General features: G+C 36.3%; 1 protein-coding gene and 1 pseudogene across 1 annotated transcript; both read left to right on the top strand.

Annotated features, from left to right (window-relative positions):
• The first annotated feature begins 21198 nt into the window (after positions 1 to 21198).
• On the top strand, positions 21199 to 22575 carry LOC108339326 (uncharacterized). Its single transcript, XM_017576462.1, has 4 exons — positions 21199 to 21277; positions 21412 to 21521; positions 21886 to 22281; positions 22381 to 22575. Exons 1-4 carry the CDS (start codon positions 21199 to 21201, stop codon positions 22573 to 22575), a joined length of 780 nt encoding a protein of 259 aa, XP_017431951.1.
• A 38629-nt stretch (positions 22576 to 61204) lies between these two features.
• Positions 61205 to 62532, top strand: LOC108339797 (probable O-methyltransferase 3; annotated as a pseudogene).
• Positions 62533 to 72089: the final 9557 nt, after the last annotated feature.

The following is a 72089-nucleotide window of genomic DNA, read 5'->3' as shown; positions in this document are numbered from 1 at the left end:
ACTAAACTTTCTCCTTTTGAGGTTGTTTATGGTTTTAACCCTATCACACCTCTTGATTTACTTCCTCTTCCAGATTCATCTTCTTTTCTTCATAAAGAAGGTATTTCTAAAGCGGAATTTATCAAAAAGTTACATGAAAAGGTTAAAACCCATATTGAAAAACAAACTCAAAAATATTCTGACTTCAACAACAAAGGGAGAAAACAAGTAATCCTTACAGAGGGAGACTTAGTTTGGCTTCACTTGAGAAAGCAAAGATTTCCTTCTCAACGTAAATCCAAATTAAGCCTAAGAGGTGATGGTCCTTTCAAAGTGGTCAAGAAAATAAATGATAATGCATATCAATTAGACCTTCCTGAAAGTTATGGCGTGAGTCCTACTTTTAACATTTGTGATTTAATTCCTTTCATAGGAGATGCCCAACACGATTCCCAAGATCTGAGGACAAATCTTTTTCAAGAGGGAGGGACTGATGGAGGACCATCTAAGCTTAACATAGGACCTTTAACAAGAGCCATGTCCAAGAGAATCCAAGAGGAAGAGGGAGCACTCACTACCTTACTCTTATGGAGTATTACTTACTAAGTTCTCTTTCTCTTTGCTAAATACTTTTACATTGCTTTTGTAGAATATTAATAAAAGGGAGGAACCATGTTTATGCAACTTAAAAAGGCTGCCACGTAAGAAAACCAAAGAAGCACAAATGGATCGTTGGTGCCCATGGCCTTTGTACTACGTTCAACGCCAAAGACAACAACTCCATCTTCTTCAATTGCTTTGCTGAGTTGGCAATTATAGCTTGCTTCCCAAGCTTCCTCCATCTGTTTTACAGCATGTGCACATTTAAAATAACTTGCACAATACGTTTAGAAGCTCTCCTTCTTCTATAAATAGAGAGCTTCATCACTTGTAAATGTAACTTAAATTGAAGTAAAGAAATGCTGCCAATTTCCAGCTATTACTCTCAAGTTCACCTCTATGCTTTGTTATCTAGCACCTCCTCTAGCTTCTTTCCCCTTTGGAAAGCCTACTGAGCTAGAACTCTACCAAACAGCCACTCTAAAACACTTCCAGCATATTCACAAACACCTTACGTGCATCCAGAACTCCACTGAATTCATTCAATCCGCTGCCACTTCTCTGAGTTTTGGAGCTTCTTCTGCATGTCCTGGAGTAGCTTCCATCAATTTAGTTCACCATATTCATGGTGAAACTAGATGAACAATAATGAAATAATGAAAGATAGAACCCTAGAAAGATGAGTAGGTAGCCTTAGCATCCAAGATCTTCCTCCAAGGGGTGGAAAGGTGTGTGTTTGCTTCGTCTCCAGCCAAAGATACCAACCCTAGGAAGTCTTAAAGCTTTATATATTATTCGCAATATTACAGAAAAGTGGGCCTAAGCCCAAAATACCACCGCTCAGCGGTAAACTGCCGCTCAACGATACCAGCGCAAAGTCAAATCTCCCCTCAGCTGCACTTTCACCCCTCAACGGAGCCAACGTGTGTTCTTGAGTGCCGCTCAGCGGTAAACTGGCGCTGAGCGGTACTTACGGCTTCTCTTCTTTTGCACTTTTTGAGTTCTTTTCTGATCGCATCTCTATCCTTCTTCACTTCTTTCATCAAATTCACCTTAAAACCTGCATAAAACACTGAAATCATGCATAAACCTGTCCAACTCTTTTATTTCTAAAAATATGAACAAAAGCATGATTCTAAGCTAGTTTCTAAGTGTTAAATATTGCTTTTAGTATCAATTTTAAGCATGAAAATAACAGTTTTTCAACTGTTATCACAACCCCAAACTTATAATTTTGCTTGTGCTCAAGCAAACAAGATGTAACTCAATCTTCTACCAATCAATACAATGGTTCACTCCATTCAAAAATCCTTTTTTCAAGATAAGTAAGTTGATGGAATCCTCCTTGACGTAGTCCTCCTTTTGTATTTTTACTTTTCCTAGCTTAGCTCTTAAGGAGCATGGGTTACTATAAATACCCAACTCCTCTCTTGTATTAGCACTTTTGAGATTAATGAGAATTGAATTTTCTGAAATCAGAAATTATTCTCTCTTGAAAGTCATATGCTAGAGAGTCCAAAGACTCCCTCTAGCCACCTTCCAAGCACACTCTCATTCTTCCATTTCTCCAAAATTCCACGGTGCTTTCTCTCTCATCCTCCACGCTGACTTCTCACCGCCACATCTCGTGCACGCGTCAGCTCCTCGTTACATCAGCTTCTCGCGCCAGCCACGTCTCCATAGCGCATTCTTCATTCCATCACGCCTCCACACAGCGTCATTTGCATTTCACTCTCTCAATAGCTCCTCGGCCATCAACCACATCCCTTTTCACCGTTTTGCTTTGGTTTCATCCCAGATTCCACGTTCAACCTCTGTTATACCTTTCTTCCATCATTGCAACCCTAGATTCAGGTTTTTCCACCGAATCTCATCTTCTCCGCTAGGTTTTCGTCTCACTTTCTCCTTCATTTTCATTATTCCTTCATTTTTCACCGAACAAACCTTATTTCCTCCGTTCATCCTTCTTTTCCATCGTTCACTCTGTCATTTGAACCGATTAATCGGTTCATTTGATGTTCTGCGCCTCTCTAGGGTTCCTTAGTTCCAGCTTAGGGTTCTTCGTGTTCATTCTCATATTTGCTCCGTTCCAATCAATTCCGCTGCATCATATCTCTAGAGGAAGCTTCGAGGAGTCCGCGTCGCGTCTTCGGTCTCTCCTCGGGCGTTCGTCCATCAAGTGGTATTCAGAGCAAGGTCGAACACGCTTCGAAGGTAAGTATCTCGGTTTGTCTCTGTTCTGAGTTTCTTCAGTTTGTGAGTTGTTTCGAGTCTTCTGTTGAATCTGTGTCTGTGATATCTTGATTCTGAGTTTCTGTTTCGCGTTTCTGTTTCGCATCTTTGTTGCGTTTTCTTCATTTACGTGGTGTTCATTCATCTTATTCTGTCTCGGTTTGCTTTTAATTCTGAGTATTTTGTGTTGTTTCTTTTCATTTCTGAGGTGTTCATCATTTTCCTTCATTGTCTTGAGTGTTCTGACTTGTTCTGTGCCTTGAGTCAATATTTTTATCATTTTATTCGGTGAATCCAATTTGTTTGAGTCTTTTAATTTCTAAATCGAATTCTGTTTTGTCATAGTCATGTTAGTTGAATTTTCTTGTTATAACTTCAAGTTGTATTTCTTACTTGAGTTGTGTTTGTGGTGATCTGATTATATGTTCAATGTGCATACCGTATGAGCTATGACATTCAATACTGAGAGCTCGGGTGCATGAAATGAGGAGCAGATCTGATTTGAATTTGCTGTTGTGAATTTTTTTGTTTTAATAAGCTGTTGAATCTGAACATTGATGCTATTCTGCACTTTTAAAATTGAGCTGGAATGCTGAGATGACTAGTAACGAAGTGCCAACCAGAAAAGCCGTGATATGCTCAGCATTAGCTTGGTTGTTAGTGTGAACTGCATATTTCATTGCTGAGATGACTTGCAAGCAGTAGGCTGAACTGCATATTTCATTGCTTGAGTCTTTTGCTTTGTTTTTGTTCATTTCAGTAGTAGATCATTGCTGGAATTCTGTATATTTAATCCTAGAGTCTTTGCAAACCGTTTTTAAACTTTCTAAACTGCAGAACTAAGTTGTTTCAATGCTTGTTAATCACTGCTTTGGTCCAAAATGAAATAAAGGCATGAGTTGAGTAAATCAGTTCAAAAGAGGCAAATTCTGAAAAGAAAAACAAGGAACTGAACATGTGAATTTGAGTAAAAGCCTATGAAATTGTGTAAACTGGCCTTGAATGATCAAAACAAGCATCATTAAACTTGTTCGAATGGATTTCAGTGTGCAATTGTGTCCAGAATTGAAATTGCTAAAAATAGCTATGGGACAAGTTCAATTTTGCATCTGAAACCTGTGTTCACCAACAAGTTCTGCAATTCATTACTGCATTTTTTTTATTTGCTTTCTTAATCTGTTATAGATCCCTTGTTAGGTTCAGTTTGAGTGCTCACTTTGATCAAAAAGCTTTGTTTCTTGCTTGTCTTGGTTGATAACTCTGGTTTTGTCTATCACATGTAAAATCTGATCTGCTGTTCTTAATTTGAGCTTTGATTGCTTTATTCATCTGATCTAGAGTTGTCTTAAGCAATAGATCTGTTGTGCTGTCATTGTTTTGTGGTTGTCCTGTTCTGTTCTGCATATTACTTTGCCTTGCCTAGCCTTTGCCTGTTTGAGAAGTTGTTACTCTTTGGTTATTGGAAGTTGAAAGAGGGTTTGTGTGCTTGGTAGCATCTTAGGTGGTGGTGGTCTGAAAGACTCTCCAGCTGTGTACTGTCAAGGGAGAATCTCCCTTCCAAACCTTTCCATTTTGAGTGCTTTAAGTTTTCAAAGTGAAGCCTGAGTGTAGTGAGTTTCGTGAGGCTAATTTAGCCTAATTCCTTGGCACTTTGAAATAGAGAATTCATTGTTAATCTAACTGTTTTGTGATTGTTCATTGTGCAGGAAAAGAAATTGGATCAATTAGATGGGAGCAGTTGTGATTTGCTTAAACTGACATTGCATTCATTTTGGCTTATAAACTGTTTGCTGAAATCATTGAGATATTATATGTCTGAATGTGATTACTGATTTCATGGTTTGCTTACAATTGTTGAAATCTGTTGAGTCCTTATTAGCACCATCACTCTTTCTTTGTTGAGATCATTTTTCCAAATGCATATAGAAAATATTTTCCTGGTATTAATCACATGCAGAATTCAGTTTTGTTCAGATTGATTGATTGCATACCCTTGCATGCCACCTAGTTAGTTGTTCATGGACTGATTTATGCATGAATTGATTTGCTTGGAGTAATTAGGCTTGTGCATGAACTTGTTTTAACTGCCAAAGCATCATTCCATTTGTTTAAGAAGTGACTAAAGCACTTAATTTCCAATTCTGACTTCCTGGTTGAATTAAGCACATCATTATTTTTACCCATTGGATTTATCAGATTTTAAATTAGAATTGAATGGTTGCTTAAATCAGTTTAGTTCAGCTTTGAATTACACACATTGCATCTGGTTAATGTCCATTCCTATTTGTATTTGCTGGATTTGGGTTTGATTTTGTATGCAGAAATGAACCTATGCAGAAATGAACCAGTGCAGGGTGTCCAATAGAAGTTGAGATTAGTTTAGAATGAGCATGAGTATAGCTTGAGCAATTAGTAGTAGCCATCTGAACTAAAGGGAGTTATCTAGTTTAATTGCTTCTGAATGTTTAAACTGTTTTGGATTTAAATTGCTCATTGTTGAATTACATGATTTGCTGAAAATTGGTGTGAAATTTTAGTGTGCAGAGCTGATCTGTTTGGGAGTTTAGTTGGAATTACACAGCTAAAAGCAGTCTTGTAAATAGGGAAGTTGCTTAGCTTACCTAATTCTAGTTTGCTTAGCTATTTCTGAGTTTCATTTGACGTTGCTTTGCATTGTGTACTCTGCTGAACGAGTTGTGAATTTTCTGTGTAGTTTGGGAAAAGCCATACTGATTGTACTATAGCAGATTGTAAATTGTGCGCTGAATCCGTGAGACAAGTAGCATTTACATCTTGCTATGCAGTTTTGAACTAAAGGGGATTATACTGGCCAGGAAATTCCAAAGCGTTGATTCCAGAAGCTGTCAAGAAGCAACAAAATTGAGCAAAAGTGTAGCTGGAGCAGGCTAGCAGCTGTCTTCTGAACTAAAGGGAAGATTTTAAATTGTTGTGTATCTCTTCTTGTAATTCGTTTGCATCAGGTTCCCTAATCCACATGTTGTTATATACTGTTTTGCAGGAGTGGTGAATCAGATCCAAAGAGAGTAGAATCCAGAAGCTAGAAAAGGGGGCCAAAGCTGCCCAAAACAGCAACATCAGTGTACGTGTTTGTAGCACAAGGATTTGGCATCAAAAGTGACTGTAGCTGAACCAGGACCAGACCTTGGCAGCATGCATGTTTTGTAATTTTTTTGGTTCCATTTGATGTGTAATAGGCTATTAGGTTATAGCTTTCTTTTAGTTTCAAACTGTTTGTAATAGGCTTGTGTTAGCCTACTGTTGGTTTTAACTTTTGTTTTGTAAAAGGGCCTTTTATAAAGTCCAAGTTCTTTGGAAGAGTCCTTGGTGCTCTTTCAAACTCTTGGCAACTTTAACTTGCTTTAATTTTAGCATAGCTAGATAGGTGAATGTGTCTTGTTAGCCAAAGCTACAAGCTTCACCATAGGAGTAGAATTTAATATTAACTTGATTTGTGTAGCTCGTAGGGGTCATTAGAGTCCGCTGGTTTCTTTAGTGTTTTTTTGTTTATTTGATTTTTGTGTTCACGTTTAAGGGTGATTAGGCTAAAAAGGGATTAAACTCTAAGCCTTTTCACACATTAGAGTCCGAGAGTCTAGTCTTTTAATTGTTTGTGATTGTTTGAGTTGTGTACTTTGTTTCTAAAGGTGATTTTAGTTTAAGGGGTAATTAGTTAGTAGCCTAAGACATTTCTGGCAAGGCAAGACTTGGTACTTAAGCAGCTCTTTAGCTCACCTCTCTTACCTGGGACTTGTCTAAGTGAAAGTTTTGAACCCTTTAGATTAAGAAAATTTTTAAAAACAAAGATGTCTTCTTATGGTTCATATAGGTCTTCTAGGTTAGATAAAGTTGATGAAATGTTTAAACAAGCTAGGAATCTTCCATCATTTGGTAAAGACATAGGTGCATTAACATACCTAGCTTGGGAAAAAGAAATTGATAAAATAAATCCTTGGTTTTATGAAGAGAGTGAATATTATGTCCTTAGCATATATCTCTCTAAGTTAGAAGAAAATGCAAGTGAGTGGTGGGATGAAAGACAATATCATGTTAGGAAAGGTAGAAAGTCTTCCATACGTGATTGGCATGATTTAAAAGCTTGCATGAGAAGAAAGTTTGTGCCTTCAAGCATTAAAAGAAACCTAGAATTAATTAAGGATTGCATTGATGATGGAAAACTATTTCTTGAGAGTTTAAAGGATCATGGGTTTCTTCGTAGAGAATTAGAATTTGGGGCAAGACTTAAGGAGATCAAGGATAAGAAAAGAGAAAGAGAGATTGAGAGAAAAGAAAAGGAAGAAAGGAAAGAAGAAGAGAAGAGAGAAAGAGAACAAATGGAGAAAAGAGAAGAGAGAAGAAGAGAGGAATTAAGAAGAGAAGAAGAGAGAAAAGAAGAAAAGAGAGAAAGGCAAGGAAGAGAGAAGAAAGAAAAGGAGAAATTGTTACTGATGACAAATTCTATTCTTTCAAAGCTGTGGAACCTAAAAGGGAAGGTTTCCAAATCTTTACTTCTTTTCCAATAATTGATTACTTTTCAATTTTTGACTTCTCTTTCAAACCAATTGTCATGAAAACATTTTCAAAATATGACAATTCAAATCTTGAGTTATTGTTATCTTTAAGAAAACAATTAACTCAAGATAAAATTGAATTTGGACTTCTAAAATTTTTAAAGATTACTAATCAAAGTATTAGAAGTTCTTATTCTCTTGTTTTTAAAGAAAAATTCTTTCTTGGATTGATATTAACCGAAGATATATTTGATGTGTATTGCAGATTCGTGTTTGATCCAGGAGGAAGAAAATTAGATCTAAAAGAATAAGGTCACTCCAAGATGGCCATGCTCCTAAAGATTGTGTGGAGCTTCTTCATAAGGCGATTGCCAGATTTGAGGACAAATCTTTTCTTAAGAGGGAGGGCATGATGGAATCCTCCTTGACGTAGTCCTCCTTTTGTATTTTTACTTTTCCTAGCTTAGCTCTTAAGGAGCATGGGTTACTATAAATACCCAACTCCTCTCTTGTATTAGCACTTTTGAGATTAATGAGAATTGAATTTTCTGAAATCAGAAATTATTCTCTCTTGAAAGTCATATGCTAGAGAGTCCAAAGACTCCCTCTAGCCACCTTCCAAGCACACTCTCATTCTTCCATTTCTCCAAAATTCCACGGTGCTTTCTCTCTCATCCTCCACGCTGACTTCTCACCGCCACATCTCGTGCACGCGTCAGCTCCTCGTTACATCAGCTTCTCGCGCCAGCCACGTCTCCATAGCGCATTCTTCATTCCATCACGCCTCCACACAGCGTCATTTGCATTTCACTCTCTCAATAGCTCCTCGGCCATCAACCACATCCCTTTTCACCGTTTTGCTTTGGTTTCATCCCAGATTCCACGTTCAACCTCTGTAATACCTTTCTTCCATCATTGCAACCCTAGATTCAGGTTTTTCCACTGAATCTCATCTTCTCCGCTAGGTTTTCGTCTCACTTTCTCCTTCATTTTCATTATTCCTTCATTTTTCACCGAACAAACCTTATTTCCTCCGTTCATCCTTCTTTTCCACCGTTCACTCTGTCATTTGAACCGATTAATCGGTTCATTTGATGTTCTGCGCCTCTCTAGGGTTCCTTAGTTCCAGCTTAGGGTTCTTCGTGTTCATTCTCAGATTTGCTCCGTTCCAATCAATTCCGCTGCATCATATCTCTGGAGGAAGCTTCGAGGAGTCCGCGTCGCGTCTTCGGTCTCTCCTTGGGCGTTCGTCCATCATAAGTATTCAATTAAGCTCATGACAAAAACTTCAATCAAGACATGCACATGCTTTAGTGTTCACACAATCGCCCAATATCCAACAAATGCTACTTTTCATGAATGATCAATCAACTAAGCATGGATGTTCATGTGCTCATGGAATCTTTCCTCACTATATAAAGTGTTTCACTCAAACACACAAGTGTATAAGAGGTAATCACTCATTCACTCTACTATCACAATGTCACAAGAATTGACTTTGCCTTTCATTTAACCATAATCAAATACATTCACAAGCATGCATCATCACAAGGACCTTTCAATGGCTTATAATGTGGCTGGGCTAACAAGAAAATTGGTTTTTCTAGATCACAAAACCCTTGAGTTAAGAGAATCATATAAACACAATCATTCTTACTTATTCCCAACTTTCCTTTGGTTTTAGCTTTGCTTTTTCTTCTCTTTTCTTTCTCTTTTTCTTTTTCTTTTCACATACTTAGTTTTTAGCTCTTAGCTCAATGATTTCAATTTCCCTTTCATAACTTCCCAACAACCCCAAACTTGAACATTTATCAATACCACCAGATATTTTCTACTTAACTCAAGGTAAAGCTTTTCACAAAGGGTTTTCAATTTATGTTCAAGGCTAAGGGTTCAAATGATAGAACACATAATGCTCTCTTTTGTGGGCTAAAATCATGCATTTGGCTAATAAAAGGGTTACCAACAAATGGCCTTGATCATATGATGCAAACAATCAATTGATTCAATCATAGAAAACCCGGGCAAAGTCATTCATGCTTTCAAAGTAATAGCATTTAATCACAAGAACTCTGGAGGTCAAAACCTCACATATAAGCTCATTCACATTCCACATACACATCCTGCTTAGTATCATAATCACAATCACAACATCATGCATTTGTTCACAAAGCTTGTGAACCACCTGTATAAGCATATAATGTGCACATCCCAACATCAATCAATATCAAAGTATCATCAAGCATTACTTATCAAACAAAAACTATAAGCAAACCATCATAACAGACAAAGTTTCCAATTGAGTACATCAAACCCTATTCTAAAAGCAGAAGTGAATGATAAAACAAATCCTGCTCTAGTGCTGATAGCATCCATCAGTGAATGCTATCATCAGAGTCTTCTTCCTCTCCTTCTTCTTGGATCTTATAGTCTTGATTCTTTTGCCCGATGAGGAGGCCATCCCTACATCAAACATAATTCACAAAACCACAAGACACATTGTTAAGCATTAGTAAACCACAATGAAGAAATCAGCCCGTAACAACAATGCTCTCACCAAACCCCAAACTTAGATGGAAAACTAGTGAGAAAGTAAGTGGAAGGGAGATTTTCTAAAGAGGAATGAAAGGAAAAATGTAGAGAACCTTTGGAAAATTGTTTAGGAGTGTGTGTGTAGAGAAGAATCTGAAAATAGAGGCTAAAGCGTGACTTAGGGTATAAAAATACCCTAATGGGCTCGGGTTCTGCTAAGGGGCAACCTAAGCCCATTTTACGATACCACCGCTCAGCGGCACTTTCGTGAAGTGCTCTTCTTCTTCCTAGCTTAACCTAGGTGCCTCCTACTCATGCCCCTCACTTGCTCCCTGCAATAAAACTCTCATATCACTCATGCATCCAAAGCCCTATCATGCAACTAAAGCAGAACAAACAAAAAAATATAATCAATCAACTAAGTTTCCTCCCAAGTAGCGCTTGTTTAATGTCACGAGCCTGACCCAAACATCTACCAACACCCATAAGTAGGTGTTAAACTTAGTATCTTTCAGTAGATACTTCCACCTAGCATCCTTCAGTAGATGCTAAATCCAAAAATTTACAGCAGTAATGTCCAAATTTATAAAAATTTACAAAACCAAAATAAAAATAAAAGAAAAAAATGTCCTCAAATCACTGGAATGCCTTCCAGCAAGCGCTCTTTTAACGTCACTAGCTTGACCAAATAAAGCTCATGTTCCATCCTCATGGTTGATGTTCATATCACACCAACTCATCAACTAATTCCGGTCCACTTTTCTGACTCTTCTAGAATGTGGAGATTCTATCTCTATCATCTCATTTTCTTTGTAGTCTTTCACAACCCACAACTTGTTTTTGAATTTCACAGGTTTACCAAGGTGGAGTCGTTCTTGCATCAAGTCATCATGGACCTTTCTTCCTTTCTCAATCTTTTCTTCTTCCTGTACCTGAAACAAAAAACAATGTTTACCTTTGACCTTTGGCTTTTCGTCTTGATGGCTAGTCATGAGTACATCTTGATATGTAGCTTTATGACTAGCTTCTTCCTCCTGTATCTCCTCCTCTTCTTTGAAGACATCTACAACAACTTTTTCTTCTAGGTCTTGGAATACCACTATGCCTTCATCCACATCAATGATGACTTTGGCCGTTTTCATAAACGGTCTTCCGAGAATAAGGGGTATCCTTTCATCCTCCATTTCCATCACCACAAAGTCCACCAAGAACTGTAGTTTGCCTACACAAACTATAACATCCTCTACTATACCATAGGGCTTCTTTGAGGATCCATCTGCCATCAATAAATTTATCTTTATAGGCTTCACATCAAAATCACCAATATGCTCAAGTAAGGAATAAGGCATCAAATTAACGCTTGATCCTAGATCAAGTAAAGCCTTCTTTATCCTTTTCTTCCCTATAACGCATGGAATGAAGAAACCTCCTGGATCTTTTTCTTTTGGAGGGAATGACTTCTTTTTAACAGCTTTATACTTCTTTGTCTCATCATCTCTACGTCTTTTCTTTGTAGAGACTTCTTCCTCAGGCTTTGTATAAACTGCAATGTGCTGTAATACCTCCTTAAAAGGTACATCATCATCCAACATCTTAAAAATTTTTGTAAAATCAAATTGTTTCTCATGATCTGTTGGAAAAGGAAGAATGTCTTCACTCTTTATCTCTCTTATCTCTTCTTTTTGTGTTCTCTCTTCTTTTTCTTTTTCTCTCTTTTTTCTCTTTTCTTTTTCTTTTTCTCTTTCTAACTCAACTGTTTCAACATTTGCACTCACTAACACCTTACATTCTTCCCTGGGGTTAACCTCAGTATTAGCCCCAAAATTTTTTCCAGGCCTTTCTTCCAACTGCTTAGTAATTTGACCCATTTGCATCTCCAAGTTCTTAATAGCAGCATCAATGCTCTTTTGAGTGGATTCAGTTGTCTGTATGAATTGCTGAAGAGTTTCTTCCATCCTTATTGATCTTTCATTAAGTGTAGCAATTTGTTGCCATAAGGTTGGTTGTTGTTGTTGCTTATTGAATTGCCCTGATTGTCCAGCTTTCCCACTTTGTCCTTGACCAATACTTGGGTGTGGTTTCCACCCTTGATTGAAATTCCCCTGACGGTATGGAAATTGATTAGCCATAAAGTTAACATCCTCTAAAGCTTCTACTAGAAAGGCGCATTGACCATTGATATGGTCACCACCACATAATTCACACATATGTGGTTGAATCTGTGCAACAGCCTTTAACTCTTTTGGCAATTGTGCAAATGCCTTTGTGAGATTCTCCAATTGTTGAGTTATTATCTTGTTCTGAGCTAGCATTGGATTGCAACTGTAGAACTCTTTTTTGTTGAATAGGGGCTCCTCTTTCATTGTTCAGCTCATTATCGTTAGTAGCCATGTTTTCAATTATTTTCGTGGCTTCCTCTGGAGTCTTCCATTTGATATTGCCTCTAGCTGAGGCGTCTAGCATCAACTTGGTTTGTGAACCAAGTCCTCCAAGGAAGAATAGGACTACTTCCACTTCGTCAAATCCATGCGTGGGAGTCTTTCTTAATAGGCTTTTGTATCTATCCCATGCATGACCTAGTAATTCCTCCATGCCTTGCTTAAAAGATGATATCTCTTGCTTTCCTTTGTTTACCTTGGACTGTGGAAAGTATTTGTTCAAGAACTTTGTGACTACATCTTCCCACTCTGTAAAGCTCCCTTTTGGAAAAGAGTTCAACCAAAGCTTAGCGTTGCCTCCCAATGAGAATGGAAACAGGCTAAGTTTGATTGCTTCGTCAAGCACCCAATTTATCTTCACTATATTGCAAATTTCATTAAATGTTGTGAGGTGCTCATATGGGCTTTCATGCAACAACCCATTAAATTGGTTACTCTTCACCAGTTGGATTAATGCTGGTTTCACCTCCATATTAGCTGCATTGACCCTCGGTCTTGCTATGCTATTGAAATGCTGAGGTCCAACCACATTAGTGTAATCTGCAAGAGTCCGTCTGACATTATTATTCAACATCTCCTAAGTGCTATGGTAAGAACCTTGTGGTGAAGGTTTTAAAAGGATTTCCGGAGGAGGAAAAAGTTCTCTAGATGTACGGATTCTTCTCCTCCGTCTACTTTCGTCTAAACCTTCAAGAAGAGGTTCCGAAGTTTTCTTGCTTCTAGTTCGAATTGCCTCCTGCATACACAAGAAAACAAATCCCTAAAAAAATTTGGTAGCAAAAAACGATATAGAAGAAATAATATAAGAGATAAGAAGATAAAAACAAAAAACAGAAAAATAAAAACAGAAAACAGAAAAATAAAAACAGAAAATAAAATAAAAACAGAAAATAAAATAAAATAAAATAAAAACAGAAAAATAAAACAGAAAAAATAAAAACAGAAATTCAAATTTCAAAATTAAAAATTCAAGTCAAAGATAATCAATAATCACACAAATGAACTAGTTAAACCACGAGTCCCTGGCAACGGCGCCAAAAACTTGTTTAACCCTCGGCAAGTGTGACCGAATCGTATCAAGTAATAAACTCGGTAAGACCAAGTATCGTTCTCCCAAAGGACTCACGACCTACTTAGTTATATGATTTGTTGATTATTTAAGACCTGTGAACAAACTCTTGTGGTTTCAAATGCAAAAGACAATAATTAAACATGTATGCATGAGTTTGATCAATGGAAAAGAGTAAAACAAACACAGAATGAATTATATGGATGAGTATGTTGTTGAGGAAATCAATTTCATCTTATCCACTCTCATATATTTTAGGAATTCATCATTCTTTTCATCAATGTTAATGCCACTCTCTAAATTACCTTGCGAAGAAAGCCTATCCTTAATTACGAGTTCATACAATTCCTAGCATCCCTAATAATTAATTCTGAAGCACAGAAGCTTAAAGGCAACCAACCTCATATCCCTATGTCTAGGCGATATTACTTTTTGGGAGAAATTCCCCGGATCTAGATTTTACCGTTTGTGTCCATATCACTAAAATCAATAATCATGACATCGAATGAGTTAAACAATGCATGCTTTGAGCAAAGAGGAAAAACCCTAACTAATGATGAAAGAAAGCATGTATCTCAAATAAGATGTTTAAACACAAATTCCATATATGAGAGTTTCACCAGATTACATTGATTCCCCAACAACAAGAAGAGTTTAGTTCACCATATTCATGGTGAAACTAGATGAACAATAATGAAATAATGAAAGATAGAACCCTAGAAAGATGAGTAGGTAGCCTTAGCATCCAAGATCTTCCTCCAAGGGGTGGAAAGGTGTGTGTTTGCTTCGTCTCCAGCCAAAGATACCAACCCTAGGAAGTCCTAAAGGTTTATATATTATTCGCAATATTACAGAAAAGTGGGCCTAAGCCCAAAATACCACCGCTCAGCGGTACCAGCGCAATGTCAAATCTCCCCTCAGTTGCACTTTCACCCCTCAGCGGTGCCAACATGTGTTCTTGAGTGCCGCTCAGCGGTAAACTGGCGCTGAGCGGTACTTACGGCTTCTCTTCTTTTGCACTTTTTGAGAGTTCACAAGGTTGCATCATTCTCCAACAACAAATAGAGTTTAGTTCCCCATAAACATGGAGAAACTATATGAATAATGGAAAAGCATGAGATAGTGAAACCCTAAGAGTAGAAGAGGAAGCTTCCACCTCCAGATCTGCCTTTAGAGAGTAGAAGAGTGTGTTGTTGTGTTGCTCCAGCCAGGGTCCTTTAAAAAGATTTGGAATAGAGTAGAAACAGGGCCCGGTCCAAAAGAGTCGAAATAGAGCAAAAACTAGGTCGGATCAGCAATGCACGCCGCTCTAGCGCCTCATTTAGGGTGCTCGGGCGGTGGACGTCGATTTCCGTAGGGCTTGAGCCTCCAATTTCACCCAGGCTTCGGGGGTTCGACGCTCGGGCGGCCTTGTGCCCAAAGAGCATCATCAAACTTATGAGACCAATCCTTTCTTGATGAGACAACTGATAACGGTTGAAAATGCCATTATTGATGATGTAATTTTGACACTAAATGCACCATTTTCTACTTAGAAACTTGCTTGGAATCATGTTTTTCTGTTAAGTTATGTGAATAAGAGAGTTGACGTTGAATTTGATGAATTTATGACTAATTCCCTTTGTTTTGATAGAAAATGTGTTAATATGGAAAGGAGGGATAAAGTGCTAAGGAGATAGAGCTTAGAAAGGTCCAAAAATAATGTATTTGAATTGATTCTTAATTAAATACACTTTTTCATTAATTGTTATAGTAATTAATTTGTGCTTATTACAAGCTTTGTTTAACTCATTCATCGCATGATTTATGAATTGCATGAGTGTTGGGAGGTTCCTTACGATTCAGGTTCTTGTTGAATTCTCCCAAAAGTAATATTTCTCAAGGATGAGGATATGAGTCTTTGGTCGTCTCCAGCCAAAGATACCAACCCTAGGAAGTCCTAAAGGTTTATATATTATTCGCAATATTACAGAAAAGTGGGCCTAAGCCCAAAATACCACCGCTCAGCGGTACCAGCGCAATGTCAAATCTCCCCTCAGTTGCACTTTCACCCCTCAGCGGTGCCAACATGTGTTCTTGAGTGCCGCTCAGCGGTAAACTGGCGCTGAGCGGTACTTACGGCTTCTCTTCTTTTGCACTTTTTGAGAGTTCACAAGGTTGCATCATTCTCCAACAACAAATAGAGTTTAGTTCCCCATAAACATGGAGAAACTATATGAATAATGGAAAAGCATGAGATAGTGAAACCCTAAGAGTAGAAGAGGAAGCTTCCACCTCCAGATCTGCCTTTAGAGAGTAGAAGAGTGTGTTGTTGTGTTGCTCCAGCCAGGGTCCTTTAAAAAGATTTGGAATAGAGTAGAAACAGGGCCCGGTCCAAAAGAGTCGAAATAGAGCAAAAACTAGGTCGGATCAGCAATGCACGCCGCTCTAGCGCCTCATTTAGGGTGCTCGGGCGGTGGACGTCGATTTCCGTAGGGCTTGAGCCTCCAATTTCACCCAGGCTTCGGGGGTTCGACGCTCGGGCGGCCTTGTGCCCAAAGAGCATCATCAAACTTATGAGACCAATCCTTTCTTGATGAGACAACTGATAACGGTTGAAAATGCCATTATTGATGATGTAATTTTGACACTAAATGCACCATTTTCTACTTAGAAACTTGCTTGGAATCATGTTTTTCTGTTAAGTTATGTGAATAAGAGAGTTGACGTTGAATTTGATGAATTTATGACTAATTCCCTTTGTTTTGATAGAAAATGTGTTAATATGGAAAGGAGGGATAAAGTGCTAAGGAGATAGAGCTTAGAAAGGTCCAGAAATAATGTATTTGAATTGATTCTTAATTAAATACACTTTTTCATTAATTGTTATAGTAATTAATTTGTGCTTATTACAAGCTTTGTTTAACTCATTCATCGCATGATTTATGAATTGCATGAGTGTTGGGAGGTTCCTTACGATTCAGGTTCTTGTTGAATTCTCCCAAAAGTAATATTTCTCAAGGATGAGGATATGAGTCTTGGTCGTCTTAAACTCTTGATCTTCACATTTAATTACTAGGAATGCTAGGAATTGCATGAACTGATGGTTAAGGACAGGCTTCTTCGCCAAGGGATCGGGGTTAAGTGATTTAGTGAGTGACGTTGATCCTGTCTTTGCTATTCTGCCATTGATCAAATTGCATTCATATTTAATTTTCTGTCTTTGCATCTTAAACCAATGATCTCGTTTTATTTAAGTCTTAATTAATCGAGTTATCACACAATTGTTTAGTGTCGAGAGTCTTCAGGGATACGATACTTGGTCTTACCATTTTATATTACTTGTGCGATTTGGTACACTTGTGAATCCATCAACAAGTTTTTGGCGCCGTTGTCGGGGACTCACGGTTTAAACTATTCTAATTGTGTGATTCTTGATTAACTTTGACTTTATTTTTATTTTTATTTGTGTTTTTAATTTTTTTGTAAGGTTTTAATTTGTGTTTTGTGTCGTTTGTTTTTGTTTTTGGGCTAACAGTGTTTTCTATGGTTTTGTGGCTGGTTTGTAGAATGCAATACGGACAAGCTTATTTGCATCAGAAGTGGAGATCACATTCTAACATGGGATCAGATCAATTTGGACAAGCCGCTAGACAAAAGCAATGGGAGCAACAACCCACTTTCTCATAAAGAAGGGCTAAGATGGATGGCACACTTCAACAGTTAATGCAGATGTCTGATTCGCATAATAAAAGCAATCAGGCAGCATTTAGAAGGATAGGGAGCCAACTTGATCACATAAATCAGAAGTTGGACGATCTTGGGAGTAACATGAAAGCTAACTCCAGAGAGGAATGCAAATTTGTTATTACTAGAAGTGGCAAGATTGTAGATGAGAGAAAAATAGAGAGAAAAGAAAAAGAGAGATTGAGTGAAAAAGATGAAAATGAGAGGGAAAAATAGGAGACTGAGAGAAAAGAAAATGAGAGAGAGAAAAAAAAGCAAAAGAGAGAGAGGAAAAGCAAAAAAGAGAGGAAGAAGAGAGGAAAAGAAAGACTCATATGAAAAACCCCTTCCGTACCCAAAGAATTTTTCTAAGAAGGAGAAAGAAAAGCAGTTTGAGCACTTCATGGAGATCTTTAAGGAATTGGAGATTAATATACCTTTCTTTGAGGGTCTGCAGCAAATGCCTTCATATGCTAAATTTCTGAAGGATCTCCTCACTAAAAAAAGGAAATACATTGAAGAGGAAACTATTGAAGTTCAAGGAAACTATAGTGCTATCATACAAAAGCTCCTACCTCCCAAGTTGAAAGATCCATGAAGCTTCACCATTCCTTGCATTATAGGGAATACCTCTGTTGGGAAGGCACTTATTGATTTGGGAGCCAGCATCAATATCATGCCATTCTCCATGTTTGAAAAGATTCAAGGGTTGGAACTCAAGCCTACTCGGATGACTCTTCAACTAGCAAATAGATCTCTGAAATATCCTTATGGGGTAGCTGAAGATGTGCTCGTGAAGGTAGAAAAATTTATATTTCCTGTAGACTTTGTTATCATGGAGATGGAAGAGAATGTGAATGTACCTCTTATTCTGGGGTGACCTTTCATGAAGATTGCAAGAGTTTTAATTGATGTAGAAAATGACAAGCTGAAAGTGAGAGTGCAAGATGAAGAAGTAAATTTTGATGTTTTTGAAGCCATGTCTCACCCAAAGGATAACAAGGAGTGTTTTCATCTTGATCTCCTTGATGAAATTTGCATGATACAAGAAAAGAAAGCAAGTAATACTTTTTCTTTGGAGGAGATGCTAGTTGACACCTGTGAAGAAGGGAATGAAAAAGAAGAAGAACTAATTGATGAGTGCGGTTAACGGTTGAAAATACCGTTATTTGTGATGTAATTTTGATACTAAATACACCCTTTTTCACTTAGAAACTTGCTTCGACTCATGTTTTTTCATTAAGTCGTGTGAATAAGAGAATTGAGGTTGAATTTGATGATTTTATGACTAATTTCCCTTGTTTTGATAGGTAATGAGAGAATGCGGAAAGCAGAGATGAAGTGCTAAGGAGTTAGAGCTTAGAAAGGCCTGGAAAGGCACCAAAAGGAGGGACCGCACGAAGCTTGGGCGCCCTATCTGGAGGCTTGAGCCACGCAAAAACGACGTCTACCACCCGGGCGCCCTCCTAGACCGCCTGAGAAGCGAACCCCGAAGCCTGCGCGTCCAATTGAAGTCTCAAGCCTTACATGAGGACTATCCACCGCCCAGGCACCCTAAATGGGGCGCTTGAGCGTCGTGCGTCGTGGATTAGGCCCAGTTTTTGCTCTGTTTTGACTCTTTTGGACCGGGCCCTGTTTCTACTCTTTTCCAACTTTATTTAAAGGACCCAGGCGTTCTAGGTTTTGAATCTTTTGATGGCTTGAGAACAAATACACACTTTTCACCCCTTGGGGGTAGATTTTGGGGATGTGGCAGCTCTCCTTTTCTCTTTCTAGGGTTTTTCTATCCCTTTCATTCTTTCATTCCATTGTAATTGTATTTATTGTTGGGGGATGATGTAACCTTGTGAACTGTCATGTATTTGACTTTATTCTTAATACCACATGTTTTTTCATTAATTGTTAGAGTATTTCATGTGTGCTTATTACATGCTTTGTTTAACTCATTCATAGCATGATTGTATGAATTGCATGAGTGACGGGAGGTTCCTTACAATTCAGGTTCTTGTTGAATTCTCCCAAGAGTAATATTTCTCAGGGATGAGGGTATGAGTCGTGGTCGTCTTAAGCTCTTGATCTTCACATTTAATTACTAGGAATGCTAGGAATTCCATGAACTAGTCATTAAGGACAGGCTTCTTCGTCGAGGGATCGGGTTTAAGTGATTTAGGGAGTGACGTTAACATTAATGCATAAAGAAGAATTCTTATATACATGAGAGTAAATTAGGTGTAATCTAAACCCCAACAACATATTCATATCATATTATCAACTTCATCCATTCATTATTGTGTTTAGCCTCAATTGTTCAAATTGCATTCATGTTTATTTTATTGTATTTGCATTCAAAAACCCCAAAATATGTTCTTTAGAGTCTTAATTAGTTGAGTAATCACATAACTGTTTAGTGTCGTGAATCTCTTGGGAAACGATACTTGGTCTTACCATTTTATATCACTTGTGTGATTTGGTACACTTGCCAATCCATCAACAAGTGCTTGACTGATTTGGAAGAGTTGAAAGAAGATTCGTTACAAAAGACAGAGGAGACCAACACAAAAGAAAAAGTCAAGGAAAGAAATTGGAGCTGAAGATGTTACCACCACATTTGAAGTATGTATTCTAAAAAGAAGGTGGAAATAAACCAGTTATCATCAGCAACTCTCTCTCTCCCAAAGAAGAAGAAAAGCTGGTAGAAACACTCAAAGCCAATAAAGGAGCCATTGGATGGTCAATCTCTAATCTCAAAGGCATTAGTCCGACATATTGCATGCACAAAATATTCATGGAAGATGATTACAAACTAGTTGCTCAACCACAAAGAAGGTTGAATCCAGTGATGAAGGAGGAGTTGAGAAAGGAAGTGCTAAAGTTACTTGAGGCTGGCATTATTTACTCTATTTCTGACAGTGCATGGGTAAGCCCAGTACAAGTGGTACCAAAGAAAGGTGGGATGAAAGTTATTTATAATGAAAAAAATGAGCTCATACCCACAAGGACTGTTACTGGATGGAGGATGTGTATCGACTATAAAAAGTTGAATAATGCTACTCGGAAGGATCACTTCCCCGTTCCTTTCATGGATCAGATGCTGGAGAGATTGGCAGGTCAGACTTTCTATTATTTTCTGGATGGATATTCTGGATATAATCAAATTGTGGTGGATCCAAAAGAACAAAAAAAGACAGCTTTCACTTGCCCATTTGGAGTTTTTGCTTACAGAAAAATGTCGTTTGGGTTATGTAATGCTCCAGCTAATTTTCAGTGATGTATGCAGGCAATCTTTACAGACTTGATAAAAAATGCATTGAAGTCTTTATGGATGATTTTTCAGTGTTTGACAGTTCCTTCCATGAGTGTTTGTCTAACCTGGATGTTGTACTTAAAAGATGCACCCAATCCAATCTTGTTCTTAATTGGAAAAAATGTCACTTTATGGTAAAGGAAGGCATTGTCTTGGGTCATAAAATTTCTTCCAGGGGAATTGAGGTTGACAGAGCCAAAGTGGAGGTTATTGAAAAAATTCCACCACCAACCAATATGAAGGGAATCAGAAGCTTTTTGGGTCATGCTGGTTTTTATAGAAGATTCATCAAAGACTTTTCAAAGATTGCCAAACCACTAAGCAACCTCCTTGTTAAAGATGCACCATTTGTGATGGATGATGAGTGCCTTAAGGCATTTGATGTGTTGAAGAAAAAGTTTATTTCTGCTCCAGTAATTGTAGCTCCTAATTGGAACCAAGATTTTGAGTTGATGTGTGATGCCAGCAATTATGTTATAGGAGTTGTTCTTGGCCAGAGAAGAGAGAAAGTATTCCACACTATTTATTATGCAAGCAAGGTCTTGAATGAAGCCCAGCTGAATTATGCTACCACAGAGAAAGAATTTATTGCTATTATATATGCTTTGGAGAAATTTAGGCCTTATCTCATTGGGTCTAAAGTGATCATCTACACAGATCATGCTGCTATAAAGTACTTGCTAACCAAGTCGGATTCTAAGCCGCGATTGATTAGATGGGTGCTTTTGCTACAAGAGTTTGATGTGGAAATCCGCGACAAAAAGGGAAGTTAAAATGTAATTGTGGATCACTTATCTCGGTTGGTAACCAATGAAGTTACAAACAAGGAAGCAGAAATCTGGGAATCCTTCTCGGATGAAACACTCATGTATATCAAACAAAGGTCGTGGTTTGCTGATATGACTAATTTCTAAGCTGCAGGAGTAATCCCAGAAGATCTCAATTGGCAAGAGAGAAAAAAGTTTTTACATGATGCCAAACAGATTATTTGGGATGATCCTTACTTGTTCAAAATTGGGGCAGATAATCTTCTGAGGCGCTATGTGACTGAGGAAAAAGTGGAAGGAATTTTATGGCACTGTCATGACTCACCTTATGGGCGACATTTTAGTGTAGAAAGAACAGCTGCAAAAGTGCTCCAGTCAGGATTTTATTGGCCTACTCTATTTAAAGATGCTCATAATCACGCCAGAAACCGTGATAAGTGTCAAAGGACAAGACTATTTTCAAATGTCATGAAATGTCACTGCAGGGAATACTAGAAGTTGAAGTTTTTGATCGCTAGGGCATAGACTTTGTTGGACCTTTTCCACCTTCTTTCAATAATGAATATATATTGGTGGCAGTTGATTATGTGAGCAAATGGGTAGAAGCCCTGGCCTGTCCCAGAAATGATTCTAAAACTGTTATTAATTTCTGAAAAAGTAAATTTTCTCCTGGTTTGGAACGCCCCGAGTACTCATTAGTGATGGAGGATCTCATTTTTGCAATTTTCAGCTGGCAAGGGTACTCAAGCACTATGGTGTGAGACACAAGGTAGCTACACCTTATCATCCACAAACAAATGGGCAAGCAAAGGTTTCAAATAGGGAGATAAAAAGGATTCTAGAAAAGATAGTTGCCTCATCAAGAAAGGATTACTCTCAGAGGTTAGATGATGCTCTTTTGGCCTATAGAACTGCAATGAAGACAACTATTGGATTATCTCCTTTCCAAATGGTCTATGGAAAGGCATGTCACCTTCCGGTGGAGATGGAACATCGAGCTCTATGGGCCTTAAAATTCTTGAATTATGATCCTTGTGACACTACTGAAAAGAGAAGAAGGCAACTTATTGAGCTTGAGGAGATGCGGCTGCATGCCTATGATTCCTCAAAGAACAACAAAGAAAAGGTGAAATTTTATCATGACAAGAAGCTGGTGAAGAAAGTCTTTAATCCAAAATAGAGGGTGCTGCTGTTCAATTCAAGATTGAAACTTTTCCCTAGAAAGTTGAAGTCCAAGTGGTCTGGTCCATTTAGGATCAAGAATGTTCTTCCACATGGAGTAGTTGAGTTAACAGATCCTTTCTCTGAAGATCAACAAAGAAGCTGGGTCGTCAATGGACAACGGCTCAAGCATTATTTTGGTGGTGAGGTGGAACGCCTATCCACAATCATGGAGTTGGTTGATCCAGATTCAGTTTAATGGTGCAAGCTAGTGACGTTAAAGAAGCGCTTACTAGGAGGCAACCCATCTTTCTAAACCTTTCTTTTTAATTATTTGTTTGGTATTGTACTCTGCTTTAATGGATTACACTGCTTTAGTCCAACTGTGATTATATTATGATGAGTCTTGCTTTATGATATTCTAGTGTGTGGATTGATGTTGAGGTGATGCATGATGTGTTGATATACAGGTGATTGCTCACAAAGTATGAAACATGTGCTTGAGGTAAAGTTTGATTGAGATTCTGAGCAAGTTGTTTTTCTGAATTCTGGGACTTGAGAGTTTACCTGTGTGAGTTTTGGGCTTCAGAGTTTTTGATGATTAATTGCTATTACTCTGGAAGCATGAATGATTTTGCCCAAATTTTCTGTGATTAAACTACTTGCTTGTAGGTTTCACATGATCAAGGCCATCTTTTGTTATCCCTTATTTTTTAGCCTTTACATGAATTTTGTCCACCAAAAAGAAAGCAATTTGTTCTACCCTTTTGATAATGGTTTAAAATATCGTTATCTATGATGTAATTTTGATACTAAATGCACCCTTTTTGACTTAGAAACCTGCTTTGACTCATCTTTTTGCTTTAGTTTTATGAATAAGAGAGTTGAGGTTATACTTGATGATTTTATCATCAAATTCCCTTGATTTTGTAGGCTATTGGAATGATTTGAAGGAAGAGTTAAAGTACCAAATAGTTGGAATGCAGAAAAGTCAACCAGAGTGCAGAAAAGTCAACCGCAAAGCTTGGGCGCCCAGTGAAGGGTGCCCAGTGTAGTTAAAGTACCAGAGTTCCATCATCAACATTAATGATCACCCATGCCGTCTTCATGAATGGCCTTCCAAGAATAATAGGGATCTCCAAGTCTTCCTCCATCTCCATCACTACAAAGTCTACTAGGAATCTGAGATTGTCAGTTTGTACCATCACATCCTCCACCACACCATAGGGCTTTTTGGTGGATCCATCCGCCATAAACAGAGTCATCTTTCCAGGCTGGACTTCAAGATCACCAATCTTTTCAAGAACAGATAAGGGAATCAAATTGATACTGGACCCTAAATCAATTAGGGCTTTCCCTATTTTATGGCTCCTGAAAGTGCAAGGAATGGTGAAAATTCCTGGATCTTTACCCTTTTGGAGGAAGTGCCTTTCTTTTGAGGAGTTTCTTCAAAAACTTAGCATATTCAAGAATTTGCTGGAGTGCTTCAATCACATGAATTTTAATCCCCAAATTTCTGAAAATTTCTTCAAAACACCCTAATTGCATCTCTTTTGCTTTTCTAGAACACTCTTAAGAGTGATGAAGATTTTTCTCATTTTTTTCTTTTCTTCTTTCACTCTCTTCTTTTTCTTATTTTCTCTCTTCTTTTTTTTCTCTCTCTTTTAACTTAACTTTTTCTTTCTCTCTTTTTCTTTCTCTTTCTCCCTCTCCATGCGCATAATAACCTTACACTTTTCCTTGGGGTTAACTTCAATATTAGCCCCGAAACTTTTGATAGGTATCTCTTCCAACTTCTTGGCTATTTGACCAACATGCATCTCCAAATTCCTTATAGCAGCTTTAGTGCTCTTTTGATTGGAGAGTGTTGCCTGCATAAACTGTTGGAGAGTCTCCTCAAGCTTTGTAGTTTTGTCAATTAGAGAGGGTTATTGTTGCCACTGTTGTTGCTGTTGTGGTGGTCTATTGTATTGTCCACCAGTTTTCCCAAACTGACTTTGTCTCATGTTTGGATGGGATTTCCACCCTTGATTGTAATTATTGGGACGAAACTGGTTGCCCATGTAGTTAACTTCTTCATTGAGATTCTCGGGCACTGCACATTGACCATTAATATGATCACCACCACATAGTTCACAAAGTTGTTGTTGAAACTATAAGACATTCTGGCGCTCCTTTGGTGGCTAAGAAAGCTTCTTTGTCAAGGCCTCTAATTGTTGAGTCATAATCTTATTTTGAGCAAGCAAGGCATCATAAGACTGTAACTGTAGAACTTCCTTAGATTGTGATGGAGCTCCTCTTTCACTATGCATATCATTGTCATTGGTAGCCATGTTGTCAATCAATTCATAGGCTTCCTCTAGAGTCTTGCATTTGATATTGCCTCCAGTTGAGGCATCCAGCATCAATTTGGTTTGTGAACCAAGACCTCCAAGGAAAAGAATGACTATCATTGCTTCATCAAAACCATGAGTAGGTGTCTTTTTGAGCAAGCTCTTGTATCTATCCCATGCTTGCCCTAATGTCTCCTCCATGCCTTGCCTAAAAGAAGAGATCTCCTGCTTCCCTTTGTTGATCTTTGACTGTGGGAAATATTTATTCAAGAATTTTGCAACCACATCTTCCCACTCAGTCAAGCTATTTTCAGGAAAAGAGTTCAACCATAGTTTAGCATTGCCTCCAGTGAGAATGGAAACAAGCTTAGTTTAATACCATCATTTGGAACTTCATTCAGCTTCACAGTATTGCAAATCTCATTGAAAATGGTCTGCTCATATGGACTTTCATGTGACGGTCCATTAAATTGGTTGCTTTTAACTAGATGGATCAACGTAGGCTTCATCTCCATACAGCGGCACTGACCCTCAGCCTTGCAATGTTGTTAAAGTGGTGAGGGCCAACAACTGTTGCATAATCTGCCAAAGTACGCCTACCTTCATTGTTGTCCATGCTTTCCTGATCAGATTGTAAGGCTTGTGAAATTCTCTCTAGAGAAGGTTCTCTAGATAATCTTTGTCTTCTCGGCCTTCTATTAGTCTAAACTCCTACAAGAAGAGGTTTATAACTTTTGTTGCTCCTGGTCCTAACTGTATCCTACATAAACTAGACACAAAATCCTAGAAAACATTGTTAGCACAAAAACAAAAATAAACGACCTTAAACACAATTTAAAAATAAGACAAAAATTAAAAACAAAAAATAAAATAAAAATAAAGTCAAAGTTAATCAAGAATCACACAAATAGAATAGTTTAAACCGTGAGTCCTCGGCAACGGCGCCAAAAACTTGTTGATGAATCGGCAAGTGTACCAAATCGCACAAGTAATATAAAATGGTAAGACCAAGTATCGTATCTTCGAGGACTCTCGGCACTAGACAGTTGTGTGATAACTCGATTAATTAAGACTTAAAGAAATCAAGATCATTTGTTTCAGATGCAAAGACAGAAAATTAAATATGAATGTAGTTTGATCAATAGTAGAGTAGCACAATGATGAACGGATGTTGTTTGTAATATGGGATGAATATGTTGTTGGGGTTAGATTTCACCAAGTTCCCTCTCATGTATGTAAGAATTCTTCTTTATGCATTATTGTTAACGTCACTCACTAAATCACTTAAACCCGATCCCTCGACGAAGAATCCTGTCCTTAATCACCAGTTCATGCAATTCCTAGCATTCCTAGTAATTAAATGTGAAGATCAAGAGCTTTAAGACGACCAAGACTCATACCCTCATTCCTGAGCAATATTACTCTCGGGAGAATTGAACAAGAACCTAAATTGTAAGAAACTTTCCGGCACTCATGCAATTCATACAATCATGCTATGAATGAGTTAAACCAAGCATGTAATAAGCACAGATGAATTACTCTAACCATTAATGAAAAAGCATGTGTTATTAAGAATCAATTCCAATACATGAGAGTTCACAAGGTTACATCATCCCCCAATAAAAAATAGAGTTTAGTTCACCATAGACATGGTGAAACTGGATGAATAATGGAAAAGCATGAGATAGTAAAACCCTAAAAGTAGAGGATGGAAGCTTCGACCCCCAAATCCGCCTTCAGAGAGTGGAAGAGTGTGGTGTTATGCTAGTCCAACCAGAGATACCAAACCTAGGACGCCTGAGTCCTTTAAATAGAGCGAAGACAGAACATAAACCAGCCCAAGCCCGTGTCGCCGGCGCTCAAGCGCCCCACTTAGGGCACCCAGGCTGTGAGCGGTGGTCTTCCACGCTCAAGCCTCAGAGATGGCACCGAGGCATCGTGCCTCTTGCGCTCAAGCGCATAAAAAGGGGCGCCCAAGTGATGAGTGACTCTCTTCTACGCTCAAGCCTTAGAGAGGACACCCAAGCTTCGAATTTTTGGGGCTCAAGCGCCCAAACAGGGGCGCCTGGGCGGTGAGCGGCTCTCTTCTCCGCTCAAGCGTCCAAAAAGGGCGCCAAAGCTCGAGCATTCTTCTCTTCTGGTGCTTTTCCAGGCCTTTCTGAGCTCCATCTTCATGGCATTTCATCCCTGCTTTCCATATTATCACATTTCCTGCCAAAACAAGGGAAATTAGTCTTAAAATCATCAAATTCAACCTCAACTCTCTTATTCACACAACTTAACAGAAAAACATGATTCCAAGCAAGTTTCTAAGCAGAAAAGGGTGCATTTGGTATCAAAATTATATCACAAATAACCTTATTTTCAACCATTATCACAGTCCATCCGTTTCTTGCTTTCAAACCAAACAATTTAAAAGTTGTCGACAACCGAGTAAAATTGATGCATCTTGGCAACTCTTGCTCTGGATTGTTCTTTAGAATTTCGTATAAATGAGCTCTTCCAAAATTTTCTTCGCCAACGTCACGTACCATTTCGTCTAAATGATCATTCATCCAATCGTCGACATAATTCGAACCCCTTAATGTTTTTGGCTTATATAATACTTCTTCATGCCAAGTCCAAATTGTATAACTTCTCATTATTCCATATATGAACAGGTGATCACGGATGTTGTCCAAGTGTTCAAATACTTGATTGAGAAAACGAACACAAGGGCAAAAATATGCCTCGTTCACTGGTTTTGCATGTTCTTTAACATATTCTATGAACTCAAATACCCGTCTTTCATACTCTTCACTAATACGACACTGATGAATCCAGCTTCGATCCATACTACTCTAAGTAATTTTAAAACAACAAAAGCAAAGAAACCATATAAAAAATAAAGCTAACTTACATCCCGAACAAACAAACACAACCACAAACCCGAACACATATATCTATCGTAATACATTGAAGGAAAAAAAAAACAAACCTAGAAATGGTCTAGAACCCACAAACACGAACACATATATCTATCGTAATACATTGAAGGAAAAAAAAAACCCAACTCGAAATGGTGTCGCTGAAGAAGAAGATGAAATTCATTGACCACGTACGCAAAAACCCTAAAGATAAACTAAAATCAATTGGTCAAACCAAATTAAAAACAAAGTAAATGAGTATCAAATGACATTCACAAGACATAAACGACTAAAAACTAACCTTCTTTGTTCTTCGCACTCGTCCTCGAAGAAGAAAGTTCAAGAAGAAATGAAAGCATGAAGAAACATTGAGATTGTGTTATGCTTTTTACATTCATGAAAACAAGATCAACGTCGACCCCAAGGTAAATTTGACGTACTATTTAAATAACACGTCGAAGTCCCATATAATTCGATGTTTTCTTAAAACAGTGCGGCATTCTTTTATTATTTTTCTTTTAAACCACCAATAATACGTCGAACTCTGTGGGGACTCGACGTTTTATTGGTCAGCCAGAAACCAAAGAGTTACTCCCTTTTTAATTATTTTTTGGTTTAATACCTCTTTTGGTCCCTCGAAAGGGGGAAAATGTTCAATTGCGTCCTATGTTTTTTTCAAAGTTCAATGTGTTCCTGACTTATGAAAAAAATGTGCAATTAAGTCCTTTTTGGTAACGGCGTTCATTTTTTAACGGGCCAGCTAATAGGGTGGACTGAAGTTTGCAACGTGTCTCGGGAAGGTTAATACGTGGCTGTGTGAGGATAATACGTGGCTGTGTAAGGGTAAACGTGTGTATATTATAATGGTTAATAAATCAGAGGTTAGTATTTGAAAAGAATGAATTTCAATATAAATCCTTTAATACTCGATAGATTATTTTAAACTAAAAATATATGCAGCAAATACATCATTGAGTAATTTAAAATACATTTCACTCAATTACATTTTCAGTAAATTATAATTTCGGTCTTCTAAATCTATTATTCAAATTTATTCTCTAATTTCTTTAATTAACTGTTCTAATTAGATCTTCCCAGAATTTGTAATGCTTTATTTTTCTAGTCTTTGAGATGAACAATTAAATTGCTCTTAATTATTAACTTAAACATCATCAACAAAATATTATCTCAGACATTTCTTACTTCTCTCCAAAGGAAGTAAGAAATTTTTTGCGTTTGTATTTCGTTTGAGTTAAGAACGAGAAAATATAAGTTTGAGGTTGTCGTGTTATCGGAATAGCTTCCTCTGAAATTGAAAGTAGAAAATCTGTGAAGGTGGTGAAGGGTTGATGGAGATGTTCTTCTGTAGCAGCCATTTTCCTCAACCTTCTCAAAACCCTTCGAATCTGCTCCTTCTTTCTGGTCCTCCTTCTTCGTTCGTATTTTCCTCTCACTCTTTCTTCATTTTCCATCTATAATTTCTTGTTTATATTTTTACCAATGAACGAACGAATGAATCAATGTTCAGTGGGAAAACTTCTCTGCTTTTTCAATTTGCATTCAATGTAGCACTTCACTCCCATAACGTCATCTTCATTTCCAACCGCCAAAGATTAGATTCCAAACCCCCTTTTCTTTCGCAGGTCACCAATCTCTCTGCTTTTTTTTTTCCTTTTCGTTTCTGCTAACTCGCTGTTTCCAATTCACTCTGCAGATTTCAGCTTCAAGAACACCCTTATTTCAAGACACTTCCTCTACAATGATAAATCCCCAAATCGTAATTTCTCTGCAACCCAAACCTTAACCTCTGATTTATTAACCACAATAATATACACACGTTTACCCTTACACAACCACGTATTACCCTCACACAGCCACGTATTAACCTTCCTCAAACAAGTTGCAAACTTCAATCCACCATATTAGTTGGCCCGTTAAAAAATGAACTTCGTTACCAAAAAGGAGTTAATTGCACATTTTTTTCATAAGTCGGGAGCACATTGAACTTCGAAAAAAATGTAGGACGCAATTGAACATTTGCCTCCTTTCGAGGGACCAAAAGAGGTATTAAGCCTTATTTTTTCTCTTTTCTTCTAAATCACAATTAGTACGTCGAATTCTATGGTGATTCGACGTATTATTGGTCAGCCAAAAGCCAAAAAGTTACTCCCTTTTTAATTTTTTTTTCTTTTAATCCAACAGTAAACGTCGAAGTCCTTGGGGCTTCGACGTTTTATTTGCCATCCAGAAGCCAAAGGTCACTCCCTTTTTTTATTGTTTTTTTCTTTTTTCTTTTAAACTAACAATAAAATGTCGAAGTTCTTAGGGGCTTCGACATTTTATTTTCAAGCCAGAAGCCAAAGGGTTGCTCCCTTGTTCTTATTTTTTCTTTTTTCTTTAAACCAATAATAGAATGTTGAAGCTCTTTGGTGCTTCGACATGATGTGCATTGCAGCAGTTGTGTGCAGAATCCATTTTTTATTCTTTTTTCTTTTCCCTTATTAACCTCCCATAAAATGTCGAACTCTCTAGGGCTTCGGTGTGATGGGCATTGGAGTGGTTGGGTGCATTAATTGTGTGTTATTACCAACAAAGTTTTTCACGTGATTTCTAGGAGGCTTGGACGTCAACCTATTCATATTCGAATCCTAAGAGACCTATTTTCTTTATCACAGAATGATGTTTGAACTTCGAATTCGGTTGGGCTTCGACATTCATACTAGATGGTGGAAAGTTGTAGTTAGTAGGCATAATTACATGATGTACTGCTTATTCATGATGTAATGTTATTGCACCTCGATGTCTTTGCCAATTGGACGTCAAGTATTCATTTATAAATATAGCTTGCATTTCACGTAACCCCTTCCCTCTTGTGTCCCTGTTGAACATATTAGGATTCATGTTTTTTATTTCCTTTACATTTTCTTTTCCTTAGATTTTGAAGCATTTTCGTTCTTTAAATTGCAATTTCCTTACTTGAATTTCAAAGTGGTGCATTCAGCTTTAGTTCACATGAAGGAGCCCTTTGAAATTCAAGTCAAACAAATGTTTTCTTATAGTACATAAATGGTTAACATATCTTACTGAAAGGGAAGTGCTCAAGAAAAAGAAATATGATTCACAATATGTTTAATGCTGAAACAATTTTAAGAACTAAAGTAAATCTATAAAAAAGTTTTTCAACTTCATCACTAGCAATGTATGGTTCATTTTCTAAATTGTTTTGTTTTCTACCATTAGATTTCTAAGATATCTGATATATTAGGGTGGAAACAACTCTAAGACATTTTTATACTTAATATGACATCAAATATTGACTGCATTCGATGCAAAGACCTGAAGTTTATTCATACCTGACCATGTATTTCAAAGGTTTGACATCGAATTTTCAAGTAAAACGACGTCCTATATCATATCGGTTTTCTAAATGAAATCCACTTTTACAAAACATAGCGTCAAAAATGAACACCAAAAAAGAAAGAATACATTATAACGCAATAAAGGAACTAACTAAAAAAAACCCACAAAAACAATGGTAAATGTTTTTGAAATTCATAAGTGTTAATATTTTCCTCTGGTTTTCCACCATGCCTTCATCGTTAACAAAGAAATATCTTTGATTAGTGGAGGAATTGATGGAAAACCAAAGGAAAAAGTTAACATGAATTTGGTTATGGAAGTTATGTAGTGTAGGTTTTTAAAGGGTACTACTTGAAATGAAATCCAAATCTGTTAACTTATTTCTTTGGATTTCTATTGCTCCTTTATGCACCACATAAAGTTTTGTGACCTTGAAAGATCTAAGAGAAAACCAAAGACAATATGTTAACAGAGGAACCACTTACAAAAAAATTTATAAGTGGAGGTCTAGCTGATTTCAATAATCAGAAACTCTATTTAAAGAAAATGGACGTGTACATTGACGTCGAATTTGGACATTATTCTACGTCTACCTTATATCGGAAAAGGCAGTTTGTTGGTCATGATAAATGTTGTTGTTATAAACGAAGATATTCACGTCGAAATTGGACATTATTCGACGTTATCTGTGCATGGGAAAAATCATTTGGTCACTCTTGATAAATGTTGTTGTTTCAAACGAAGAGATTCACATCAAATTAGAATGGGGTTCGTCATTGATGACTCATCTATAAATACAATGCTTAATTGTTTCTTATACAAACTACACGTTAAAATTATTTTGATGATTCAGATTTCAGAGCAAATAGATTCATTATGAAAAACAACTTGAGCAAACTTAAAACAAGAATCATCCAAATATACCATTGCACAATTTGATCATTTTTAAATGATTCATTTAATAAGTTTTCCTAGAGTTCTTTTCTTCCAGAAATCAGATCCACTGATTGTGTAGAAAATAACTTAATGAAACTTAAAAATATTCACGTGGAATTTGGACAATACTGGACGTTACATAACAATGGGACGTCGAATTCTATAAGAATTCGACGTAAATATCTTTAAGGATTTCTAAAAGAAATCCATTTTCACATAACGTAGGTTCATAAATGAAAAAAAAAAACCAAAACAAATACATAATAATGTTCAACATAGCGAAAACAAGTTCAAACATGGAAGGCCTTATAGCCATATTACATTAATTTGAGAAAAAGATACTAAAATAAGACTCTTATTCCTAATCTGAGTCAGATGTCTCCATAGACCCCTCTTCTGTTGTGTCGTCTTCATTGTCAGATTCACTTGTTGAGGGAGCATTGTTTTCTCGAGCTTCAACTACTGTATAGTGAATCTTGATCACAAATTTTTCAACTTTTGAAATTTTTGTTGAAAGCCTTTGAAATTGATCCACAACAAGTCTTTCAAACTTAGTGTGTGGAGCGAAGGTAGAAGGAGTTTCATCAACACTAGAGGGTTCAACTTCATCCTTGAAAACCTAGTCATCTTATGTTTTCTTTAGACTAGTAAAGGTCAATGCGACTTCACTTATTTCATTCGACTTGGTGCACCCTACTTTGTTTTCACCAATAAGATCAACATGATGATGCTTCAATACACTGCTGATAAAAACACCATAGGGCAGATTATGATCTTGCAATTTCAATCATGTGATTACTCATAGCAGCAACCCAGTTGGTTGGTATCCCGGTTTTTATGGCATGAAGCAAAAATAAATCTTCAATAGTTAGACAATGACGTATACCTCTTCCAGGTAGTATTACTCAAGCAAGTATAAAGGCACACATTTTTTCTTCCCTTTTCATTCCATCATGTAGGAACAACTTGTATACCTTTTTCCTTTTTCTATTTCTCAGACAATCCTTATAAATCTTTTTCTTGTTGGTCCATCTTTTGATATCAGAATTTCTTTCATGAGACTTGTAGCCTTCTCCTTTGAGACCAATAAAAGATAGCCACATTTCATCATCAATTTTAATATCAATACCTTTTACCCGAGAGCATATAACACCATTGATAACCTTCAGATTGGCGTATAACACTTTTACTAGGTCAGGATAGGAATCACCTGTCGTTTGAATGAATTTCGTAACCCTGATGTGCAAGCCATTCTTGAAAGAGAACCCTTCATTTCTGAATGATTGCAGATTCAAGAAATTGTGACATATTGATGAGTCAATATTTTCTTGACTTCATTTAGCTTATTGTGCTAGATCTAATTAAGGAATTATGCTTGAATGCCCAGTATTTCCCCATTTTTGTTAATTATGCTTAATTTGACCCAAAATTATTATTTTAATTAATTTGAATGATCTGAAACTAATTATTTGCATTTTAATTGTAGGGAAATTGTTGGATAATATTTTGGGATTTGAAGAGAAATGCCACATCAATTATATTTTAAGCTAAAATGAGATAGGAGGTGACACCTATTTTGAACCGTTCATTCAATGTGGAAGCACACATTTACGTCTAAAAGAGGGATTAATTTCTTTTAGTGGAAGCAAGTAGTGATATGATCATAGATGGGGCAACAATGAAGAGTTTTCAAAGTGACAGCAAGCATAAAAAGAGTAGAATAGATTTCATAGGCTTGTATTTGCCTCTTTGTTTCTTTTCGTTAGTTCTAGTTGAATAAACGCTTATAAACCTTTCTTTTCGTTTAAGCACAATCAATGTGGGACTTTGCATGGCTTGGTCTTAAAAGAAAAGAAGATAAAGAAGAAGTCTTAGCTTGTAGCGCAAGGTAGCATAGCTAACTTTTATGTTTTGAACTTTAGGAGAACTAGATGGCTTATAAACCCTTTTGGATGGAGAGAATTAAGCAATGTGGGACTCCAAGCACCAAGGAGAAGTGTTGCAGCTGCTGGCCGGCCTTGAGACTTATAAGTCCCACATCTCTTAATTCCATTCTCCAAACTCACTCCAAGGGCTATATAAGAAGGCTAGGGGGTCTCCTTTGTAGCAACCTTACTTTGAATCAATTGAATTTTGAGTTGATTTGCACTTTTGCAATCTTCCTTGAGATAGTATTCTGTCTCCAAAGTCCCTATTTTGGGTAGACCTTATCTTGCTCAAGCAAGTGGCGGTCCTCCTTTGATGTTTATCTTGGAGCTTCCTTCAAGTGGCGCATTTTCAAACCATAAGTTTCCTCTTCCTTAATCTCTTCCATTTTTAAATTCTTTCCCATTCTCTTAAATTTCATTTAGTATATTCTCTCTAGGTATGCACTTCCCCATCATGTGGTATCATGAGCCTTAGGTTTTTTATCTTCTTAGGAATTGCAAGCTAGAGTAGAATAGCTTAGATGAGTTCATTTTTCGCTCAGCCATTTCAATTTTCTCCCAGTGCTACGTGAATGTTGTGTCAACTTGTGTGTCTTCGTTCGAGTTCAATTCTTATCCTTTTTCCATGCAATTTTTTTTCACAGTTTCGTCTGGATGTATATTTTCACGTATAGTTTTTACTTTGCTCAAATTCGTTCTGTTCTGTTCCCAGTAAATTGTTTACTCCCCTATGTTAGTCTAGTGCTTACTGTTTGAGTGACTTCTAATCTGTTTGCTTGCTGTTCGGTACTTGTGGTGGCTAGAATTGATCATTGGACGGTGCTAAGACCTCCCAAAACTTTTAAGCAAGGATTCAACACTTCATATCACAGTTTGGAGGTAAGTCCTGTGGCTGTCCAGAGCCTTATCCATGCTGACATTTCTTCAAACAGCAACAATGCTATTGGAGGTCTTCAACAAGTAAGTGTCCTTATTCCCTCTTGTGTGCTTGTTCCAGCTTTTATTCTTATCTTGGTTGTACTGTATGTGTCTTTTATTTCTTGTTAGCTTTGCTTTGAGTCATATGTTTGTTCCTCTTTAGGAGTTTTCTAGCACAACATTTCTGAAATTGCATATCTAAGAGTAAATTTTTGCATCTCCATGCTTGTATGTTGAATTGAGTTTGATCACCATAGGATTTAAGTGTGTGAACTTTGCTTATATGTTCTGTATCAATAGAGGCATTCAAAAGTTCCAAATTTCATTTTAATCAAACACACTTTCCAGTTTGAATGTGCTTGGCTGTGACACAAAATTTCCACTGCTGCTTGCTGTAAAAAAAAAAAACTTTCAAGCAATTTCAATACTATTTGCAATTGTATGTGTCTGGCCGAGCTTTGCTGGATGTTTACAGTGTGTTGATCATTCATTCAAAGCCTCTTTTATCATCAAAACATATAGAATATATAGGTTTGAAGTTTGCCAAAATTATTTCCATCATTACTAGATCTTACTCTTCATATATGCATAATATGTTGATGTGCTTTGCCTCTTAGTTGTGTCAATTTGTTTGCTGCTATCTTGCTCAATTTGTGCCATTGTTTTGACTCCAATTTCTTGTTGTTTTGTCTCTTCAAAATCATTAGATTACTGCCACCTTGTTTTGTGCCAAGTTTCTTGTTTCTAGGTTCTAATTTCACCAATTGTCTTGCTGTTTTCCTCCAAAAATTTTGGCTTCTAAAGTGTGTTGTCTTGGTTTGGATTCTTTGTTGGGTTGAGGATTGGATTGTACATCTTCCCACTTGCTTTTGTCCTTGAATTGGTACTCTAAAATACTGACTTGAGAGACACCTTACTATTTTGAAAGAAGAGTGCATGTGAGTGGAGTGATCTTGCTTTGTTTTGCCATAAACACCGTGAGTTTTGAGCCTAATTTTTTGGTGCTGCTGTGAGTGAACCTTGGCTGCTGTTTACTTTAGTTTTGCTGCTGTATTTGGACTGTTTTCTAACCTATTTTTTGTGTAAGTATTGCTACTGTTTGCCTTTAGAAAACCATGTCTGCAGTTTCAAGACACTCTTCTTCCACTGGAAGTAGTCATCATGGAAGTGCTTCTAGCAAATTTGATTTGATGAAGGCTTTTCAACAAATGCAACATCAACTTGACTTCATTAGTAAACGGTTGGACAAGGACGCGAAAGAAAAAGAGGAGCAACCTCATGGTCATGATCATGGTTCCTACAAGAAGAAGCAAGAAGCTAGAACCGTAAATGTATACCTTCCCTCACCAAAGAAGCATCAAGAAGATAAAGCTATGGACCAAGGCCTTACACTACCAAAGTTGAATTTGCCTACTTTCAAAGGGGAAGCCGAGCCATTTATTTTTCTAGATTGGATAGCTAAAGTAGACCAAATTTTTGATTTGTATACTATAAATGGACCTTTGCGTGTAAAGTTAGCTTGTTTAGCTTTAGAGGGATACGCCAAACAATGGCTAAATAGGAGATACTTAACCATGGCCTCACCCACGAGTACATGGGAACATTGCAGGGATATTTTGTACCAACGTTTCGTACCTCCATACTACCATAGGGACCTCTTGATTAAGCTCCAACGGCTTACTCAAGGTAGACGAAGTGTGGAGGAGTATGCTCGCGAGCTCAAAGTGCTCTTATATCATACTAACACTAAAGAAAATGATCATGCAAAAATAGTTAGATTTATTAGTGGACTCAATAGAAACATCCAAGATGTTTTGAAACTCCATGATGATGAGACTTTAGATGTAGTGGTTCAAAGGGCCATGAAAGTTGAGAAGAAACTCTTGCAAAAAGAGGCTTTTCACAACAAAATTTCAAAAGATGTTTTCTACAAATCTTCATCACCAAAGGATAAAGCCAAGAATGTTTCTAAGGAACCCACTAACAAATCTTGTCCTCATTCTTCTTTTAACCATTCTTCTTCTACCATTCCTCCTCCCCATCTACATCTCCTTCTAGACTTAGCCATATTAAGTGTTTTAAATGTTTAGGGCATGGTCATATAGCATCTTCTTGTCCTAACAAAAGGGTAGTGTGCATTAGGGAAGAAGAAGTTGTCATTATTGAGTCTACCTCTTCCTCACCTACACACACTTATAGCTCTTCTTCCTCACCAAGTGAAGAAAAAGAGAAGGTTATGCTTCATTGTTTAAATAAGGACATTCAAGATAACCAAGAGGAGAGAGTAAAAGAAGAACATGAGAGGAAAGAAAAAGAGGAGAAAGCAAACAAAGAAAAAGAAGAAATTGTGAGAGAAAAAGAGAAGGCAAATGTCCTAATCACAAAGGAAGTGTTATTCCAGGCACCTTCCCCTTCCATCATTCAACTGGATCCAAGCTATGATAGGGGAGTTTTTTCCATCCTTCCACTTTTCTCCAAATATTAAGCTTTCTTCTTTTCCTAAAAACTTTTGTGAAAATATCCCATCTTTCTCATCTCTTATTACTACTTCTTCACACACCATTTCCAACCCACATCTTGAGTTAATGTATTCTTTTTTACACTTAACTCAAGACAAAAATAAAAGTTTTTCTTAAGAAGGATTTTTAGTTTTCCTTAAAAATATAAATCAAATTGCAAAGACCCATTCTTTCAATATTCCTTTTCCATATACATTGTTTGGTAAACATCAATTTATTCACAAAATGTTTCATGTTTTTTGTAGGTTAACATTTGATCCAGGAGGAGTTCCTTTGGTTTATACACGAAATAAGTCACTAATCTCTCTTTGTTGCAGGTTTTTCAAGATTCGAGGTCGAATCCTCTCCAACCTGGGGGGATGATATGATCATAGATGGGGCAACAATGAAGAGTTTTCAAAGTGACAGCAAGCATAAAAAGAGTAGAATAGATTTCATAGGCTTGTATTTGCCTCTTTATTTCTTTTCGTTAGTTCTAGTTGAATAAATGCTTATAAACCTTTCTTTTCGTTTAAGCACAAGCAATGTGGGACTTTGCATGGCTTGGTCTTAAAAGAAAAGAAGAGAAAGAAGGCGTCTTAGCTTGTAGCGCAAGGTAGCATAGCTAGCTTTTATGTTTTGAACTTTAGGAGAACTAGATGGCTTATAAACCCTTTTGGATGGAGAGAATTAAGCAATGTAGGACTCCAAGCACCAAGGAGAAGTGTTGCAGTTGCTGGCCGGCCTTGAGACTTATAAGTCCTACATCTCTTAATTCCATTCTCCAAACTCACTCCAAGGGCTATATAAGAAGGCTAAGGGGTCTCCTTTGTAGCAACCTTACTTTGAATCAATTGAATTTTGAGTTGATTTGCACTTTTGCAATCTTCTTTGAGATAGTATTCTGTCTCCAAAGTCCCTATTTTGGGCAGACCTTATCTTGCTCAAGCAAGTGGCGGTCCTCCTTTGATGCTTATCTTGGAGCTTCCTTCAAGTGGCGCATCTTCAAATCATAAGTTTCTTCTTCCTTAATCTCTTCCATTTTTAATTTCTTTCCCATTCTCTTAAATGTCATTTAGTATATTCTCTCTAGGTATGCACTTCCCCATCAAGTAGCATGCACATTTCATTTAAAAGATGTAAGGGCTATGACGTGAAGAGGAGAACATGCTGTTTGGGAGCACAATTATTACATGTGATTTTTATTTATTCCGCCACACGGGAGAGTCACGTCCAGCAGGTGGGCCACGCCATGTCTTTCCTTTTCTCTGCAATCATTTGGTTGGATTCATTTCGGGCTTTGGAGAAAAGAGAAAATGGTGGATTTGTTTTGGAGGTGCACACAACAGCACGTTACGGCCCACATTGTAAAAATGTGCTTCAATAGGAAGAAGGCAGCAGACGGTCCAGTAGGTTGCACGTCCAGCAATATGATTGGTAATGTCCAGCGGGGCCCATGGAGAATTCCAGCTGCCACCCTAGGGAATGGACATTGAAGAAGAGGACTTTGGCAATTAAAAAGAGGAGAGTCCAGCATCATACAGAGGGTGTCACGGCTTAGAGGAAGCACATCTTATTTTTCTTTCTTTGGAAGCACACGGTCGATCACATGAAGGATAAAGAGAGCATGTTGAAGAGATTGATTTATTTGGCTTAAAGAGAATGTAGCGTCCAAGGGGATTTATTTTTGGTGCGGTCTAGTCGCCACCGAGGAGGAGGCAAATGCTTAAAGGAATATAGCGCATGGAGATTGAAAAAGTATGGAGAGGCGCATATTAATTTTTTTTTTCGTTTAGAGATTGAACATCCAGCTTGTCATGGGAATGAAGAGCGGAAGCAAGCTTCACGGTGCTTCTAAGATACATTCCATTTCTTAAATTAAGCATAGAAATTTTTATTCCTTCTGAATGTTCCTTCATTTATTAGCTTATAATGAAGCAGCTTACTCATTACTTTTTAGCTCACTGTCACGCGTTTTTTTTTTGTCATTCCCGCTGCAATGTTTATCTCATTTATTAGCTGATGCATTTCAATAGTGTAAGATGCTTAATATGCAAATTCTAGTTTGGGAAATTTCAATTCACGTGCGTCATGTAGTTGGAATTAAAATTTTGTTTTGGCTGAACGTTTATCATTGTCACTTCTCCACAATTTAGATCCATCCTGTTACTGTTCATTTGTTTTTCTTTTAGTGTTGATTCCGTGATGAATAGCATTTCTTTTCTATAGCTTAAGTGTTGCATTTGAATAGCATGTCAAGTTTCTTTATTATTTGTTGTATTTTAATTAGTTCACACATCTTGATTGATGACCGTTCAATTTACTATTTTCGTTGACTATGTTGTCTATTATGTTTGATTTATTGTTTCCGTTCACTTTAATGTTGTCTATTTTGTTCGGCTTCTTTATCTTCCTGCATCTCCAATTTCCTCACTTGCTTTAGAGACCGTTCGGTCTCAATGTAAAACCGTTCGGTCATCTGTAGGACCGCTCGGTCTTCATGCTTTGTTCATTTATTTCAATGTTTTCAATTATGTTTAGTTGTATTTAATTTCCAATTTTAATTTAGTTCAATTGCATTCACAAACCTTTCAAAACCCCCCCACTACGTGTTTGACCTAAGTCTCGAACCACATTTGGTCCTTGAGACACGACCTAGGAGTCACTTCCTAGCACTATACTACATTCTTTAATGCACATCAAATTTGTATGGGCCGCGACAGCCACATCAGAGACTACCTCCATGAGTTTTCTATAACGAAGAAAATTTGTATCATGTTTCTTCATCATTGATCCACCCATTTGGACTAGCATTTCTTACAACCTGTGCAGCCTTCTTTCCACGCCATGAAGATGAAGAAGCCATTTGAGAAAAATATTTTACAAAAAGTTATGGTATAAGAATATAGTTTCTGACGCAATGATAAAGGAACAGATTTACAGATTCTATATCTATATACTCAAATCTATTAAGTTCACAAAAGGCCCATTTGAAAAATTGAAAAAATAAATGTTTATCGAAGATATTCATGTCAAATTTGGAGAGAATTGGACGTAACTTTGCATGGGAAATCTAAATGTTGTTGTTTCAAACGAAGATATTCACATCAATTTAGACCCTAGTTGACGTTATCTTTCAATGGGAAACAACATTTTGTTAGTCTGTTATCGAAACGAAGATATTGATGTCGAAGTTGACCAATACTTGACGTCTACCTAATAAGTTTGTTGGTCATGATAAATCCCTTTTTTCCTTTTTCTTTTAAACCACCAATAGTACGTAGAATTCGACTCGGATTCGACGTATTATTTGTTAGCCAGAAGCCAAAGAGGTACTCCCTTTTAAATTCTTTTATTCTTTTTTCTTTTAAACCACCAATAATACATTGATTTCATTTGGGGATTCGACGTAATATTTTTCAGTCAGAAGTCAAAGAGTTACTCCCTTTGTAATTTTTTTTTCTTTTAAACCAACAATAACAACGTCGAATTTTGTAAGAATTCGACGTAAAACACATTGAAGGATTTCTAAAAGAAATCTCTTTTTACAGAATGTATGTTCATAATTGAAAACAAAAAGAAAAACATAATAACACTAAACATAGGAAAAAAAAATGAAAATCAAACCACGAAAAGATCCACGAGATAGTTAAAATATAGGAGGTTGTAGCGTTTTGAAAGGGTGCGAAATCCAAATCTCTCAACCTTTTTCTTTGGATTTCTATCATTCCTTCAAGCTTTTCAACATAAAAAAGAATCAAACCACAAAGAAATGACTCGTTTTTGTGACCTTGAAGGAGCTAATAGAAACAGAAAGAAAAAATTTAACACAAAGAAACCTTGAAGGAGTTGTTACGAGAAATGTCTTAAATGAAGGTGTAGAAGTTATCCAAGCCTCTGAAACTGTATTTATAGAAAATGGAGGTTTTATGGATTGGTTTAAAAGAAAAAAAAAAAGAATAACTGATGGGAGCTAGAATTAATGTGCCCAACTACTCCAATGGCCATCACATCGAAGCCCCAAAGAGATCGACGTGTTATGGGGTGACCCTTTGGCTTCATGCGCATAATAAAACGTTGAAGCTACTAGTAGATGGATGTTTTATGGGTTGGTTTAAAAGAAAAAATCAAAACAATAATTGCTGGCAAATAAAATGTCGAACCCATAAAAGAGTTCGACGTTTTTGGTTGGTTTAAAAGAAAAAAAAATAATAAAAAAGGGATTGAGGCTTTGGCTTTTGGCTCGTCAATAAAACGTCAAAGCCCTGATCAATGCAACATTTTGTGGGTTGATTTAAAAGAAATATAAAAAAAATAACTGTTGGTTGTCGTATAAAATGTCCAATTTTTGTTACGGTCGACGTCGTATATGGATGGGAGTACAATAGTCGGAAGCAAATCATTATTTAGTATTTATTTATTTTGAATTGAACGCCTCTTGTTTCCTAAGCTGACATTATGTGATTACTAAGGTCATTGTTTTACGTCGAGCTGGTGCTGGTTAGGACGTTAATTCATTTTAGACGGCGAGTTGTGTTCAAAAACGATATGGATCGATTGAATTTATTTACAACAATGTCATCGGTCATTGTTAACGTTAGTTGTTCTATTATGAGACATTGAACGCGTGACGTTATACGCAATTTTTGTACTAGTGAGAGAACCGTCCTCCCTCCCACCCATCGACAAGCTTCAATCTCCTCACAAGGGTTGATGGCGTTGACAGAGTTTGAAGGTTGCCGGAGAGTTGTCGTTGACAAGAACTGCATACGCACTGCCGTTTCGCCTTTTGGAGCAAACTTACCCCGAAACCGCCATTGGAGGTGGTTTTTGAAGGTTTTTGTTATTCGTTTCGGTAAGGCATTGTTTTTGTTCGGTAGGTTTAAGTTTTTTAAAATTTATTTGGGCATTTAGAGTTTGTTGTTATTTGGTTGTTTCCTGTGGTATATGTCATTGTGGTTTTAACTTTTGTTGAACATTGTCGCTTTTATGTTGTTTTTGGGTTCAAAGTTTGAATTTTTTGGGTTAATGGTTAAAGTTAGGTTATTTTTGCAAAGTTTGAATTTTTCTATTATGTTTTGTTTGACATTGATGGATTGAATTAAAGAAGAAACTCGTAACAATGTAAGTAAATGTCATGTATTGAAAATGTAAATGTTCGTTTCAATAATGTTGTTGGTTTTAATAATGTTGGTTAATGGTTGCTTTTGTTGAAAATAATATGTAGTTTCGATTACGGGTGTGGTGTAACACCAAATCCATAGTCCAGATTAATGGTATACTAAGAGAAGTTGATCGGACACGTATTGGACAAACTCTATCAAGTGGTGTGTTCATATGAATAGGTCGATTGACTAATGCACTCCTTTGTTGAAGGAAATGGTGACCTGGTGGGTTGGCTGCAATGAATGCTTCGTTTTGAAGCAAAGAATGGTACCTTTTATAGTCACGGATGTTTGCATGGGTCTAGGCCTAGGTGTTGAGGGATTAAATGTTGTTGAGATTGTTCATAGGGGGAGCACAGGTTTAGGTAAACCCACAAAATCTCAGTGATGACTGCGTTTTTGATTATGATAACACATAATTAATAATAACACATGTGTATACCATGTTACACATGTTATATGCTTTTGCTTACCGTGTTATATCTGTACAAGCATATATGTGAACATTATTGTGTTGTTTAAAGCATACCAATGTGTTTAATATGTGATTTTATATGTGTATGCATAACATAAGTGTTTGGAGATGAAAAACCACAAGCACTTTGGTTGAACTTTAATGTGTGGCAAAACAACAATTTTAAGTCGATTACATTATTGGATGAATCGATTAAAACTCGTGGGTTTGCACAAACTCTTTTCAAGTGTGCTGTGAGATATTTTGAAGAGAAAATTTTTCAAAAATTGTTCTAAGTGTTTTCACTTAATCGACTGTATGCTTCTTATATTTGATTAAGTCTGTTAAGTTTTTGAAAACTATTAAATGCTTGTCACAACTGACATAACGGTCATATTTTTAAATATGTTGACCAAACATTTATTATGAGTCGATTGTATTAAATGTGCATTCAATTAAATGTTGTGATTGTTATTAGTCTGTTATAACTGCAAAGTGTATTCGATTAGATTAATAGCTAAATGGATTAAAATACGTCTGATGTGTGTAATATTATAAATTGACGCTGATTTCACTTTTGTAAGAACTTTTGGAGAATTAACATTTTCATATCTTTCAGAAAATGTTGTGTGTCTTACACAGGAAAAGAAAAGCTCCAAGAACCAGAGATTGACCGTGGTGATCAAGGCTTAGAGCTTTCTTGATAAGCAAGATTTTTTGGGTATTGAACGTATGATTAATCTGCATGAAGAGGTGTACTCTGCGTGATAAGGAATTTGCAATCTGTGAAGATTGGCTTGGATTCCCTGCAGTGTTTTCAGGAAGAAGAACTGTGTTCTTGGCTTTGAGGGTGCCTCAAAGGGTTTGATAGCAGAAGAGGGTGTTCTTGCTGCGTGTTTGTATTGTTTCCTACCTATATTAGATTAGAGGGTTAAATAGGTGTTTTAAATTTTTGATGTGAGGTCACTGTAAAATCCTTGGTGTAAAAACCTTGATCTTTATAGTGCATTTGCTTCTTGTGGTTGGAAGGACATTGGATGTAGGTTTGGCCGAACCAGTATAAAAATCAGCATTTGAATTCTCTAATCCTACACTTTTTCATTAAAGTCAATTAACCTGTTGTTGTATTCGATTAAGTGAATTGCTACATTACATACCATTTAACTTGCGATCCAAGAAAAGCGTAAAGACATCCTATTTTGCGAAAAAGATTCTGAAAGGTTATATTTTTACGCTTCATCAATTCACCCCTCCTCTTGGTGTGAGAAACTAAGCTCTTCTTTTTTACAGATGTGAATTTTGATGATAATGTCCGTGGGGTCGTTTGTGAACAATTTTCTTCCAAATCATTTAATCCAAAATAAGTGTTAAATAAGATAAAATTGTTAATAGAGAATAATGAGTCTGATGTGTATTTTGTATCTCGTTTGTATATTTTACTTTGTTTTATTGTTTTTTACTTTCCTAGGAAATCAAAGGTAGTTAGTAACATGCCTTTTAGAGTATTAGATAACATTGATAGTTTGTATCAATACAATTGGGCAAAATTTGTACATACATTTATGATTAATAGTTTAAGAAAGGGGTAATGATGATAAGGGAGTGTGAGATAAAGGACTTTGTAGGCCTTAGTGGCAATGCTACAGTGTTGAAGGGAACAATTATATTTGAACATAATTTGAACATCACAATGTCATTGACTTCATATTAGTTATTGCACAGGACTTTGCAAAGTACATTTGGTCATTTAATCAGGAACAAAGGGTTCACGGAGGTTATGATCCTTGGTCATAAGGATGGCATCATGTGCAAAGTTATTGTTTCATAGACTCAAAATTCAACAAATTTGGAAAAGGATGGAAGGAATTTTGCATCGAATATGGCTTGAAGGAAGGAGACCTTCTGGTTTTCGAGGTTGAGAACCATCGAAATGATATTATAGTTGAAGTTCACATTAATGGATGTCCTTGTAATGAAGTTCACAAAGTACATCATCAATTTATGTTCATGTCCTTAAATATTTATATTAGAATAAAAGTTTAATTATGACTTATCGGTATCAATAACGTAGGTTTTTATAGCAATGTTATTTTATATCTTAATATTTATATAATAAGTTCAATTGTTATGTTTCAAATTTAATAACAATTTTTATAAAAGATAAATTTTGTAATAATAATCATTCATAGAAATTTAAATTCAAAATAAGAATAATGATGTCCACACACCTTTATTTCAATAAGGATGCTCTACCATGAAGAAAACATACATCCAAAGTCACACAATGAACTTCAAAATCAAAAAATGTAGCTTCAGTACAACATTACTACCATAGTTCAAATAAGTGGGGAGTTTAGTTATGATTGCAGCACATGAAGGTAGACTTTGTTCTGACTACATGTTTCTTATTAAAAAAATAATATTGATGTCCACACACCTTTATTTTCAACAAGGATGCTCTACCATGAACAAAACATACATCCTAAGTCAAAGATTGAACTTCAAAATCAAAAAATGTAGGTTCTGTACAACACTGATACCATAGCTCAAATAACTGGGGAGTTTAGTTATGACTTCTGCACATGAAGGTAGACTTTGTTTTGAACACAGGTTTCCTATTAATGATGTCCATACACCTTTATTTTATACAAGGATGCTCTACCATGAACAAAACATACATCCTAAGTCACAGAATGAACTTCAAAATAAAAAAATGTAGGTTTAGTACAGGAATGGTACCATAGTTTGCATAAGTGGGGAGTTTAGTTATGACTTCTGCACGTGAAGGTAGACTTTGTTCTGAATACATGTTTCCTATTAACAAAATTAATAATGATGTCCACACACCTTTATTTTCAACAAGGATGTTGTATCATGAACAAAATATAAATCCTAAGTCACATAATGAACTTAAAAATTAAACAATGTAGGTTCAGTACAACACTGGTACCATAGTTAAAATAAGTGGGGAGTTTAGTTATGACTTCTACATATGAAGGTAGACTTTGTTCTAAATACATGTTTCCGACTAAAAATAATAATAATGATGTCCACACACCTTTATTTTCAACAAGGATGTTCTATGATGAACAAAACATACATTCTAAGTCACTGACGTACAAAAATATCGTATAACGTCGTTGTTTTTTGGCCTTTCACTTTGAATTCGAGGTCGACGTCATATCAAGAGATGTTAAATTGACGTCGAATTTAAAAAATTCGACGTTAATCAAATTGACATCGAATTTTGTTAATATTCGACGTTAAGCAATTCTTTTGTTTTTTTTAATTAATTGTGGTCTTTTTTTACAACTCTACGAGACCTGAAAAATAGAAAAACAACAAATTTTAGTTTTTGGTCTTTTACAAAGCATGAACTATGAACGTCTAGTATAGGGTCAACAACAAAAACCAATAATAAACAACAAACAAGTTCAATCAAACATCAACAACAACAAACAAGTTCAACCAAATAACAAAAACAAACAAGTTCAACAAAAAACAACAACAAACAAGTTCAACAAATAAGTTCTTCAAAACGAAAACGAAAATGAAAACTAACCTTCAAAAGGTGGATTCGTCATAATAAAGTGTTTCCACCAGTGAGAGAGAAAGCAGAATGCGCCTATGAAGGACAAGAACACGAAAATAATCGGTCAAAACAAACGAAAATTATACATAAAATAGTTAATTAACATGCATTTGTATCAAATGAAAGAAAGATTACATGTGATGGTTGTCAAACTTCGTTCGAGAAAAGTTTGAGAAGAGAATAGGGTCTCGCGCGCTAAGATAAAGTGAATGAATTTTCAATCTCCTGCTCAAATTAAAAAGGAGAAGCTTTTGGCTGATGAATAATACATCGAAGCATCTACAAAATTTGATGTGGTTTAAAAGAAAAAAGAAAAAAAGAATTAAAAAGGGGTTACTTTTTGGCTTCTGGCTGACAAATAATACGTCGAAGCCCTTACAGAATTCGACATATTATTTGTTGTTTAAAATAAAAAAGAAAAAAGTATTAAAAAGGGTGACTCTTTGGCTTTTGACTGACATATATTACGTCAAACCCCTACAGGATTCGACGTACTATTGGTGGTTTGAAAGAAAGAAGAAAGAGAATGACGCGCTAATTTAAATAATTACCATCATAGAACATTGAATTGAATGGGGCTTCGATGTTCTACAATTGCATTTATTTATAAAAATGCCACCAGTCATTTTTAACATTGGTTATTCAGTGGTTGGACGTTGAACGCGTGACGTTATACGCTGTTTTTGCACTAGTGTGAATGAACTTCAAAAATAATATATATATAGGTTAAGTACAACACTGAGTTTAGTTATGACTTCAGCACATGAAGGTAGACTTTGTTCTAAATACATGTTTCCTATAAAAAAAATGATAATGATGTCCACATACCTTTGTTTTCAACATGGATGCTCTACCATCACAGTATGAACATCAAATAGATTTGTCCCACACTCCATTAATTTAGGGTTAAATATGTTTTTAGTCCCTCAACTGTAACATGTTTTTTGGGTTTCGTCCCTCTTTCAAAGGTTTGTTCATTTTCATCCTCTTCCTTAGAAAACTCGAATTTTTAGTCCTAAAAAAGGAACGACATTAAATTTAATTTGATGAGGCTAATGGTGTGCCACATCACATTATTTTTTGAAACGTGTCAATACTCAACGGTGACCAAAGGTTGCCGCTACTACTGTTGTCGACAACCTTAACGCAAGAACAACACCACCACCATCCAGATAACCCGCTTCAATGACGCCTACCGCATGGGAAAAGTCTCGCCGACAATCGACCTTCCCTCTCCAAAGCTCTCTGTTTGCGACTTTTTCCTTGATGGTTGGACCCCAAGGTCGTGTTGTTGGTGTAGAGCATATTCTTGAATTGGTTTCTTCTTCAATTGAGAATATTCAGAAAAGTGTTGTTGTCACACAATTGACAAATGGATCCCTTTCTATTCATGTTGGTGGTATGGTTTTTTAAGTTATGTTTCAATTGAATCTGAAATATTGTATCTTTTCATTTTAGAGACATAATGTCATAGTTTGAATACGTATAATTCTATCAAATGGTGAAAACACAATAAATAAGTTGATCGAGAGGGGCTAAAATGAGTTGATTGTTTTAATTTTTTCAATTAGTGGTAGATTGAGAGGGGCTAAAATGGGCGGAAGCATGGCATCGACGATGGTTTTCGACTTCGATCGAACCATAATCAACGATGACAGTGACAGATGGATCGTCACTGAGTTGGGTTAGAAACCATGTAATTTTGTGCTCCCCGTGTTTCCACATGTCCTTCTTCCTCTCCATTTCTCTCTCTCTAAACCTCACTATTTTCGGACTCTTCACTCTCCAAAATAGTCGTCGGCGACATGGGGAGTTTATGGATTGTAGGCAATGATGTAGTCATCGGCGACAACAGTAGTTTCATAGAGAAGGAGGTTGCGGCAGTGGCTCTAGATCGCGAAGGGCGGCAATTGCTATTTCCAGCGGCGAAATTCGAATGAGGAAACTATGCCAACGAAAACGTAGCGACGATGGCTCCTCGTGATGAAGAAGAGGGAGAAGGGAAATCGTGTTGGAGAAGAAAGATAAAGGAGTCGTGCGTCAGATATAAGGACACCATCTCTGACGACGATGCCGCCGATGAGTCTAGTTAGACAGGGATATAGTCATAGATGACGGCGGCTAGGTTTTCCCCATATGAGAACTTGGTTTGGATGAAGAAGAAACATCTTTGTGTGCAGCGGTCAACCTCACGGAAGAAGGGGTACAATAAAGGTTTATTTTCTTTTGTCACACTACTACAAAATTTGGAGAACAATAGATAGCGCTTATTTAAAAAAGAGTTATCTATAACTATAATAATAGATAAAGTTTTTTTAAAAAAACGCTATCTATAATTATTTAATATTATTTTTTTAATTTATAATTTGAAATATACGGCAGCGCTTTTTTAAAAACTAAACAGACAACGCTTTTTATGATACGCGCTATCTATGAGTATTAAAAAATTCCCATTCCCGCTACTTCTTCAATTTGACGCACATCTTCTAGTCCTTCAATTTCATCACTGATTTGCGCTACTCCTTCAATTTCACGCACACTTCATCACTGCTTCGCGCTACTCCTTCAATTTCACGCACATTTTCATCACTGCTTCGCACTACACCTTCAATTTGACGCACATCTTCATCACTACTTCATGCTTCTCCTCCGTTTCATCAGTGCGTTAGGGCTCCTTCTGCTCCGTTTCATCAGCGTGTTAGGGCTCCTTCTCCTCCGTTTGATCAGTGCGTTAGGGCGCCTTTTCCTCCGTTTCATCACTGCATTAGGGCTCCTTCGGCGGTTCTCCTTCAATAGTTTTTATTCATATTAATGAATATTTTTTTGAGACATTTGTCTTTGTCATATTTTTCTTAATATTTTATATTTTTTGTATATAATAGAACCAAAAGATAACACAGGTTCATACATAATAAAACCAATATTTTATATTTTCTTTTGAAAATTTTTTAAATATTTTATTGAAAAATTATTATTTTTTTTTTAAATTTAGACCAATAGATAACGCTTATTTAAACAAGTGTTATCTATTGATGTCTGACAATAGATAGCACTTGTTTAAACAAGCATTATCTATTGTCTGCCATCAATAGATAGTGCTTTTTTTAGAAGCACCTGTTTATTTGGGATTCTTTCTCTGTCAATTAAGAATTTAAGAGTAACTCCTTATTTATAGTATTTTTCAGTTTTGGTTTATGATGTATTGGCTTTTTAATAATAGAGATCAGATTTCTTTCCAATTATCTCTCTCACATAACATCCTAATTAACAATGCGCCGATATCATATTAAAATAGAAAAAAGTTTATTTGACACCATCATAAAAATACATTCATTTGACACTTCTTTTAATAATATAATAATGTATATATCACTTTTAAATTAATAAATAAATAAATATAATTTTTTGTCAATGTCAAATGAATATAATTTTGGCATGTCAAAGTATCACCACTCATTATAATATTTTTCACAAATCCACAAAAACATACTGTCTTTGAAATAGTTAGTAAGATTTTTAGGAAAATTTAACTATAAACCGATTAGTATAAACAAATAACCTTTCACAACGAAGATGAAAATTTAAGTGAGAATCCCTTTGAAGTTTTTAATTCAGAAGGTACAAATGGATACTATTTGTTGTTCACAAGAGTAGGTGATTCACGTTTGCATAGTAGATAAATCAATCTTTATAATAATTCATCCATAAAAAAATATATACACTTTAGGTAAGATAAAAAATAACGCCTTCTCTTCTAGTCATCCTTAAAATTATTAAGATAAACTTAAATTTTAGTTAATAATTTTGTTTAAATCTTATTTTATTAGTTTTTGATTTAGTAATATTTAATTTAATTTTGATAAAGATAAAAGAGGGATAGGTAGTTTTGATTTTCCATTTATTTAAGTGCAATATTATTTTATTTTGTTGATATAAGATAAAGATATTAAGTAGATTTTATTTTGAGTCTGTTGATGTTTTATTATCAGCTTTTATTACATGTACTTGGCCCAATGCTTTATTTGCGTCTATTTAAAGGTTGTTAAGGTTCAATGAAAATTAACTCAGTGAATTGAAGAATCCGATTATTTGTGTGAGTCACGTTTTTTTTAAGAAAGTAGTATCAAAGAAAGAGGAGACTGAGAGAAAAAGCAAGTGCTTGATTTTTTTTTAAGAGAGATGACAGAGGTTGTATATGGTACGAGCGTGCCACAATTGACGAGAAAAACCAATTATGATAATTGAAGCATATAGATGAAGACGTTATTGAGATCTCAAGAGTTTTAGGATATGGTGGAAGATGGGTACGTTAAACCTGACGAGGATGAACATAGACGGTGGCACAAATGACAATGTTGAAGAAAACACGTGCAAGAGATGGGTCCACATTCTTTTTTCTCTACAATGCAGTAAATGAGTCGGTGTTCAAAAAAATAGCGAATTTTGCATTAGCAAAGGAAGCCTATGAGATATTGGAAAAGTGACAACCGCGTTAGACATGTTTGAATACAAGCTCTCATAGGAAAGTTTGAACAGTTGAAGATGGGGTCCAAAGAGCATATAACCGAGTACATAACTCGGGTGGAGAAGGTGGCCAACCAACTCGACGGGAATGGAGAACAAATGCCACTTAGCTAGGTTGTGGGAAAAATTTGTAGATCCCTTACAAAAGATTTTGAAATTATTGTGTGTGTGATGAACAAATCTTCGATCCCCGAAAACACAGTCAAAAACTTATTAACCCTCGGCAAGTGTAACCGAATCGTATCAAGTAATAAACCTGGTAAGACCAAGTATCATTCTCCCAAAGGACTCACGTCCTAGACAACTATGTGATTTTGTTGATTAATTAAGACTTGTGAACAAATTGTTGTAAGTTTCAAATGCAAAAGACTGAAAAGTAAATATGTATGCATGTGATGATCAATGGGAAAAAAGAAACAAAACACGTGATTTGAATTATATGAATGAATATGTTGTTGGGGTTTATCAATTCCATCCTATCCACTCTCTTGTATTTAGGAATTCATCATTCTTTTCATTAATATTAATGCCACTTTCTAAATTACTTTAAACCCGATGTCTCAGTGAAGAAAGCCTATCCTTAATTATGAGTTCATACAATTCCTAGCATCCCTAATAATTAATTCTGAAGCACAGAAGCTTAAAGGCAACCAACCATCATACTCCTATGTCTAGGTTTGTAATATACTGTTGGGAGAGATTCCTCAGATCTAGATTTCCCCGTATGTGTCCATATCGACAAAACCAATAATCATGACATTGAATGAGTTAAACAATGCATGCTTTGAGCAAAGAGGAAAAACCCTAACTATTAATGAAAGAAAACATCTATCATAAAAATGATCTTGAAGAACAAATTCCATACAAGAGAGTTTCTAAGGATTTACATTGATTCCCCAACAACAAAATAAGTTTAGTTCACCATATTCATGGTGAAACTAGATGAAATACAATGGAAAAGTGAAGGATAGAAAAACCCGAGAAAGAGAAGAGGAGAGCCGTCACCATCTCCAATTCTACCCCCAAGGGGTGAAAAGTGTGTTTCTGCTTCGTTCCAGCCAAAGATACAAACCCTAGAACGTCCTAAAGCTTATATACTATTCTAAAAAATACAGAAAAGTAGGCCCAAGCCTAGAAAAGTGCCGCTAAGCGGTTTTTACCGCTCAGCGGCAAGTGCGGCACCTTAGTTTTTCCCCTCAGCTGTTGTTTTTGCCCCTCAGCGGTGATTTCGGCACCTGAAAACTGGCGCTCAGCAGAAATTACTGCTCAGGGCCACTCGGTCGCAACTTTTTCTGCACTCTGGTTGACTTTTCTGCATTTTGGTTGACTAGTTGACTTTTCTGGTTGACTGGTTGAATTTTCTGCATTCCAATCATTCGGTACTTCAACTCTTCTTTCAAACCATTCAATTAGCCTACAAGATCAAGGGAATCTAGCGCAAAACCATTAAATTCACCTTCAACTCTCTTATTTCCAACAATTCAACAAAATCATGAGTTCAAGCTAATTTCTAAGTCATAAAGGTTGTAATTGAAGTAAATTTTAAGTATAAAAATAACAGTTTTTCAACTGTTATCAATGTGCCATCGAAAAATCGAAGGACTTGTCAGTTCTCACAGTGGATGAACTTACTGGGTCATTAGAAACCCATGAACAAAGGAGAAGAAGTTGGGATGATCGGGTTGAACCTCTCGACCAAGCACTACAAGAATAGTTTGACTTGACTGAAATTCGGATTACTCAAAGCCGAGGTCCTAGAGGCAGAGGATGAGGAAGCTGTGCACGAGGTGGATGTGGCTGAGGTAATTTTGAGAATGATAGTGAAGAGAAAATCGGTCAACAAAATTATCGTGACCGAGGACAAGGGAAAGGCTGAGGAGATCGGTCAGGAGTGGAGTGTTTTAAGTGTGGCAAGCACGGTCACTATGCAAACGAATTTAGATTGAGGAAGTTCTACAATTGTGGTAAGTCCAGTCACAATGCTAAATTTTGTCAAACTAAGAAAAGTGAGAGAAACCTTCTCATGGAAGAAGATTATGAAGAAGAATGTGGAATTAGTTGACATGGAGAGTTCGGTCCCAACAATGGATGAAATGATCTCGATAAATGATGCCAAAAATGTAGAGAAGGAACTCAAACAAAAAGATGAAGAGATTCAGCGGATAGGGAGACTTATAGATGAAGCTAATGAAATTATCAATTAACATAGGGTTGAGCTTGAGGAGTTGAAGAAAATGGATCTTGAAAAGAAAGAGAAAACATCTAGTGTTCTTGAACCAAATGAAGAGGAAGATGAAGATGTTGAGAAGAACCCGATGAAGTAGTCGACCAAGATTGTAAAGAAATCGTCTAAGGTCAGAAACGAGTTAGTTAAGGTTATTGAGAAGTCGAGCATAACAAAGTCGGTCAAAGCATTAGAGAGGATAACCAATGTAAAAGATAGGAAGGTCGTAAGGAAAAAGAAGAAGTCAAATATGATTGAATGAAACAAGCCCGGTGTGGAATGATGCACATGGAAAGCCAAATAAAGGATGAAAAATTTAAGTTTATGGGGAGTTTTGTTAGGATAAACTTAAAGTTTAGGGGTTTATTAATAATTTTTGTTTAAATCTTATTATTTTAGTTTTGGACCTAGTAATATTTAGTTTGATTTTGGTAAAGATAAAAGAGGAATAGGTAGTTTTGATTTTTCATTTATTTAGGTGCAATATTATTTTATTTTGTTAATATAAGATAAGTTTTTATTATTTGTATTTGGCTCAATTCCCTATTTGTACTTATTTAAAAGTTGCTAAAGTTCAATGAAAATTAACCTCAATAAATTGAAGAGTCTAATTATTTGTGTGGGTTGCTTTCTTTTTTTAACTTTTAACACACTGAAATGATATTAAAATAGAAAAAAGTTTATTTGACACTACCATAAAAATACATTCATTTGACACTTTTTTTAATAATATAATAATGTATATTTCACTTTTAAATTAAAAAAATAAATAAATATAATTTTTTGTTAGTGTCAAATGAATATAATTTTGACATGTGAATATCACCCCTCACTAAAATATTTGTCACAAATCCACAAAAACTTACTGTCTTTGAAATAGTTTTTAAAACTTTTAGGAAATTTTAACCATAAACCGATTAGTATAAACAAAATAACCTTTCACAACGAAGATGAAAATTTAAGTCAGAATTCCTTTGAAGTTTTTAATTCAGAAGGTACAAATGGATACTATTTGTTGTTGACAAGAGTAGGTGATACACGTTTGCGTAGTAGATAAATCAATCTTTATAATAATTCATCCATAAGAAAATATATAGACACTTTAGGTAAGATAAAAAATCACACCTTGTCTTCTAGCGTGATTTTGCCATGCTGAAAATGTGTGTAGCGAGATTTATCATGTTTGAAAGCTTTGATTATGAAATTTTGTATAAAAATATTATTACTGGTTCCAATATTTTATTTCATTCTTTTATTTATTTATTTATTTCGTCCGTAATTTCAACTAAAAAACATGGTTTAAAAAAATTATCAAACCAAAATTTAAAAATTAAAGAATAATTGTATAAAAATATCATCATCAATTAATTAATATAAAAATAGTTATGAAGTAGAAATTTAATTTCATTGAAAAGAAATATAATTATAAGTAAATCAATTATAGTTATAAGTTATTATTAATAAAAAATAAAATGAAAGTTGGTGATATAATAAAAAATATGAGAAACATTTCAAAATAATAAATATGTGACTCACTTTTGAATATATTTTTTTCAATTTTTTTTTTCATGACTTAGTTCTTATCCACATATTTTTGTAAATATTTTGATTTTGGTGGTTTTTTTTATAAAAGACTTTTTGGTTAAGTGAGTTTTTTTTATCCCAATCTATGTGGTCCGAGTCAAACCATATAAAATAGACTAAATTGATGGATCTATTTACACCATACACACAAAGATTTCCCATGATCCCACACTCAAATAAAGGAACGATAAGGGTCAAAAGTATGCATGACAACAACACAAGATAGTTGGAATGCACTGGATCAAGAGTTTCAGTGTTAGTGTTAGTAGGATGAGAAGGATGCACTAGTTTCCTTTCCTTTTAACACAAAGTTGCAGTGACCAATCAATGTACAAAGAGTTGAAAGTCAGGGAAAAATAATTTGGAATACTGCAGTGTAAAGACTGCACCAATTCCCTAGCCTATATATTATAGTATGTTTTTATGTGCAGTATATTTTGCCCTGGAAAGTTTTGGGTTAATGAATTACCCTTACGTCACTGTTATTTTGATTCTAGATGTGTTGATTGACTGCCGTAGTGCAAAATTGGCTATGTTGTTGTGTGTATTGTGTCAAGTCTTGAAGGGTGTCCTAGTTACTGTCTGACACCGTTGCTTGCTACCAAGTTAGGATTAAATTATTGTTTTATTGAACTAAAAAGCTGATTTGATGACTAGGTCATTCCTAACTAATTGAATGGGTTGAGTAGGCTGATAGGGATGGACTTGGCTGGTGTGTAGTAGTTTTGAGTCTCCTTATAGCTGGAGTATTCCACTAAGTCTGTTAGTGAGTGTAATTTTGCGTGTAAATGTGTTTACCATATATGTCTGAGTTTTGGAGCGTGAGAATGTATGTTTTAAGTATTGGAATGGTTGGATTGGAGGTGGGTTTTGGGGTGCAGTGCAGTGCAGTAGCTTGACTAATTATGTGTGGCAATGTGTTTAGTTGGATTAATAAATAACTATTTTTTTAGAACCATTGTAGAAAATAACCATTATCATCAAAGCTCACAAACACATTAATATTAGTTATAACTGATTTTTTTACAAATTTTTATCTATAAATAATATTGCTTTTATTTAATAATTTTGTGACTTATCAATAAATTTTTACAATATGTAATGATGATTTTTCTTATAACGAAGATTATATAAAAAACAAGTTAAATAAGTTTGACCTACAATATATGAACCTATTTTATATATTTGTATTAATGTACTTTTTAAAATTAAGTAACATCTACAAGTAAATAACAAAATTCTTGTATAATTAAGATATATTACATTTTTATAACAAAAATTAATAATACAAAACAACATTAGTATTTCAATATATTTTTAATTTTTTATATTAGTTAAGATCAACTAACAAAAACAAAATTATGACCAAATGAATTAAAATGAAATTATAACTGCAATCAAAATCTCTTTTGTAACATCCCAAAAATATAGCATAAAACTATATATAAGTGTCATCATTTAATAATATGATAAAACAGTTACTGAAAATAAAGTTAACCTTACAGTTATTACAAAATAACCATAAAATTTAAAACTTTACAAAAGTCCTACACTATTCCAAAACTATGTACATAATCCGAACAATTATTAGGAAATTAGGATTATAACCGAATGGTTCATACAAAACTATTCACAAGACCGAGCGGTCTTGTACTAAGTCGTTCCTTCCAAGGACTGCTCCACTGAGAACTCCTCACCAACTGCTCACACCCACAGGGTGATCATTGCAAAAGAATAACTGAACAGGAAATATGGACAAAAGCAAGAAATAAGGGTAAGCTAATGTAATTTAATTGTATATACATACATACATTTCGCACAAGTCTAAACAATGCAAGGCCGAACACTACAACATACCAAAACTGAATACAAGCAAATATATGCTAATCAAATACTCAGGTAGTTATGACCGAACACCATAATTCATGCATAGACTGAACACCTTAATTCATACATAGACCGAACACCTTAATTCATGCATAGGTCGAACACCTGACTTGACCATCCGGAGTGTATGAATGTGTAGCTACAGGCATTCATGCACTTGTGGTGGTGAAACAGCAAGATCCCTATCAAGCTACCTCATAAGGTTAGTTCAGTGAAGATTACCTCGAAACCCTGAGATTAAAGGACCTCCTGCCATTCTCACACATGAGTTACTCCTCTCTACTTGAGAATGAGTAATCACAGAATATCAGCATAAACGCCAGCTTAGCACGATACCCACATTCATACTTTAAAATTCCAATACCGTCCACGAGACATTTCTCCTTGGAATTCTCTTCCACATTACTTTGAAAACATAAATCCTCATCCATTAACATAGCATGTCATTTACCAATCATATACTCAATCATAAGATTGAATACCCTGTGAACTTTGAAGACCGAACAGTTTCTCACCATCCAGGACTGGACCGAACAGTCTATAACAGACAAGACCTAACAATTTATCGAACACTAACGAAGGACGACTACTAGGGAAAGTCTAACACTATATTAAAGTTGAGTACTAAAACTAAGTTGAATACCAAGACTAAACCGAATGCTAGTATAAAACCGAATGCTAACACTAACATAACTGCTAGTATAAGACCGAGCGCTAACACTAAAATAACTGCTAGTATAAGACCGAGCGCTAACACTAACATTAAATGCTAGTATAAGATCGAGCAATAATACTAACATAACTACTAGTATAAGCCCAAACGCTAACACTAGCATAACTGCTAGTATAAGACCGAGCGCTCAACTGTGCACACTCCGCGTTCTGCATAATTCTGTAGAATTCTGCAGAATTCTGCAGAATTACGAAAAACACCAGCATTTACCCAAAACCAAATATTTTTCCAACTTCTAATCCTACAAACATGATTTCTACAACACTTCAAACCTATCTATGAGTACCTCAACATCTCTAACCTTCCTTCACCAAATTTCACCCAAAAACACACCTAGAAATCTGCATAAACTCAACTCAAGAACCCAAAATCAGATTTTACCATTTATGCATTTTTTACCATTTTAATGATTCTAACAAGTCACAATGCACTTGTTCAAACTCACCTCACTGCCAAAAATCACTCCCAACCTCTAACTCTCCTTTTCACCCTCTCGCTTCCTCAAATTGATATTGGTCGAACACTTTTTCTGCATAATACTCCCCAAATCCAGTTCACAGAGTTCGGTCCTCACATTCAATCGAAAACAGAAATTCAACATACATTTAAATTAATCATACAATTCATTACAAACATATAAACATACAAGTTAAATTATTTAGCTTCCCTTACCTTAAAATAGTTTGACCAAAGGAAAACCTTCACTGAATTGGCTAACCCACAAGCACAAACACAACCTACAAATCTTTGGATTGGGGAGAAAATACCATCCGCCGAACCAGAACTAAGAATTAGACTCAGAGGAGGTGAAGAAGGACACATGCAAGCAGAACACAGCTTGCATGCAATGTGCAGAAAACACCAAGAACAAGAGAAACCACTTAGCAGTGATTAAACCTGTAACGAAGAGAAGATTCAGCAGCTCCAAACTGTAGAGGTACTCATATTTGAACTGTTGGAAGAACAACACAGCTTGAATCAGTGGAAATCTAGAGAGAATTTGTAGAGAGAAGAAGGAGAAAATGAAAACTCAGAAACTTGGAGAGAAGAAGTGCATGCAAAGAATGACACAAAATTTTAAAAATTTCATTTATATACTACCGTAAAAAACCGATCGGTCCACTCAAATGCATACACCTGTCTTCCCACTTTCTCTGAATTTTTTAGTTCTTACATCTTTTGCCACAAATAAATTTATTCCTTAAACTAAAGATCGATGGTGCTTAACGTCATTATTTAAAAGAAATAATAATGAACAAATTTTTTTTGTTTAAGTAACCTTAAAATGGCTATTTAATTAAGCGACATCACTCCAGCAAAAATCATTTTGTTCATGTTTAACCACTTAAAAAAAACAATTAAAACAACCATTACCTAACTTTTTAATATGTTTCCTTAATCTTACAAAACTCTATTTTTTTTCCTATTTCAGTGAATCACTAGTATAATTAGGGAAATGATAGCGGTTATTTTCGCTGATAGGCACCGGTGTGAACTCAGATTCAATTCAATAAAGCATTCTCCGTTAGGGTAAATTACCCCTTTCTTCTCCGTTACAAAGCCTCAGTCCAAGCATTCTCATCATCGCCGCATCCGCCTCCGCCACCTCAATCGCCGCTGCCTCTGTCGCTTCTCCTCCTCCTTCGCCACATCCTCCGCATTCACCTCCGCGCCCTCCGCATCCGCCTCCGCCACAAGGCCCCCATCCCTGCGTTGTTCTTCTCCGTTACAGAGCCTCAATCCCAGCATTCTCATCATCGTCGCTTCCTCCTCCGCCACCTCAATCGTCGCTACCTCCGTCGCTTCTCCTCCTCCTCCGCCGCGCCCTCCGCATCCGCCTCCGCCATGCTGATATTCTCCTCCAGCCGCCGCATCTCATCAGAGATTGTCCACTCCTTGTCCACCACCGTCGTCACTGCCTCAGTCATCGACACGCTGCCGCTATTCACGTTCTCCTCTGTCACGTGCTGCTCTTCCTCCGCCGTCGCCAACTGCGCGATATGCCTCTCCTTTCTCTTCATCGCGTGCTCTTTATGGAAACGTTGGCAGATTTGGGGCTGGTAGTGGTGTGGTTTAGTTGTGGGAGGAACCTGGGTGACATTCGTGGGGTAAGGAAGAAGCAGCAATGGAATGGAGGGAGAGAAGAAATGAGTAATGGAATCAGGAGGGAGAGAAGAAATGAGTAATGGAATCAGAAATTAGAAGTAGGGTTTGTATACTGTTACCTCGGGTAGACCTCTGGCCGAGGCATAAACACCCTTCGCAGGTACCAATGGGATTTGACAGACTTGGGACAGACTCTTAGGCCTCGGTTCTGTGTAGAACCGAAGCACTATATCACTGTCAGACCAAAACTCAGTTTTACAGAGGGTCAGATGTCTTTTTTGACATAGTATTAGGCATCGGTTATACTTTGGTCCGAGGTAATATGCACTACATGCTTCGGTTCTACAAAAACCGGGACATATAAGTTCGTCTAAACTATGATATTGCCACCACTTTCGAATATGTTTCGGTTTTGCTTTGATCGAGACCTATTAGGCGAGTTAAAAAGCCAATATTTTACCAGTGAATCCTCAACTTCTTTTCTTATGTGAAAGTGTAATTCAATTATAAAATACATTAATGATTATCTTTAGCAGAGTCTAGGAGACAATTTCTGTAACAGACTTTTCAATGACAAGATATAATTATTACAAATATCTATCGCTAAAACATTATGAATTTGTTTTATAAAGATTTTGACGATAATTTTCTCAACAAATTAATTTATTAGAAAACCTATCACAAAATTAACAATAATGTCACGTAATCCATCACATTTTGTGATGAATTTAATGTAGTCAGATGAAAAAGTTATTTTTTGCACTGAGAATGATGTTTTGTCTTCTAAATTTTGGGTTACCACGGACGTCTTTCTCGCTACAAAGCTGCAATCACAAAACATGTGATGTATTTCTTAATAAATTTAAAATAACATTATAAAATTAAAGAAAAAATTGAACACGTGATATGTTGAACAAATATAATATTGTAAGACGGGCAAATATGGCATAAAAACGCTGAGATCATATTAAAATAGAAATTTCATACAAAATACATTAATTTCACGCCACTTTTGATAATATAATAATATGTATTTCACTTTTAAATTAAAAAATAATATAAATATAATGAAAATATTATTTTTTTGTTAGTGTCAAATGAATATAATTTTGACATGTGAATATCACCCCTCATTAAAATATTTGTCACAAATCCACAGAAACTTACTGTCTTTGAAATAGTTTTTAAAATCTTTAGGAAATTTTAACTATAAACCGATTAGTATAAACAAAATAACCTTTCACAACGAAGATGAAAATTTAAGTCAGAATTCCTTTGAAGTTTTTAATTCAGAAGGTGCAAATGGATACTATTTGTTGTTGACAAGAGTAGGTGATACACGTTTGCATAGTAGATAAATCAATCTTTATAATAATTCATCCATAAAAAAATATATAGACACTTTAGGTAAGATAAAAAATCACACCTTGTCTTCTAGTGAGATTTTGCCATGCCGAAAATGTGTGTAGCGTGGGTCAAAATTAGAATAGGATTAGCATTTAAAATATATATATGGAGTTAATGACTTCTGCGTAAGATTGAATTTGATTGGCACAGTAAGTTCTATATGTTTATCCGAAGTAGAAATTACACATCTTAAAAACATGACATCTATAATATAATTTAATTTACGGTTAAGAACGCGTGCGAAACTTGTGTTGTTGTATTGGCTTTAGGATGTTCGTAGATAGAACAGAGTTTGCATTATATATAGAGAAAAACTAATGAGGTTTCATCAAAGTGAAACAACATATCAATATACATTGAGTGGTTAAGGAAGAAAAACAATGGAGTGCAAGAGTGAAGAGCGTATCTCAAAACTCCTTGGAGCTCAAACCCATGTTTGGAATCACATTTTCAGCTTCATAAATTCCATGTCCCTCAAATGTGCAATTGATTTGGACATACCTGACATCATACACAAGCATGGTGAACCCATGCCACTCTCAAAACTCACTGCTTCAGTATCACTCCATCCTTCCAAAGCCAACTGCATCTACCGGTTGATGCGAATCTTGACCCATTCTGGCTTCTTCTCTGAAGTCAAGGTGAACGAGAATGACCTTGAAGTGGGTTATGTGTTGACTGATGCATGCACTCTATTACTTAAGGACAACCCCTTGAGTATGACACCTTTCTTGCATGCCATGCTTGATCCAATTTTGACAAAGCCGTGGCATGAATTGGCTACATGGTTCAGGAATGATGATCCCTCGCCATTCCACACAGCACATGGGATGAAAATCTGGGACTACGCTGGGCGTGATCCAAAACTGAATCATCTTTTCAATGATGCGATGGCAAGTGACGCTGAATTGGTTGGCAACGTGGTTATTGAGAGGTGTGGGGGAGTGTTCAAGGGGTTGGAGTCAGTTGTTGATGTTGGTGGAGGCACAGGTACCATGGCAAAGGCAATTGCCAAATCATTCCCTCACTTAGACTGCACCGTGTTTGATCTCCCACATGTTGTTGCCGACTTATAAGAAGCTGACAACTTAAAATTTGTTGGAGGTGACATGTTTGAGTCAGTTCCTCCTGCAGATGCCGTTCTATTGAAGGTAAAATTTTCTTCAAAGTTGATTATTAAATAGTTTTTGTTTTGGAAATTGGCCCCTGATTGAGTTTATTGATGATGCAGTGGATATTGCATGACTGGAATGACGAGCAGTGTGTGAGAATACTGAAGAAATGCAAGGAGGGAGTAAAGAGGAAGGTGATTGCGATAGACATGGTGTTGGAGAGTGAAAAGCTTGATTATGAATCAACTAAAACACAGCTCATGATTGATATGGTTGTCATGGTGTTGTATCCTGGAAAAGAGAGGACCGAGAAAGAATGGGCTAAGATAATTTTCTCTGCTGGTTTCACTGACTACAAGATAACTCCACTGGTGGGTTTGAGGTCTCTCATCGAGATTTATTCCTAACACTTTACTTCTTATGGACTGTACTGTGTGGCATATTATTATATAACTCCACTTGAATTTCAGCACCACTTCGTCAATAAAGGCCCTTTCATTGCGTGATGGAATGGATTCAATGAAATGCTTTTTCTAATTTCTTTTTTAACTCTATTGTCTCTATCCTTTTCCCTATCCGTATCATTCGTCTTCTGCCTTTTATTTCGCGTTTGTGTTCACACGACTTTACCTGTACTTATCAGTACAATAGAGTTGGCATGTTAAATAATTGTATTGTTCACACCACTATACCAGTACTTATCCGTACAATAGAGTTGGCATCTCAAATAATTGTATTGTTTGATTGGATCTCAGTGGTTATTTTGATGTAAACTCATGATTTCTTTAATATTTATGTTTTTCTATTAATATTAGTATTTTATTTCCATACTTAATGTTGAGAACAGAGGCATAAAAGGAGAGGATTTTGCCTCGGTTCATCCTTAACCGAAGCAGTAAAGTTTTTGGTTTTTTAATTTTTTTTTTCGTAGGACTTTATGTATCGGTTCCCTTGAACCGAGGCAGTATGTCCCACTCTACTGCCTCGATTGTAGCTGGAACCGAGGCAGTAGACTTTTTTTTTTCTCATCCGCAAGACTTTCTGCTTCAGGTGTGACCATAACCGAGGCCGTAAGGGGTCTTTCTACTTCGGTTATGACCTGAACCGAGGCATATATCCTTGTTTTTTTTTTAAAATGAAGTCTATTTCTGCAACATTCCAACCACAGAAACATACCTGCATATATTTTTATAGCCAGAACAGTCCAGAATAATGCAGAAACGTATATTTTAAATGAAAATTATATTAAAACATAAATATATTGAATGGAATCATAAATCAACTTCTTAGAAGCATAAATCAATCCAATGTAATCATAAATCAAGTTTCAAGCATAAATCAATGCAATGTATAAAGTTAAACTTATAATAATGTAGAAAAGCATAAAACAACTTAGAAACATAAACTTAGAAACATAAACTTAGAACTTACTATATCCTAATATCTACTACATACTATTATATAAATGAATTACATATTTAGCAAGTGTTTTCCTCACAAGTTGAATTGACTTCTCTGGAATTGGAGCAGTCCTATTAAATCTCTGCATAAAACACAATGATTTCAATTAGTGTATATGAAATCCAAACTATAGAGAAAATAAAATTCAAACCTAAATATTACCGTTTCCCATCCACTGCTGTAATGTGCACGAATGATGGTCATCATCCAAAACATAACGTAGTAACCACATTCATATGACCCCATTTGTCTATTACACTACAATATATCATCATAATTATAAAATGTTAAGTAACATCATTTGAATGGAACCAAATGTAACAAAGTATGGACTAAAATACCAAACCTTAAGGGCAACCCATGCAAGCTTTTTAGCTGTAGCAGTAGATCTCCCAGATAACATCATATGTGTTGCAAGGGAACTATTAAAAAAATTCCTTTAGCATACATTTATATAACAAAAAAGTCGAAACATTGAGATTCTTACCAATCTACTACATGTCTAAGAGGGCTGGGAGGAGACTTCTGCAATGAACAAAACCAGACAGCAGTGTTCTCCGGTATGGAGATCACAAGTAGCTACCAATGACACCTGAAATTGGTAATAACTTATGAATCATATACCAAAATTAATAAATGAATGTGTTGAAGTTAACAAACTTCACTTACCCATGTATATAAGGGAGAAAATATATCTCCTTCCCCATTCCAAAGCAAGTGGTGATGTATGTTTGGATATCATCAAATTTATTTCTTTCATGAGTCATAGAGGGGTCAATGAACCCATATACATTGTTGAACCCCTTCTTGTTACTAACATCAAACATATACCTACAATGAAGAAATAATTTGATATAAGTAAGTTGATAAAATATAATTATATAAAAAAGTTTTCATAAACTTACATCATCCACAGCTGAATGAGTGTAATATTAATTTCTTCTCTACCCGACGCAAGCTCCCTAACATCTTGATGATGCAAGTACAATGGGATCTGAGCTTCTCTTCCAAATGTAGTAGAATCCTAGTTTACATTCATCGGCACATCTGAAATGATTTTAGCAAGCTCGTCTAACGCACCAAGAGGGTCATCCTCAGATAAATGAGTCTTCTTCGGTGTAGGACTTCCCTCTTGACCTATCTGCTGTTAACTGCAAAAATGGTTATGTTATAACGTCAATTAGAAGTAAATATTAAAATTGAGAAGTATATAGTACGAGTGTTTACCGGGGGATTAGATACATCACCAACCAAATGTCTAGGCTAGGCGACAAAGGACTTAAATGCTTCTTCCATAGTGAAGAACTCATCTGTAGGCACAGGAAGAACGGCATCCGCTATGACAACTTCATCCACCGTGACCATGAACTCATCTTCTGAAAGTTGTACACCATGCACTACAGTGGCTGTCTCATAAACTGTACCACGAGCCACTAGCATGGTCCCAGTATCAGAAAGAATATATAACTAACATGGACGAGTTTCATCCATGTCATCCCTTGGGGCACCGGCAGCTGAACAACTTCCTTTACCGCTTCTACCTGTCAAATTAAATGTTAGGTTATGCAAAAAGTAAATTAGTAACCAAAAATAAATAACTTTACCTATAGGGGGCACAACATGTTCCGCTACAGGAGATGGCGGAGGACGATTGCCATAATCCTCATAATGCTGCTGGAACTGGCGCACAACCATTTCAGCAACTTCATCATACAACTCTTCTTGAACCTTCTTTGTGATCTCCTGCGTCATCTCTTTTCTTTTGTCCTCCTTCATCTTTTCGTATGAATATGGACGCGAGGAAGACCCAAAAAACTGTCGTATGCCTATGTCAGTCCCAGCATCACGCACCCGTCCTGGGTGCTCAGGTCGTCCAATAGTTGTGGCAAGAATATCTTGACGACCTTCTTGTGTGAATTGACCTTGGGAGCTCTGCTCAACCAAGGAGTCCTGTCACATAACAAAAGTTCAAAATCATTGGAAAGATCTATGTAATATTTATAACAAAATTAATGTAAAAATATAAGAAATGACATCTTACAATTCTTTCAGATATTTCTCTAGCACACTCGGAAGTGTAGGAGCCTGATGGTCTTATACGGGCTAACTTCCACTTGTCGTGCCGAGATGGTGGTGAAGGAGGAGGAGGAGGGTCACCACCCTCAGAAAGTGGAACTCTACTATCTGACTTCTGCTTCATTATTTTTTCTTCAAGCTTCCTATATCCACCACGAGACAGTAGGTGTGGATTTTTATTCTGAGCGCTTATTCCCTGTGCTTTTGACCTTTTTTCCTGTGACAAAATGAAACAATTGTCATAGTAGAGAATTATGAATGATGAATTGAATGATTTTACTGCACTTACCTGCCACGCCTCGGATGAACGAAGCTCTACAAACTGACGCCATGTTTCTTCGTCAATTGCTGAATATTTGGAACATGGATTTTCATTACTTTTTGGTCCAAATATATATCTAGACGTCAATTTTGTCTTAAACCCTCGAAATCTTTCTGCAATTACAGATAAACACTTATTCCTTAAGCTCTCGACGTTTGGCATATCAAATGTTATCTGCAACAAAGAAAGTAATAACCTTATATCAATACAGATTTATCAATATAATGAATATAGAATTTGGAGTAATATTGCTTAACTTACTAATAGATCTTGCCAGATGAGATTCTGATCAGCCTCAGAAACATGGTCAAAGGATGAAGTAAGTATAGAGATACGATCACGTGCTAGTACTCCAAGGTACGACCTAAATACATCTGCATTTGGGCCAGATGCAACTCCAGTGACCACGTCAATAATGACAGGTGTCCTCTCACCTGCATTTCTTCTAAGTATAAGCTGTCGTAACCTCGTTGCTCCTCTCGTCCGTCTAGAAGTGGTGGGGACTTTATCGTCTGACGAATGAGGTGACTCAGCCATATATCTGTCACAATAAATAAGATGAAATATAAATAAAACACTTATAAAATAACATATATTATTTAACAAAAGCCATAAATATTTACACAAACATGAAATTCATACATAATCATATGGATTGGTCATATATATATTCCCTCATTGTGATCTTCTCGTATTGCTTGTATATCATCAATTAGAGGGTCGTCATCCAAATTTATTGTCGTTTTAAATGGATGGTTGTCAGCGATATGAAGATTACTTAGATTCTCTTCTTTATCTTCAATTTGCCTTTTTCCTTGGAGAGCAACATACCAATGGTCAGACGCAGGATCTTTGACATAAAAAACCTGACTTGCTTGATATGCCATGATGAACGGTTCGTCTCTATAACCAATCTTTCGAAAATCAACAAGTGTCATACCAAATTCATCTATTTTGACACCACTCTTATTGTCTACCCACTTACATTTGAAGAATGCAACGGAAAACTTAGTGTAATCAACTTCCCATATCTCTTCAATTTTACCATAATATCTCATGGATCCAACTACAGGATTTTGATCTTTAGATGTGGAGAACTGTAGCGACTCAGCTTCTAGACTGATGCCACTATTTTGTACTATGCTTTTATCATCCAAAGTCTATGTATAGAATGTGCAATTATTTGCTAACCACAACAAAGTCTCAGAGGACCGTGATTCTTTCGAAACTTCAGATTTGAACCAGGACAAGAATGTTCTGTTATGCTCCATCAACTGCCATTTCTCTGATTGTCGTGGATAGTTGTCCTTTACAACGGCTTTGTGTGCTTCCAAAAATGGGATCACTTCATCTGTGTTGTTTAATATGTCCAGATGTGCTTGCATCAATTCTTCACGACTTTTCGTCACCACATTCACACCTCAGATGCTTTTACTTGTAGAATATCTACTCAACCATGATGTCCGAGGGACTCTTATCGGATTTGCTTTAGTCATATACTCAGAGAAAAACTCAATACTTTCTTCAGCAATATATCTTTCAATCATTGAACCTTCTGGACGATATTGATTTTTGACGTACCCTTTCAAAAACTTCATATAACGCTCAATAGGGTACATCCATCTTAAGTATACTGGTCCACACAACTTTATTTCTCTGACCAAATGAACAAGTAAATGCACCATGATGTCAAAAAAGGATGAAGGGAAAAACATTTCTAGTTGACACAAGATGATGATAATTTCGCTTTGAAGTTCATCTAACTTTGTAGGATCGATGACTTTACTACAAATTGACGAGAAAAAATGAGCACAATCGAGTTATGGCCTGCCTAACTTTTTTGGGCAAAATTCCATGAATTGCCACTGGTAACAACTGTTGCATTAAGACGTGGCAATCATGAGACTTCAGTCCAACAAGCTTTAAGTCCTGCATTGACACTAAGCTCTTGATATTTGAAGAGTATCCTTGTGGTACCTTGATACTCTTTAAACAAAGACAAAAACTTATCTTCTCTTGTTTGGACATTGTGTAACATGCAAGAGGCAAATAAGTACGTTTACCAATCTCTATTGGTGCCAACTCTTCTCGAATCTTCATGTCAACCAAATCCAAACGCGCATTCACTCCATCTTTTGTTTTTCCCTGGATGTTTAGTAGTGTACCAATCAAGCTATCACAAACATTTTTCTCAACATGCATGACATCTATGCAATGTCTAACATCTAACTTTGACCAATATGGAAGATCAAAGAATATTAATTTCTTCTTCCAAGGGGTCGTTACAGAAGACTTCTTTGACGTTTTCCCAAATATATGATGTACTCTATTAACTTTCTCAGCAACTTCAAGTCCAGTAAGTGGACTGGGTGCATTGTCTTTCTCTTGTTCTCCATTGAATGCTTTCTTTAACCTTCGATATGGATGAATTAGATTGCAAAAATCGCTGATGACGCATATACACTGTCTTCCTTCCGTGGTTTAATTGTTGAGTTGCAGTGTTTTCTTCACATATAGGACATGCTTTATGACCCTTCACACTGTACCCCGACAAATTACCGTAAGCTGGGAAGTCATTAATGGTGCAAAATAACATGGCATGCATCATGAAAGTTTCTGAAGCAAAGGCATCAAATATTTCAACCCCATCAACCCACAACAACTTCAAGTCTTCAACTAGTGGCCTTAGATAAACATCGATGTCATTTCCAAGCTGCTTTGGACCAGATATCAACATTGACAACATCATGTACTTTCTTTTCATGCACAATTCAAGAGATAAGTTGTAAATTATCAGTATAACGGGCCAACAACTGTGATTGGTACTTAAATTACCAAATGGATTCATTCCATCAGTAGCTAAGTCAAACCTAAGATTTCTACATTCTTCACCAAATTGGGGGAATTCTTGATCAATAATTTTCCATTGCTTTGAATCAGCTGGATGACGAAGCAGCCCATCAGTTTTTCTCTCATCTGCATGCCATCTTAGGTTTTTAACATCTTTGGGATTCGCGAACAAACGCTTAAGTCTGGCAACTAGTGGAAGGTACCAAACTATTTTCAAAGTAGAACCATTCTTTTCTGTGTGACCACCACCTTCACCGTTGTTTTTTGACTTGTATCGTGATAACCCACATTTTGGACACTTTATCAAAACTTCATTCTCATTCCTATATAATATGCAATCATTCGGACATGCATGTATCCGTTTATATTCCATACCCATCGGACAAAGAATTTTTTTTGCATCATAATTACGATTGGGTAACGTATTTCCATCTGGCAGCATTTCATTCAACAACGACAACAATTCTGTAAAACTCTTATGACTCCATCCATTGCTCGCCTTTAAATTCATGAGCCTTAACACCGTTGACAACCGTGTGAACTTAGTTGAACCCGCATACAAAGGAGTCTCCGCATCAGTGACCATCGTTTCATACACATGCGCTTGGGCAAAAGCTTCTGCACCAACATCGCGGATCATGTCCTCTAAGTTGTCTTCTTCTGCTTGATCTTCCATATCCATTGTGGAATCATAAACATTTTCAGTTGGAGAGACAGTTGGAAAGTCTGTTAATTCGCCGTGCCATATCCATGTTGTATAACTTCGTATGAAACCATCACAGATAAGATGTTCCCTAATATCAGTTGCGTTCAACTTCCTCCCATTCAAACAGTTCACACAGGGACATCTGAACTTCACTTCATCATCACCACTTGTACTCGCATTACGTTGCGCAAACTCTATAAATTCTTCTACCCCTCTCTCGTACTCAGTGCTGATGCGTGGTAAATTAATCCACCCTCTATCCGTACGCATGTTTACTGAAATTGTTTACACAATTTCAATAATCTTGAATGATCACTTTGATCGTGTTTGTATTCAAGGTGTGACCCTATCCCATTCAAGAAGATTCACTTTTTTTAGTTTATTAAACATATCAATTTTAAACAGCATATCTTAAATTTCACGAAATTTTGCCAGCATTTCGCATTGGTCTTCAGGTTACACGAAATGAAAGTGATTATAAATCACAATCAAATATGCACCCGAAGATCAATACAAAACACAACAATAAATTTTCATGAATTTAAGATATGTATATTAAAATTGATATGTTATAATAAACTATAAAAAGTTATTACTCTTCTTAAACTGTGCAGCCGGACAATTCAAGATTCAATACTTATAAATTATTATTACCATCTCCTTTGTATTCATTTTTAAAAAGTACATTTGTTTAGAAAAATCTGGAGATAGTAAATAATTTATGTATTGAATCTCAAACGGGAATCTAAGGCTAATTACAAACAAGAATATATCCAAACAAACAAATAATTACATATGTTACATACAACATCAAATAAAAGCAAAGGACTATTAAAATCACCACAGACAAATATTAGTCGAATACTATTAAAAGCAACTATGAAATGTTTTTCATAAGTATTAAAATTTTAAATTTAGTCACGAGTTAATTTAGAGTTTTTCATATTATAAATTGCATTACCCCATTTAAATAGTAAAATTCTCATCTCTTTTATTCTCTTTGATAATGTACATTTTCGTTCCAACCTCTTAAATTAACCTCTTACTTCTTTACCTAATTTTCTTAACCACTTACCACTCTCAGAGTAGTTTTTTTATTTAATTATAATTAGAAGTAATTAGAATGACTCATATAAGTGAATTGGTAAATATAACTTTAAGACTTAAAAGTATTTTTTTTCCTTATATGTTATTTAATTTATTTTTATTTAATGTAAAATTTTTAATTCATATTTTTATTTTTGTAAATTTTAAATAGTGTATTCAGAATATCTGCATAGGGTATTCTAATGTAATAGGGTATTTTTCTTCTATATCTGCATGCCAATGTTGATTCCATTTTCGTCCAATATGGTTCTATTTTTTAAAATTGTACAGAGTAAGTCCCATTTTGTTTCATTTTTTGTGAATTATGTGATAGCCGACCAACTGGGCATGTGAGGTTCTCAAGCAATATTCGAGGTTCCACATGCGAGACACCCTAAAATGGTTGGAGAAATGGGGCTCTTGATTTAGAAGGAAATGGTGAGAAGAAAAAACAAAAGAATATTCAATTTCAAAGCTTATCATTTTTGTCTTGACAGCAAAGGCAGGTAAAAAATAACAAAAAACAAAGAAAAGATATCATCGAGACGCTGTTCCAAGTTTGGGTCCCATTTCGTGAATCGTCAACTTCCACCACCCAACGTACACACCAAGGACAACATCCACAACAGAGATACTACCACCACTAGTAAAAAAAGTGCAATTTGACTCGCCATATACGCTTCGTTTAAGTAAAACCTGAAGCGTAAAAGACTATATACCTCGGTTATATCTTGACCCGAGGCAGAATGATGATATTGCCTCGGTTAAAAGAAGACCCGAAACCTATACAGTGATATTGCCTCGGTTAAATAAGACCCGAAACCTATACCTGCACACTTTTTCTCTGAAAAGACCCTATTGCCTCGGGTTGACAGACGACCGTTGCCTATTCTCGTTCTGATTTTTTAATCTGCATTTGTACATTTGCACAGGCACTGCTTCTTTCTCGGGCTCTCTCTCTTCCCCTCCGCGCTCTCCCTCTTCCCCTCCTCGCTCTCCTTCTTCCCCTCCGCGCTCTCCCTCTTCCCCTCCGCGCTCTCCCTCTTCCCCTTCACGCTCTCCCTCTTCCCCTCCGCGCTCTCCCTCTTCCCCTCCGCGCTCTCCCTCTTCCCCTCCGCGCTCTCCCTCTTCCCCTCCGCGCTCTCCCTCTTCCCCTCCGCTGTAGCCTTCGCCACTGCTGTCGCCGTTGCTGCCGCCGCTGCCTCCTCCAGATCCACCGCTCCAGATCGCCAAGCCCAAATCGCCAAGCCGCTCCAGATCCGCTTCAGATTCGCTCCAGATCCGCTCCACAACGTCACTGCCACTACCGCCATCGTCGCGTGGTCTTCCTGCTGCCGCTGCCTCCCCGCTGGGTTCTTGCTGCACCGTCGTGGCGCGTTGTCTCTGTTGCCGCAGTTGCTCCCACGGTCCTGGTCATCGCGGCAGTGGTCATCGCGGCAGTGGTCATCGCGACAGTGGTCCTGTGGCTTGGTAAGCTAAATTTTGTTGGATCTTGTCTTGGTGTTCTTTTTGGATCCAGAGACATTGGAAACACCATTTTGGATCTGTCAATCTCGTTCTTGATCTTCTAACATGCATATTTTTGTTGTTCAATTTTTCAGTTAT

Source organism: Vigna angularis, chromosome 5 (genome assembly GCF_016808095.1).
Source record: "Vigna angularis cultivar LongXiaoDou No.4 chromosome 5, ASM1680809v1, whole genome shotgun sequence".
Classification (NCBI taxonomy): Eukaryota; Viridiplantae; Streptophyta; class Magnoliopsida; order Fabales; family Fabaceae; genus Vigna; species Vigna angularis.
Note: the sequence above shows the minus strand (reverse complement) of the source record. Positions and strands in the feature narration are given on the sequence as shown.

Coding starts and splice junctions, on each gene's coding strand:
- LOC108339326 (XM_017576462.1), top strand. CDS start 21,199: ATGAAGTTACAAACAAGGAAGCAGAAATCTGGGAATCCTTCTCGGATG. Junction 21,522..21,885: donor TAGAAAGAACAGCTGCAAAA/GTGCTCCAGTCA, acceptor TGCAATTTTCAG/CTGGCAAGGGTACTCAAGCA. Junction 22,282..22,380: donor CAAAGAACAACAAAGAAAAG/GTGAAATTTTAT, acceptor TTCCCTAGAAAG/TTGAAGTCCAAGTGGTCTGG.